This window comes from Zea mays, chromosome 6 (genome assembly GCF_902167145.1).
Source record: "Zea mays cultivar B73 chromosome 6, Zm-B73-REFERENCE-NAM-5.0, whole genome shotgun sequence".
NCBI classification, from domain to species: Eukaryota; Viridiplantae; Streptophyta; class Magnoliopsida; order Poales; family Poaceae; genus Zea; species Zea mays.
Genome location: NC_050101.1, coordinates 163654742 through 163726540, shown reverse-complemented (window position 1 = coordinate 163726540; position 71799 = coordinate 163654742). Strand labels below are relative to the sequence as shown.

At 45.7% G+C, this 71799-nt stretch overlaps 4 protein-coding genes across 4 annotated transcripts; 1 reads left to right on the top strand and 3 right to left on the bottom strand.

Moving 5' to 3' along the window:
* Nucleotides 1-9317: 9317 nt before the first annotated feature.
* LOC103630451 (uncharacterized) lies at nt 9318-10839 on the bottom strand. The gene has a single exon (NM_001301529.1). It carries the CDS (start codon nt 10796-10798, stop codon nt 9578-9580), a length of 1221 nt encoding a protein of 406 aa, NP_001288458.1. The 5' UTR covers nt 10799-10839; the 3' UTR covers nt 9318-9577.
* A 5263-nt stretch (nt 10840-16102) lies between these two features.
* LOC100279938 (uncharacterized) lies at nt 16103-17630 on the bottom strand. Its single transcript, NM_001152888.1, has one exon. It carries the CDS (start codon nt 17476-17478, stop codon nt 16282-16284), a length of 1197 nt encoding a protein of 398 aa, NP_001146360.1. The 5' UTR covers nt 17479-17630; the 3' UTR covers nt 16103-16281.
* A 25409-nt stretch (nt 17631-43039) lies between these two features.
* LOC100279304 (ammonium transporter 2) lies at nt 43040-45672 on the bottom strand. Its single transcript, NM_001152325.2, has 3 exons — nt 44906-45672; nt 44209-44494; nt 43040-43628 (listed from the first exon to the last, which is right to left on the bottom strand). Exons 1-3 carry the CDS (start codon nt 45530-45532, stop codon nt 43090-43092), a joined length of 1452 nt encoding a protein of 483 aa, NP_001145797.1. The 5' UTR covers nt 45533-45672; the 3' UTR covers nt 43040-43089.
* An 18349-nt stretch (nt 45673-64021) lies between these two features.
* LOC103630450 (GDSL esterase/lipase At2g31550) lies at nt 64022-65455 on the top strand. The gene is made up of 3 exons (XM_008651505.2): nt 64022-64667; nt 64813-65068; nt 65159-65455. Exons 1-3 carry the CDS (start codon nt 64056-64058, stop codon nt 65341-65343), a joined length of 1053 nt encoding a protein of 350 aa, XP_008649727.1. The 5' UTR covers nt 64022-64055; the 3' UTR covers nt 65344-65455.
* The last annotated feature ends 6344 nt before the right edge of the window (nt 65456-71799 follow it).

Below are 71799 nucleotides of genomic sequence, written 5' to 3'. Positions count from 1 at the left end.
AGTCCCTAATTCAATTCTAGTGTTTTAGGACTTGAGAGAGGATCTCTTGTGTTTCTTGTTGCTCTTGTTTGCTTGGCTTGGCTTTCTTTTCTTTCTCACTTCTTACTCTCAAGCTTTGTAAGCGAGGCAAGAGACACCAATTGTGTGGTGGTCCTTGCAGGGTCTAAGTGACCCATGAGATTAAGGAAGAAGCCTCACTCGGTCTAGGTGACCGTTTGAGAGAGGGAAAGGGTTCAAAGACCCGGACTTTGTGACCACCTCAACGGGGACTAGGTTCTTTAGAACCGAATCTCGGTAAAACAAATCATCGTGTCATCCGATTTATTTTCTTGGTTGATTTGTTTTCCCCTCTCTCCCGGACTTAACATTTATTCTAACGCTAACGCTGGCTTGTAGTGTGTTTAAAGTTGTAAATTTCAGTTTCCACCTATCCACCCCCCCTCTAGGCGACTTTCAATTGGTATCAGAGCCCAGTACTTCATTAGAGTCTAACCACTCAAAGTGATGTCGGGAGGATCCGCCAAGAGGGAGATGGAAACAGCCACAAGCCACGGGAAGGCCCCATCAAGGGAGTCCGGCGCCAAAGGAAGGGAGGAATCACCTCCACGAGTCAAGTCGCATCGGAGTGGCGACAAGAAGAAGAAGATGAAGAAAGTGGTCTACTACGAGACCGATTCTTCGTCGCCATCCACCTCCGGCTCCGACGCGGCGTCCGTCACTTCTAAGCGCCATGAGCGCAAGAAGTTTAGTAAGATCCCCCTACGCTATCCCCGCATTTCTAAACGCGCTCCTTTACTTTCTGTCCCATTAGGCAAACCACCGGTTTTTTATGGTGAGGACTATTGTATATGGAGTGATAAAATGATGCATCATCTAACCTCACTCCACGCAAGCATATGTGATATTGTTGAGTTTGGAGCGCAGGTACCATCCGTGGGGGACGAGGGCTACGACTCGGACGAGGTCGCCCAAATCCGACACTTCAACTCCCAAGCCACTACTATACTCCTCGCCTCTCTATGTCGAGAGGAGTATAATAAAGTGCAAGGGTTGAAAAGCGCCAAGGAGATTTGGGACATGCTCAAGACCGCACATGAGGGAGATGAGGTGACCAAGATCACCAAACGGGAGACGATCGAGGGGGAGCTCGGTCGTTTCGTCCTCAACCAAGGAGAGGAGCCATAAGCTATGTACAACCGACTCAAGACCTTGGTGAATCAAGTGCGCAACCTCGGGAGCACTAAATGGGATGCCCATGAAATGGTCAAGGTTATTCTAAGATCACTCGTTTTTCGTAATCCTACGCAAGTTCAATTAATACGTGGTGATCCTAGATATAAGCAAATGTCTTCCGAGGAGGTTATAGGAAAGTTTGTGAGCTTTGAATTGATGATTAAAGGCTCCAAACAAATCGTCAACTTGGAGCAAGGCGGCACCTCCACACCCGAGGTGCAACTCGTCGCATTCAAAGCGACGGAGGAGAAGAAAGAAGAGTCTAGATCAAGTAGGCTCCCCATCGACGCCTCCAAGCTCGACAACGAAGAGATGGCGCTCATCATCAAGAGCTTCCGTCAAATCCTCAAGCAAAGGAGGGGGAAGGACTACAAACCCCGCTCCAAGAGGGTGTGCTACAAGTGTGGTAAGCCTGGTCATTTCGTTGCTAAATGTCCTATGTCTAGTGATAGTGACAGGGCGACGACAAGAGGGGGAAGAAGGAGAAGAAGAGATACTACAAGAAGAAGGGCGGAGATGCCCATGTGTGTCGGGAATGGGTCTCCGACGAGAGCTCCACCGACTCCTCCTCCGACGAGGATGCCGCTAACATCGCCGTCAACAAAGGTCTCCTCTTCCCCGACGTCGGCCACAAGTGCCTCATGGCAAAGGACGGCAAAAGAAAGAAGGTAAAATCTAGAGCCTCCACCAAATATACAACATCTAGTGATGAGGGTAGCTTTAGTGAAGATGAGGATAATTTTCTTACCCTTTTTGTCAACCTTAACATCCAACAAAAAGAAAAATTGAATGAATTGATAGGTGTTATTCATGAGAAGGATGAACTCTTGGATAGCCAAGAGGAATTCCTTATAAAGGAAAACAAAAACCATGTTAAAGTTAAAAATGCGTAGGGTTAAGGAAAACGAGTGATCTAAGAATCAATTGAACTTGCGTAGGGTTAAGGAAAACGAGTGATCTAAGAATAACCTTGACCATTTCATGGTCATCCCATTTGGTGCTCCCGAGGTTGCGCACTTGGTTCACCAAGGTCTTGTGTCGGTTGTACATCGCTTGTGGCTCCTCCCCTTGGTGAAGCATGAAGCGACCGAGCTCCCCCTCGATCGTCTCCCGCTTGGTGATCTTGGTCACCTCGTCTCCTTCGTGCGCGGTCTTGAGCACGTCCCAAATTTCCTTTGCGCTCTTCAACCCTTGCACCTTATTATACTCCTCTCGACTTAGAGAGGCGAGGAGTATAGTAGTGGCTTGGGAGTTGAAGTGTTGGATTTGTTCGACCTCCTCCGAGTCGTAATCCTTGTCTCCCTTCTTTGGTACCTGCGCTCCATACTCAACAATATCCCATATGCTTTTGTGGAGTGAGGTTAGGTGATGCCTCATTTTATCACTCCACATAGAATAATCTTCACCTTCAAGCATATGTAGTTTGCCTAATGGAACGGAAAGTAATGGAGTGCGTTTTGAAATACGAGGATAGCGAAGGGGCATCTTACTATACTTCTTGCGCTCATGGCGCTTAGAAGTTGCGGATGCCGATTCCGAGCCGGAGGTAGAGGGTGACGAAGAGTCGGTCTCGTAGTAGACCACCTTCTTCATCTTCTTCTTCTTGTCACCCTTCCGTTGGGACTTGATGGAGGAAGAGGATTCCTCCTTGTGCTTGTGGGCGGACTCCCTTGAGTGCGTTCTCCCCGAGCTTGCGGACTTATCGCCGGTCCCGATCTCCCTCTTAGCGGATGCTCCCGACATCACTTCGAGCGGTTAGGCTCTAATGAAGTACCGAGCTTTGATACTAATTGAAAGTCGCCTAGAGGGGGGTGAATAGGGCGAATCTGAAATTTACAAACTTTAAGCACAACTACAAGTCGGGGTTAGCGTTAGGAATATAAACGAGTCCAAAAGAGAGGGCGAAAACAAATCACAAGCGAATAAGACGGATGAAACGGTGATTTGTTTTACCGAGGTTCGGTTCTTGCAAACCTACTCCCCGTTGAGGTGGTCACAAAGACCGGGTCTCTTTCAACCCTTTCCCTCTCTCAAACGGTCACTTAGACCGAGTGAGCTTCTCTTCTCAATCAAACGGGACACTAAGTCCCCACAAGGACCACCACACAATTGGTGTCTCTTGCCTTGGTTACAATTGAGTTGATCACAAGAAAGAATGAAGAAGAAAAGCAATCCAAGCGCAAGAGCTCAAATGAACACAAATGTCTCTCTCTCTAGTCACTAATTTGTTTGGAGTGATTCCGGACTTGAGAGAGAATTTGATCTCTTTGGTTGTGTCTTGTATTTAATGCTATAGCTCTTGTATGAGGTGTGAAGGCTGAAAACTTGGATGCATTGAAGTGTGGTGGTTGGGGGTATTTATAGCCCCAACCACCAAAAGAACCGTTGGTGAGGGCTTCTGTCGCATGGCGCACCGAACAGTCCGGTGCGCCACCGGACACTGTCCGGTGCGCCAGCCACGTCACCCGGCTGTTGGATTCTGACCGTTGGAGCTTCTGACGTCTGGGCCACTGGACAGTCCGGTGGTGCACCGGACAGGTCCTGTAGAGTGTCCGGTGCGCCTTCTGGCTCTGCTCTGACTTCTGCGCGCACTGTAGCGCATTAACTGCTCTCTGTAGACGATCGTTGGCACGAAGTAGACGTTGCTCCGCTGGCGCACCAGACAGTCCGGTGCTACACCGGACAGTTCGGTGAATTATAGCGGAGTGGCTCCCAGAATTCCTGAAGGTGAGCAGTTTGAAGTTCGGTTCCCTGGTGCACCAGACACTGTCCGGTGGTGCACCGGACACTGTCCGTTGGCACACCGGACAGTCCGGTGCGCCAGACCAGGGCACACTTCGGTTGTCTTTTGCTCCTTTTATTTGAACCCTTTCTTGGTCTTTTTATTGGTTTATTGTGAACCTTTGGCACCTGTAAAACTTATAATCTAGAGCAAACTAGTTAGTCCAATTATTTGTGTTGGGCAATTCAACCACCAAAATCAATTAGGCAAAAGGTGTAAGCCTATTTCCCTTTCAATAATGTCATCCTCTTCAGGGATGTGCACATGAAGATTCTCAGCATGATCTATAGGAATAGACGGTCTGTGCTCGTGGGGAATTATAGTCTCATGACTTGTATCACTAGGTGTATTCTTCATGCGAAACTCATTCTCAAAAAATGTTGCGTCTCTTCATTCCATGATAGTATCAACATACATATCAGGCACATCAGATTTTATAATTAAGAACCTATACCCAGTGCTGTGAAAAGAGTACCCAAGGAGTATACAATCAACAATTTTAGGCCCAAGTTTACGCTTTTTGTTGATTGGCACATTCACTTTAGCCAAGCAACCCCAAGTGCGCAAATATGGGAGATTTAATCTTCTCTTTTCCCATTCCTCAAATGGTGTGATCTCTTTGTTCTTTGTTGGAACTCTATTCAGGACATGACACGCTGTCAAAATCGGCTCACCCCACCATGCCTTGGATAATCCCGCTGTACTCAACATGGCATTCACCAAATCTGTTAGAGTGCGGTTTTTCCTTTCAGCAATCCCATTGGATTGTTGTGAGAATGGCGGTGTCCTCTCATGAATAATACCATGTTCCACGCAGAACTCATCGAACACATTAGAGAAATATTCTTCACCTCGATTGGACCTTAAACGTTTTATTTTCCTTTCAAGTTGGTTCTCAAATTCAGCTTTATAGGTCTTAAAATAATTAAACGCTTTATCTTTTGTTTTTAAGAGATACACATAGCAAAATCTAGTGGAGTTATCTATAAAAGTGAGAAAGTATATTTTACCACCTTTGGTCAAAATTCCATTCATCTCGCACAGATCAGAATGAACAAGTTCTAGAGGTGCCAAACTCCTCGCCTCAGCAGCCTTGTGAGGCTTGCGGGGTTGTTTTGATTCAACACACACATGGCACTTAGACTTTTTGACCAAGTTAAATTTAGGAATTATATTTAGATTTGCTAACCGCATAAGACAACCAAAGCTTGTATGACAAAAACGTGAATGCCATAAATCTGACTCAACAGAAAAATTAACAAAATTCACCATTTTATTACACACATCATGCAGTGATAAGCGGAACAAACCTCCGCAGTCATATCCTTTACCAACAAAAGTACCATGTTTCGACACAACACATTTATTAGACTCAAGAACAACTTTGTATCCATCTCGACATAGCATCGAAGCACTAACGAGATTCTTCTTGATAGAGGGCACATGTTGCACGTTCTTCAATGGCACCGTCTTTCCTGAAGTAAACTTCAGAATGACCGTACCAACACCAAGAACATGAGCACGCGACCCATTTCCCATTAACAAGGCGCCAGACCTCCCGACCTGGTAGGAGGAGAACATAGAGGCATCAGCACACACATGAATGTTTGCACCACTGTCCATCCACCACTCAGGTGAATTACAAACTAAAAGAACAAATGGTAAAGAATTACCATACCCAGATGTTCCATCTCCAGTTTCAGTGGTTACAACATTAGCTGATTTCTTGTCCTGTGTGAACTTGCGATCAGGGCACTCTCTAGCCCAATGTTGATCACTGCCACAGACAAAGCATCCTCTCTTTCCCTTGTTATTGTTGTTCTTCTTATTAAACTGTGTTGTTTGAACAGGTTTATTTGTGTTCTCTTATTTGTTCTGGTTTTTCTTCTTGTTGAACTTGCGGAAGTTTCTCTTCTGCACCACATTAGCAATACAGGTCTCCACACCTTTTCCATTGTCCTTTGTTCTAGCCCTTTCCTCAACATCAAGAGTACCAATGAGATCTTCCACATTGAACTCTTGTCTCTTATGTTTGAGAGAGGTAGCAAAGTCCTTCCAAGAAGGTGGCAACTTGGCGATTATAACGCCAGCCACAAACTTGTCAGGCAAAGGACAAGAAAAAAGTTCGAGTTCCTTAGCTAGTGCCTGAAACTCATGAGCCTGTTCCACTACAAATCGGTTCTCAACCATCTTGTAGTCATACAGCTGCTCCATGAGATACAGCTCGCTACCAGCGTCAGTAACTCCAAACTTTCCAACAAGTGCATCCCACAGCTCTTTCCCTGTAGGAAGGATGATATAGCTTTTCTAGAATTTTGTATCAAGTGCGCTAATTACTGCTCCTCGAAAGAGGTTGTCTTCAGCCTTAAACTTAGCCTCATCCTCAGGAGGTAAGTCGGCAGGCTTGCCCTCAGCGGTATGAAAACAAGACATTGCAGTAATCCACAATTCCATTTTAGCTTTCCATATCAAGAAGTTTTTACCATCATCAAAAGGATCAGGCTTTAGCACAGCAGCAAAACCTCTGACAGAAAAATGCCTAACATTAGGTTTTTGGATTGTTAGAATTATAGGCATTTTCCATATCATTTTAATTCCATAAATTAATATTATGATGATGACATATACGAAATAATTAATCATAGAAATCGTGATCTCAAATATATCCATAACAATATGGATCATGAGAACACAAAGCATATGAATCATATATCTCTACTACCTATTAAGACGGTAAGGGGTAGGCTGCCCCATTCCGTGTTCTGCCATTCCCATTCCGTCCTCACTGCAAAGCCCATTCCCATTCCCCCTCCCTGCAAAGCCCATTCACATTTCCATTCCCGGCTATCACGTGTCTTTCTCATTCCCCCTCCCACAAAGCCTATTCCCATTCCCGCGTGCATCCCACGCCTAGCTAAAATTAAATTAAAAAAACAGGCTCCAAGGGGATTCGAACCCGCGACCTCTCAAATAAATGTGTTTGTAGCTACCACTACACCATATGTTTGTTTATGTCTACATCTATTATAGTAAAAACATATAATACATCTCTCCCGAAGCCCACCTGCTACCCTTGCACGATGTGTAGTAGTAGATAAGTATCACTGAGATTATTAAATTATATTTTTGGATTGAGGGAGTAGTATTTAAAGAAGAGCCTTGCATGCAATTTCTTTTGTTTGAATAATGTTTTCAACTTAAATATTTTTTTTGCATGTGTAACATTTATTCTCCATAATATTTTTCCATGGATCTAACTTATAAATCATTTTCATAAACCAATGCCAAAGATGAATCCATGTTTCTTACTTGGAAACCCCGAACAAACACCACTAGCACGAGGCGCTCGCGTTGGCGTCGCTCACCGACGACGAGAAGAAACTTGGCGACTGCCAGTTCGAACTCTGGAAGCAGTCCTACATGGCCCATGCACCGCTGTGTACGGCAAGCTCCGGCGCAGCCGCCGCTTAGACGTGGTCCAGAGCGGCTGCACCGCTCTGTCCATCGTCAAACATGGGGACCTCATGGTCGTCGCCAATGTCGACGACTCTCGGGTTGTTCTGGGCATCGCAACCTACGACGACGCCATCACGCCGTCTAGCTCATCATCCACCTGAAGCCTAACCTGCCACGTAAGTCGCTACTGACCGACCATGAATTCTTGTGCGCTGGAATGATGACCATTGTTGTTGTTATGTGAGTGTCCTCGAACAAGATGTATGTAGAGGAGTAGCACATCCGGTGGTGCAACGACCAGGTGTACTACCTCGCTGATGAGCCCGGGGTGCACTTCATTTGGCAGCCCAGCCAAGAGTGATCGGTACTCACCATATCGCGCGCGTTCGACGACTATTATATCAAGGATTGTGGCGTCATCTCGACACCGGAGGTGAGCAGAGGTGGACCGACAACAATGACCACTCGCCATCGTCGGGGTACCTTTTGTGCCGGCCTGCCTTTAATTCTCTTCGCAAACACACACTTGCATTTTTTGTTTAAGCAAGCGTGTATGGTGGTGTGTGCCTGATGACTAACGATGTACGACAGAACTTCTACTGGCAGGTGTGGCACGTGCTCTCCAATAATGAGACCATGCAAATCATGACATATATCGAAGTCTGCATGATACTGATGGTTGCAATGTAGTAGTGAAACAACTAAATTAAAATAACAAAATTTATGTATGGCTAGGATCACAAATGGATTATGAAATATTTTCTTATAACAATATAAGACACATTTTGTATATAAGTTATCATGGTATTATATGTTCCCGTTGCAACGCACGGGTACTGACCTAGTAAATATAATAAGTATATAAACATGGTTCAAGTATTATTACGGAACAACTTAAAATAAACAGATAGTAATATAAACAGCATGACTGTAAGATTAAAACAAACAGATATAACATATTATAATATGACAGAACAGATGAGATAAAATCATTGCTACATATGAAACAACACATATGAATATATGAAACATATATAATATGTAGAACGCAAAATAGTAAGGACATAAATTGATCATACCCTCCCATGCGCTCTGATGATCCAGATCCTTGTCCAGCTTCTCTTGTCATGTCGTCAGGAAGATGTTTTGGGCAGTCGCGTAGACGCTCCCCAAAAACCTAATTGCTGATCCCCCGTGCAAGGTCTCGAACGGCAAAGGCTTCGGAGGCACCTGCCCTCTCGCTTCTCTGTGCCCGCAGAGCTACGAGATGAAAACACCCACACTTGCGCTGGACTGTGATTCTGAAGGTTCTGCTCTCGTGTACCAAGTGACAGGCATTCTCCCATTTTTATCATCGCGGAAGGGAAGCTGAAGGAGAAGAGTCTCGCCGCGTCACCCCAAGAGACGGGCAGGTGAAGGAGAAGGGTCTCGCATGCGGCTGACGAAGAGACGGGCAACTGAAAGGTTTAACCCGGAGTTGAAACTCCCACGGTTAATGATTGCTAAAAATTAACACAACCACACCACGCCCGTGCGCCGCCTGCCACGCCACGCCACGCCACGCCGGCGGCGACGCGCGTGGCACGCCCTTGTCCATTTCTTGACTTATCAAATTAAGTGGAATAATTCCCACCATATAAGTCAAGTCAAAAGACACTTGGACTTCCAATATAATATTATTGGTATTCTCCATCATTAAATACCATAGAGTTTATTGAATAAATGAGATAAGCCCATAAAAGATCCAACAATGTCAAAGTTTGTCGAGTGTTTTTGAGATTTTAATGAGTGACCGAAGCAATCGGCAAAGCAGCTGTGACAGGTAGTGAATTGACACAGAGATTTTATAAAGTGGCAACCATTTCTGCACATTTCCCATCAAAAACCATTTCTGGACATATGTATGTAAACTGATAAGAGTAGCACAAAATACAGAACAGTTGGAACACACTAGGCACAGCAAACAGAACACATCTGAATCTTAGTTGCATACAATTTCAGCTACTGTCTCACTGTTAACAGAACCAACGATTTATCGCAAGACGAACATACACATGATTTATCGCACTCAAACACAATGGCTTTCGTAACCATAAACCTGCGATCTCAAGGGAGAAGCCAAGCCGGAGGAGAGTTGTACGAAGGAACCCGCTCCGGGAAGTAGAGTTCGACGTGGGAAGGCAGCGGCCCTTCCGGTGGCGACCACCTGCCGATGTCGTTGCAAGGGTACTGCCTCTCATTGACTCCGCCGAACATCATCTCGGCGTCGTAGAAGCTCCGATCATCCAAGAAGAAGATGCCTTCCTTGAACCTCGGGTAATCACGCACCTCGTAGGACCTGGAGCATCCTCGCCCCACGAACAGCATCCGGCCACCCAATTCACCCAGCTCGATCCAATTCCAGGTCCTAGTGTACTCATTAGCCACCTCCCCGTTATGGCCTGCCTCGATGATATTCGTAGGCGTCATCGTCATCCGGAACACCTTGAACGAAGAAGTCGGCGCGTCATGGTGGGCAGCAAGCCTGACGACCATCAGCAGTTCCCCGCCGGATACCACGAGGTAGCGAGCGTGGACGAACTGTTCGTCATTGCACCCGCCTTCCTGGAAGCACGTTAACGCCGCCAACAGCCATACCAGAATAATCCCACCATTATCATCATAGACCCCTCCGCACACGAGGATATGCCCACCTTGGGTTAGGAAATGGAAGGAGTTCTGGTAGTACACGACGTCCTCCAGTTCCCACTCCGGCCCAACAGGCGCCGCGGGCAAAACGTCGCAGACAGCCACATCATCCCCTGGGCCCCAGAACGCGAAGTCGCGTCGGTGCGGCCCGTTGAGGTCCGGCTGGTAGGTGACGATGCCCGCGGCGGCGCATTCCGGGTGATCAGGCGGGGAGGAGAGGGTGGCGGCGAGGACGACCATGCTGAGGACTTCGTAAGCGGTGTGAACCACGACGTCGACCACGTCGGGTAGCGCGCGGGACTCTCCGGTGCGGATGTTGAGCAGCCGGTGCCCGCGAGTCTGACCGTAGGCGAGGAAGAACCAACCGCCGTCGTACGAGCCGAAGTAGCGGGGCGCGGGCAAGGGCAACATGTTGTGTTCGCGGCAACCGCTGAGGTAGCAGTAGACGCCAGTCACGTCCGCGGGCGGGAGGAGGAGCGACGGGAGCTGAAATGTCGGAGGCTCTGCCTGCTCGACCGCCGCGAGCCACGCCTGGCAAACGGCGGCCATCCGCGCGCGGTCGATTGCGCATGGGACGCGGTTCATGATCTCCGTCACCAAGTTGATGTCGAGGTTCGCCCACCGCCGAGGCACAGCCATGGGAGGCAAGGATGGGAGGTGCGACGGATTGGGAGTTGGGGGGGGGGGGGGGGGGGGGGGGGGGGGGGGCTTGGGACTCGGTATGGTGGATGGCGGTTAGCGGGAGGCCGAAGAGAATAGACGCCAAGAACTTCGGGGAATGAAAGCCTTGCGGTGCCTGGGACTCCTTTTTGTTCTGGAAGAAGAGCCGTGGGCAGAGAGCGCAGGAGAGCCGTTGCAAGAGGATGCAAGGCGAAGCTCTGTTTCGACAACGGATCACGCTACAGAATCTTTTGGGCTATGTTTGTTTAGGTCGGCTGGAACGTGAGGTATCTGTTGTTACTGTGTATCTGGCAGTTGCAACAAAACCTTTATGTATTTGATTGCTTTGACGTCTGCAACTATTTTTTAGAGTCATATCTAAAAGATTGGTGATGACCAATTTCCAATGGCGGACCTAGAAATTAAACATAGTCTAGTCCAGATTATCATGTGCTAATAACTATAGATAATTTTATATGAAAAGAAATATACAGTTCAACTATTTTAAGCCATTTCTTCTTTAGCACATAGAGAATATCCTAAATAGCTACATTTAGAAAATAAAAACAAAGAAATAAAATAAGAAAAACTTAATAGAGCAATGTGGATGAGTCGGCGAGGCAGCGTGGTGCCTTGGACTCTGGGAGAGGGTTGTGCTGACAAAATATCCATGGAGCTTGCATGTCTACAATAGTTGGAAGAAGATTACAATACTAGACTTTCCACCTCATATTATTTTTTCACATACATGTGTGTTGGACCGAGGATTTGTTTGGGTGGGCCATTCTGTGGGGTGCCCCGAGGGTAATAGATGCACCAAAGGCTGGTGCACAAGGTCTCCGAAGGTTAGAGCAAGAGGTGTCACAAGGCTGATGCTCGAGGTGCCCTAGGGGTCAATGGCTTGATAGAGTGGAGACTAGAAGGAAAGGGCTTCAAGGGACTAAGCGATGGTGAAGGTCAGGCAGAGGCTTGGGGACCGAAGGACCATGCTAAGGTGAAGAAGAGAGTACTTGCATAGAGTCGAGGAACTAATCAATCTATGAAGAGTCATGTTGTGCTGAGAATCAAATAGATAGAAGAAGTGATTTGAAGCCATGGAATTAACTCATATGTGATGAGATGGTTCAAATCATAATGCTCAAGGTATGACATCTCAAAGAGAAGAGAAGAAGCATGGTCACAAGTCTAAGGAATAAGGTAGCAAAGAAAAGAACATAGAAGGGTTCACTAAATGTGTAGACTTTGATAAAGATAGCAAAAATTGAGAAATGGAAAAAGAAATAGACTTTGGGTCATTCCAGCATTTAGATAGGTTCATGCTGACTCATTGGAATAGCAGATTTGCTAAGAATCAGAGTTTAGAGTTATAGGAGTTAGTTGTAGCGAAGGCTTGATGAAAAGTGCAATCTAATGTGAAGGTTGGGTTACAACAAAAAGAGGTCACTAAGAATGTTTGGATGAACTCAATACACATTTGGCTAAGTCATAGAAGTGCCCAAGGTACAAGCCAAGAGAAGCCAAAGAAGTTGTGCTCGAGTTTTGATAGTTTAAGCAGTTGTTGAGTGCACTGGATGCACAATAGTAGGTCCGATGTGCACCAGACCTATGCACCGAACTTGGCACACAAAGATCCTGTTCTCGGGTCTTTAGTGCTTGGCACGCTAGGCCGGGTTTAGTTTGCACCGGACCAGCCACCAGACCGGGCATGAAGAGAGATAGTTTTTTGGCTTTGGCAAACGGGGCAGTAGATTAATCCAGTGAGCCATCGGACCAATAGTAAACCCAACGATTGGATTCAAACAGACCAACGATTTGCTAACGTGGTGCTGACATCAAAGGCCCGATGTGCCCTTGGACTAGTCTGGTGAATCTTGATAGCTGACAACTTTACCAACGGTCACCAAAGTAGTCAGAGGTTCGGTGCACTGGACCTAGCTACAATGAGAGGTCTGAGGCGACCATAAAGTGTAGAATCTTGGTAACGACTAGTTAGGCTTTGGGGCTATATATACACCCCCTTCATAGGTTGTTTGAAGTGTACAAGTGTCCAACATTTTGTAGACTCATTCCTAGCAAGTTATAAAGTGCCTCTAAACCCTCTCTTGGTGAGAGTTAGTGCTTAGTGAAAGATTATGTGTTAGAGAGCAAATAGAGAGCTAGAGAAGTTAGAGAGAGCTTACAAAGAGCAAATCAACCTTGAGCAAGGTTGTCGGGCTTTGGCCATTCTCTTTGCGAACTCACCGGAGAACTTCTAAGATGTGGAGAGCCTCGAGATTGTTGTAAAGCAACAAAGAGATAATGAAAATCTTGGCTCATCATAGTGGTGATAAGTTTGAGTCGAGGAGTGATTTGAAAAAAGACTCTAAGCCAGTTGGGCTACCTCAACAACGTGGAGTAGGCAAGCATTTGAGTCCCCTCACTTATTTACTTTACTTGCACTTCATATTATATGTATTAGGTATATGTGTTTGTGAAGTGCAGTTACATGTAGGACTTGACATTAATCCACTGCACTAATTTGTTAGAAACAAGTAAGTTGAGTTCATGGAGAGCAATTTTAAATTGGCATATTCACCCCCTCTAGGTGACATCAAGATCCTTCAAGTATCTTCAGGTGCCTTGAGGGCAAGTGCAAGAGGAGCCTCGAGGGCCTGTGCAAGAGGTGTGCTAAGGACCTAGGTACGAGGTTGTAACATCCTGAATTTGGGGTATAAAATTTCTTCTCTAATTCCTACCAAATTCAGGTGTTACTCCTTTTCTCACCTCTATAGTTCTTCTTTTCTATTCTCTTTAATAGGATTTTGGGTTAATTATGGGAGAGATGTATTATTTTCTTTGGACTATTAAAACCTAGGGAAGATATGAATGTTTGCATCATGCTAAGCTTAGACTTTGTTTTTGGTTGATGCACATGTTTGAAATATTTAAATTTGAATTGTGGTTTGATTTGATTTGAATTCCATAGAGAAAATAAAAAGAAAAGGAATTAGAAATTCATAAGAAAAAGGAAAAAGTCAATTCAATGCAAGTCGGCCCAATCTAGCCCAACTAAGCACCGTGAGTGCCCACCCTCCCTCTGACAGCTGGGCCCGCCTATCGGTGTCGTTTCCTTCGCCCGCGCTCGCTCTCACACCCGCTCCCTCTCTCTCTTGCCGGTGGGATCGACCTGTCGGCGCCAATTCCCCTCGCGCGCGCATCCCATTCTCTCTCTACGCAACGGGTCCCGCCCGTCAGCGCTGACCACTCGTTCGTGCACCCGCTCTTGCTGGTCCGTGGACCCTGCATGTCGGACCCGTCCCTCCCGAACCGGCCACCCGCACGACCTGCACGTCGTCGTGGACTTTGCTGAGGTCGCACTCGCCCCGTCCTTTTCTAGCTGCCCAACACCCCACTCGCTCTCCCCCCTCATTCGCACACCCACAGCACCCCAGCACCCGCCTCGCACCCGAGGAGCTCCACCGCCGTCCACCGTGGTTCGGGATTGTTCCACGGCCGTCGTCGAGTCCCCGTCGTGCCGGTTGCCCCTCTGAGCTCCGCCTCAATGCCAGCAAGCCGGGACATCCATCAGTGCGCCCCTTCCCCCTCTATCTCTCTCTTCTCGCGCTCACCGGACTTCCACCGTGCAACTGAGGCCCCGCCGCCGTCAACCCGAGGCTTCGTTGTGTCCCCGCCGCCGTTCAAGCGTCCCAGACCCCTCTCTCAAGGTAACCAACCTCCCTAGGCCCCTGATTTCCCATTCCCTGCCCCTGTGCATGCGCAATTGCTCGCCTGAGCAAGAAAGCGCTGTCGTCGAGCCACACTGTCGTAGACCGCCACCCTCTAGTGCCTCTGTGACAGTGTCGTGGCCACGGACGTGTTCGCCGTGTCACCCTGAACCTACCAGGGCCCTTCCCAGCGCCCCAGGACCCCAGGGTGCTCGTGCCCTCGCTTCCGGCGAAGCTCCGCCGCGGAGTTAGGCGGCGCCACCGCTGGCCACCCAAGAACCCAGCCCGAGCTTGCCATTGGATCTCAGGCGTCCATCTGAGATCTAACGGCCCAGATTTAAATAAACTAGATCTGATCTCAACCATTCAATTGAGATCTGGCCGCTCGAATGCGTGCCCTCGCCCGCGCCCCTGCAGCTGGGTACGTCCGATTAGCCAGCCCCGCCCCAACGCCGCTGACATCCCCTGGCCCGCTTGTCAGCCCGCGCTCGTGCCCCCGTGTGCGCTCGGGGCTTATCTCGGCCGTCGATCTGTGATCGGATGGCTGAGGACACTCCATACCACTTCGTGTGGTCTTTTTGTTAAATTGACCCCCGGTTTCTTAGAAAATAACCCATGGTCTCGTTTTAATGCGCTCAGGCCCCTGGTTTCTTGCAGAGAAGCCCCTGGATTTTATTTTTATCACAGAATTAGGTCTAATTCAGTATTTTGAATTCCAAAACTTGTTTATTTCATATCTTTTGCATATGAACTCCAAATTGGGTGGTTCAAATTGCAAAATGTTCATAAAATTATTCTCTATCTGTTTAAATTATTATCTTTCACTTTCTGTATATCTAAATTTTATGTCTAGGCTATATGTTGATTTAAAGTGATGGATTGTTTATTAAAAAGAAAATAGAAAGGAAACACTAATGAGTAGTTAAGTGTTTAACTTGTGAAATTAATCTCATGTAATGTATGACGATCCCATCTCTGGAATAACTTTAATTTGGTAATTAATTTATTAAGATAAATGAAGTTAAGTAATATAATCCAATGAGATAGACAATACTAAGAGAACCCCAAACCTCTAGGTGTATTAACCTGCCCTAGAACCTAGATTTCACTCTCGTGTTTGTATTTTCCTATTGAACTTGTGTTTACTTGATTGCGAATGGTTGGTGTACCGTTTCTTTATCATTTTACCAAATGTGTTGAATGAATGATTGCTTTGCGTAGACAACGAGTAGTCCGAGGTTACCGAGTGTGTTGCAGTAGACTTCCCTGTGAGCAATAATCTGGTAAAGGCAAGTGTACTCTGACCCATTAGTCCATTAGTTAGTTCCTTATTACAGAGTCCATGATCAATGAATTGGACATTGGAGGGTACTTCCTCAAAAAATGAATTGAAGGACGCCGACTCAAAATTAGTTCAGTTTCCGTGCATATCAATCCAGTTCTAAGACAAAGGTAGAATAAGAAAGAACCATCCACGCATCATAAAAAATGAAACCGGATTCCCCATTAATTCACACAAAGATGTCATAAACTGGCGACCATTTCTGCACATTTCTGCCCATTACCCGTAAAAACCCATTTCTGCACATATATGTACGTAAACCAATAAGAGTAGCACAAAGTACAGAACAGCTGGAACGCTACAGTTTCAGCTATCGTTTCACTGTTAACAGAACCAGCAATTACCGCAAGAGGAACACACATCATTTATCACAGTCAAACATAACAGATATATTTCGTAGCTACAAACTTGCCGTCTCAAGGCAGAAGCCAAGCCGGAGGAGAGTTCAAAGAAGGAACTCGCTCCGGGAAGAAGAGGTCGACATGGCGAGACAGCCCTTCCGCCGGCGACCACCTGCCGTTGTCGCTGCAGGGGTACAGCCTCTCATTGATTCTGCCGAACATCATCTCGACGTCGTAGAAGCTCCGATCATCCAAGAAGAAGATGCCGTCCTTGAACCCTGGGTACTGACTCACCTCGTAGGACCTGGAGCATCCTCGCCCCACGAACAGCATTCGGCCACACAATGCAACCTCCTCGATCCAGGTCCTAGCCCTAGTGATTACGGTCATCCGGAATACCTTGAACGACGACGTCAGCGCGCGATGGTGGGCAGCGAGCCTGACGACCATCAGCAGTTCCCCGCGGGATGACACGAGGTAGCGAGCGCGAACGAACTGCTGGTTATTGTACCCCCCTTGCTCGAAGCGCATTAACTCCGACAGCACTCTCAGGAGAACCCCATCACGAACGATCGGTGTGCACACGATGATATGCCCACCTCGGGTGAGGAAATGGAAGGAGTCACGGTAGTACACGACGTCCTCCTGTTGCCAAGCCGGCCCAACTGGCGCAGGCACGGCCACGTCGCACGTGGCCACCTTACTCCCTAGGCACCAGAACGCGAAGTGGCGTCGGCGCGGCGCCTCGAGGAGGTGCGGCTTGTAGGTGACGATGCCCGCAGCGACGCATTTCGGGTGATCAGGCGGGAACGAGAGGGTGGCGGCGAGGATGACCATGCTGGGGGTTCCGTGTGCGGCGAGACCCTCGATCATGTCGGGTAGCGCGCGTCTCTCTCTGGTGCGGATGTTGATCATCCGGTGCACGCTAGTCTGGCCGTAGGCGAAGAAGATCCAGCCGCCGTCGTACGAGCCGAAGTGGCGGGGCCCGGGCAACATGCTGTGGTCGCGGCAGCCGCCGCTGAGGTAGCAGTAGACGTCAGTCACGTCCGCGGGCGGGAGGAGGAGCGACGGGAGCTGAAACGGCAAAGGCTGGGCATGCGCGATCGCCGCGAGCCACGCCTGGCAGACGGCGGTCATCCGTGCGCGGTCCATTGCGCACGGGAGGCGGTTCACCATCTCGATCACCACGTTGATGGTGAGGTTCGCCCACCCCCTAGCCACAAACATGGGAGGCATGGATGCACTGTGGGATTGGGAGTTGGGGACTTGCATTGGTGCTAGGTTTGGTGGATGGCGGTTCGCGGGAGGCCGAAAAGAAGACGCCAAGAACTCCGAGGAACGAAAGGCTTGCAGTCCCCGGAGCCCGGGACCCCTTTTTGTTCTCGAAGAAGAGCCGTGGGAGAGCCGTTGCAAGATGCAAGGCGAAGAGTCTTTTGGGCTAAATTTATTTAAGTCGACTGGAACGCGACGATCAAAAGTTATACTCTACTCTACCTCATTTCCAAAATAAGGCTCTATTTGGTTCCTTCAATGAATGGCTAAAGTTTAGTCGCTAAAGTAACTTGTTTGGTTCTAGTGACTAAACCAGACTAAATAGCATTAATTGTTGTGAATAATGATTGTATTACCCCTATTAATTAGTGGATGTTTGCTGCAAGAAAAAAGTGAAAAAGGTAAATAAGGTAAAAATCCTACTTTAGTCCCTTCAACAGTTTTAGTCATCCCTTTGGTGCTTAAATAACTAAAGTTTAGTCACCCCACTTTAGTCACCATGTTTGTTTCTTTAGGTACTAAAAGTGACTAAACTTTAGTCACTAAACTTTAGTCACCCCAAACCAAACGGGACCTAATATTCGTTTTAGCTCTTGGTTATGTCTATACTCAAATGGATGATGATAAATCTAGACATATATCTAAAGCACATACATAAAATATTGTATGAACCTATTAATTACTTAAAACGAATTTTAATTTGAGACAGAGGGAGTATTTCTTAAAGTATATGTTGTTTATTGTGTAGCTAACAATTGCAACATGATGGAATTGACACCTTTGATGTGTGCAGAGAATGCTTAGACTCCTATCTAAAAGCTTGGTGTTGACAAAATATCCATGGAGCTTGCATGTCTACAATAGTTGGAAGAAAATTAATATATCAGATTTTCCACCTCACATTAGTTATTTTTCCCATACATGTGCCTTGGACCGAGGATTTGTTCGGGTGGACCATGGACCACTGTCATGAAGATACGCCTGATGTGGAAGAGAAAGCCATCGATAGTGGACTAGACCGGGGCAAGAGGTGCCCTAGAGGCTGATGAGCAGGGTGCCCCGAAGGCCAAGAAAGAGGTGCCCCAGGGCTATTGTGTGGTGTGCCTCGGGGGTAAGAGGTGTCCCGAAGGCTGGCATGCAAAGTGCCCCAAGGTCAGAGCAAGAGGTGCCCCAAGGTCGATGTCTGATGTGCCATAGGGGTCAATGAGAGAGGTGCCTTGAGGGCTAGTGCAAGAGGTGCCCCAGGGACAGTGTAGGAGGTGCCTAGAGGGCCGAGGCAAGAGGTGCCTCTTGGGGCGATGTGCAGGGTGTCCATGCAAGGCACCTCGTGTCTCTAGGAGCCAGCGCGCAAGGTGCCTAAGGACCAAGGCAAGAGGTGCCTCTGTGGCCGATGAGCAGGGTGCCCTAGGAGCCGATGTGTCGGTGCCTCTAGGATCAAGGCAAGAGGTTCCCTCGGGAGCTAATGCCCAAGGTGCCCTGAGGGTTGCAGCAAGAGGTGTCCTGGGGACTGATGCTCGAGGTCCCTAGATGGTCGAGGGCAAGCGATGCCCTGAGGACTGATATGTGGGGTGCCCGGAGGGTCGGGGCAAGAGGTGCCTTAGGGGCATATGTGTGAGGTGCTCTAAGAGCCGATGAATGGGGTGCCCCAACTGTCGGGGCAAGAGCTACCTCAGGACTGACGCAAGGGGTACCTTAAGGTCTTGGGCAAGAGATGCCCTCATAGTCCGTCACACGAGGGCCAAGAGGGCAGATGTGTGGGGTGCCCTGCAAGGGACTCCATGTCTTATCCTTGTCTGATGGTTGCTGGTCCACGCCACACATGTAAGGGAAGACTGCTTTTGAGAACGACGAGAAGAGGTGTTCTTAACAAGACATTAGGAAGTTAATCTTAATGGAAATGTAAATGGAGTGGTGGGGAAACATGTGGTAGAGTTTTCGTTGAATTTCTCAAGGCCAAATATTGACCGGAGTTTTGATCCTAATGTATGTGGTTGGGCTTATAGAATGAGCATGTTTGATTTGGAAGCATGGAAGAAGGACTTTACTCAAATGTACCACAAATGGAAGAATATGAAAGTCGCCTAGAGGGAGGTGAATAGGTGAAACCTAAAATTTTACAATTTACAAGCAAAACTTGATCCCAATTAGAGGTTAAAACAAGAAGCAAGTTAACTGAAGACAGGAGACTAGTTCAACTTGCAATGTTATGAATGTGTGGAATGAACTTGCGAACACAAGGTTGATTTGTCCCTTGTGGTTCGGGTTGTGATGAGTGTTGGTGTTTCGAACTTCACTCCGACAAGTAAATTTATTGTGCGTGTTCCGGGCTCTGGAGGGTGTGGGCAGTGGCCGCAAGGTTTATACTAGTTCGAGCAGAATGTTCCTACTTCCAATCATCGGCGGCTTGCGCTACCGCACCATTGATGATCAAAACTCGTAGTTGGGTTTACATGTGGGTAAGAGAGGGAGGACATGCTCCCAAGTCTCTTTTTCGGGGTATAAGTGGAGCTTAGAAGCTGTCGGGTGGAGTCCTAGCTAAGTGAAAGGAAATAGGGTTTAACCTTTTCCTATAAATGATTTTGGTGGTTGAATGCCCAACACAAATAATTGGACTAACTAGTTTGCTCTAGATTATATATTCTACAGGTGCATAAATGTTCAACACAAACCAATAAAAAGATCAAGTTAGGGTTCAAAAAGAAAGGAGCAAAAGAAATCGAAGGGTGCCCTGGTCTGGCGCACCGGACTGTCCGGTGAACCAGGACCGTACAACTCTGAACTAGCCACCTTCGGGTTTCTCCAGCGCCACTCCGCTATAATTCACCGGACTGTCCGGTGTGTCACCGGACTGTCCGGTGTGCCAAGCGGAGCAACGGCTACCAGCGCAACGGTTGACTGCAACGGACGCCTGCAACGCTACAGTGCGCAGACAGTGCGCGCAGAAGTTAGAGCAGTCGCCAGAGACGCACCGGACAGTGAACAGTGCTTGTCCGGTGCGGCACCGGACTGTCCGGTGCCACTAGAAGACAAAGCTCCAACGGTCGAAACCGCCCAAACCCGAACGGTTGGGTGACGTGGCTGGCGCACCGGACTGTCTGGTGCGCCCATCGACAGCAGCCACCCCCAACGGTTGTTTTGGTGGTCGAGGGCTATAAATACCCCCCAACCACCTCCACTCCAACCATCCAAGCATTCATCACTCTCCATTCAATACAAGAGCAAAGTGCAACACTCCAAGATACAAATCAAAGCCACCGATCCGATCAAAGTCCCCAATTCAATTATAGTGTTTTAGGACTTGAGAGAGGATCTCTTGTGTTTCTTGTTGCTCTTGTTTGCTTGTCTTGGCTTTCTTTTCTTTCTAACTTCTTACTCTCAAGCTTTGTAAGCGAGGCAAGAGACACCAATTGTGTGGTGGTCCTTGCAGGGTCTAAGTGACCCATGAGATTAAGGAAGAAGCCTCACTCGGTCTAGGTGACCATTTGAGAGAGGGAAAGGGTTCAAAGAGACCCGGTCTTTGTGACCACCTCAACGGGGACTAGGTTCTTTAGAACCGAATCTTGATAAAACAAATCATCGTGTCATCCGATTTATTTTCTTGGTTGATTTGTTTTCCCCTCTCTCCCGGACTTAACATTTATTCTAACGCTAACCACGGCTTGTAGTGTGTTTAAAGTTGTAAATTTTAGTTTCCACCTATCCACCCCCCTCTAGGCGACTTTCAATTGGTATCAGAGCTCAGTACTTCATTAGAGTCTAACCACTCGAAGTGATGTCGGGAGGATCCGCGAAGAGGGAGATGGAAACGGCCACAAGCCACGGGAAGGCCCCATCAAGGGAGTCCGGCGCCAAAGGAAGGGAGGAATCACCTCCACGAGTCAAGTCGCATCGGAGTGGCAACAAGAAGAAGAAGATGAAGAAAGTGGTCTACTACGAGACCGATTCTTCGTCGCCATCCACCTCCGGCTCCGACGCGGTGTCCGTCACTTCTAAGCGCCATGAGCGCAAGAAGTTTAGTAAGATCCCCCTACGCTATCCCCGCATTTCTAAACGCGCTCCTTTACTTTCTGTCCCATTAGGCAAACCACCGGTTTTTTATGGTGAGGACTATTGTATGTGGAGTGATAAAATGATGCATCACCTAACCTCACTCCACGCAAGCATATGTGATATTGTTGAGTTTGGAGCGCAGGTACCATCCGTGGGGGACGAGGGCTACAACTCGAACGAGGTCGCCCAAATCCGGCACTTCAACTCCCAAGCCACTACTATACTCCTCGCCTCTCTATGTCGAGAGGAGTATAATAAAGTGCAAGGGTTGAAAAGCGCCAAGGAGATTTGGGACATGCTCAAGACCGCACATGAGGGAGATGAGGTGACCAAGATCACCAAACAGGAGACGATCGAGGGGGAGCTCGGTCGTTTCGTCCTCAACCAAGGAGAGGAGCCATAAGCTATGTACAACCGGCTCAAGACCTTGGTGAATCAAGTGCGCAACCTCGGGAGCACTAAATGGGATGCCCTTGAAATGGTCAAGGTTATTCTAAGATCACTCGTTTTTCGCAATCCTACGCAAGTTCAATTAATATGTGGTGATCCTAGATATAAGCTAATGTCTCCAGAGGAGGTTATAGGAAAGTTTGTGAGCTTTGAATTGATGATTAAAGGCTCCAAACAAATCGTCAACTTGGAGCAAGGCGGCACCTCCACACCCGAGGTGCAACCCGTCGCATTCAAAGCGACGGAGGAGAAGAAAGAAGAGTCTAGATCAAGTAGGCTCCCCATCGACGCCTCCAAGCTCGACAACGAGGAGATGGCGCTCATCATCAAGAGCTTCCGTCAAATCCTCAAGCAAAGGAGGGGGAAGGACTACAAACCCCGCTCCAAGAGGGTGTGCTACAAGTGTGGTAAGACCGGTCATTTCGTTGCTAAATGTCCTATGTCTAGTGATAGTGACAGGGGCGACGACAAGAGGGGGAAGAAGAAGGAGAAGAAGAGATACTACAAGAAGAAGGGCGGCGATGCCCATGTGTGTCGGGAATGGGACTCCGACGAGAGCTCCACCGACTCCTCCTCCGACGAGGATGCCGCTAACATCGCCGTCAACAAAGGTCTCCTCTTCCCCAACGTCGGCCACAAGTACCTCATGGCAAAGGACGACAAAAGGAAGAAGGTAAAATCTAGAGCCTCCACCAAATATACAACATCTAGTGATGATGGTAGCTTTAGTGAAGATGAGGATAACTTGCTTACCCTTTTTGCCAACCTTAACATGCAACAAAAAGAAAAATTGAATGAATTGATAGGTGCTATTCATGAGAAGGATGAACTCTTGGATAGCCAAGAGGAATTCCTTATAAAGGAAAACAAAACGCATGTTAAAGTTAAAAATGCTTATGCTAAGGAGATAGAAAAATGTGAAAACTTGACTAAAGAGCTTAGCATTTGCCATGACACTATTTCTAACCTTAGAACTGAGAATGCTAGTTTAAACGCTAAGGTTGAGAAATTAAATGCTTATAATGATTCAATTGACAATCTTAGAAATGAAAATGCTAATTTAATTGCTAAGATTGATAAATTGAATGAATCAATTTCTAGCCTTAAAACTGAGAATGCTAGTTTAATCTCCAAGGCTAAAAATTTAAATGTTTGCAATGATTCTATTTCATGACTTAGAGATGAGAATGCCATTTTACATGCTAAAATAGAAGAATTAAATGCTTGCAAACCTTCTACATCTACTGTTGATCATGTCACTATTTGTACTAGATGTAGAGATGTTAATATTGATGTTATTCATGATCACCTTGCTTTAATTAAACAACAAAATGATCATATAGCTCAATTAACTGCTAAAATCATTGAGCATGAGATAGAAAATGAAAAATCTAAATTTGCTAGAAGCATGCTCTATAATGGGAGACGCCCTGGCATCAAGAATGGCATTGGTTTCCAACAGGGAAGCAATGTCAAAATTAATGCCCCTAAAAGATTGTCTAATTTTGTTAAGGGCAAGGCTCCCATGGTTCAGGATAACGAGGGTTACATTTTATATCCTGCTGGTTATCCCGAACACAAAATTAGGAGAATTCAGGCTAAGAAATCTCATTATGTTTCTCACCATGCTTATATGTATAAGAATGAGGCATCTAGCTCTAGGCATTCTACACATGTTAAAATGCCTAAAAAGAAAACTCCTACTGCATCAATTGAGCCTAACATGTCATTTAAGACTTTTGATGCATCTTATGTTTTAACTAACAAATCAGGCAAAGTAGTTGCCAAATATGTTGGGGACAAACACAAGGGCTCCAAGACTTGTGTTTGGGTATCCAAGGTGCTTGTTTCTAATGTGAAAGGACCCAAGACCGTTTGGGTACCTAAGAACAAGGCCTAAATTGTTTTGCAGGTTTATGCATCTGGGGGCTCAAGTTGGATCATTGATAGCGGATGCACAAACCACATGACAGGGGAGAAAAGGATGTTCTCCTCCTACGAGAAAAACGAAGATCTCCAAAGAGCTATCACATTCGGGGATGGAAATCAAGGTTTGGTCAAAGGACTTGGTAAAATTGCTATATCACCTGACCATTCCATTTCCAATATTTTCTTGTAGATTATTTAGATTATAACTTGCTTCCAGTTTCTCAATTACGTAAAATGGGCTACAACTGTCTTTTTACAGATTTAGGTGTTACTGTCTTTAGAAGAAGTGATGAATCAATAGCATTTAAGGGAGTGTTAGAGGGTCAGCTATATTTAGTTGATTTTAATGACAACACTGCTGAACTCAATAGTTGCTTAATTGCTAAGACTAATATGGGTTGGCTCTGGCATCGCCGATAGCCCATGTTGGGATGAAGAATCTTCACAAGCTTCTAAAGGGAGAACACATTTTGGGACTAACCAATGTTCATTTTAAGAAAGAAAGGGTCTGTAGCGCATGTCAAGCAGGAAAGCAAGTTGGTACCCACCATCCACACAAAAACATCATGACAACGGACATGCCACTGGAGTTACTCCACATGGATTTATTCGGCCCGATAGCTTACATAAGCATCAGCGGGAGTAAGTATTGTCTTGTAATTGTGGATGATTATTCTCGCTTCACTTGGGTATTCTTTTTACAGGAAAAATCACAAACCCAAGAGACTTTAAAGGTATTCTTGAGACGGGCTCAAAATGAGTTCAGATTGAGAATCAAGAAGATAAGAAGCGACAACGGGAAGGAGTTCAAGAACTCTCAAATTGAAAGGTTTCTTGAGGATGAGGGCATCAAGCATGAGTTCTCTTCTCCCTACACACCTCAACAAAATGGTGTAGTGGAGAGGAAGAATAGAACTCTACTAGACATGGCAAGGACCATGCTTGATGAGTACAAGACTCCAGACCGGTTTTGGGCTGAGGCAATTAACACCGCCTGCTACTCCATCAACCGGCTCTACCTTCACCGAATCCTCAAGAAGACATCATATGAACTCCTCACCGGTAAAAAGCCTAATGTTTCATATTTTAGAGTCTTTGGTAGCAAATGTTTTATTCTTGTTAAAAGAGGTAGAAAATCAAAATTTGCTCTTAAGGCTGTAGAAGGCTTTTTACTTGGTTATGGCTCAAACACAAGGGCATATAGAGTATTCAACAAATCCACTGGGTTAGTTGAGGTTTCTTGTGACATTGTGTTTGATGAGACTAATGGCTCTCAAGTAGAGCAAGTTGATCTTGATGAGCTAGATGATGAAGAGGCTCCATGCGTCGCACTAAGGAACATGCCCATTGGGGATGTGTGTCCTAAGGAATCCGAAGATCCCACACAACCACAAGATCAACCGACATCTTCCAATCAAGCATCTCCACCAACTCAAGATAAGGATCAGGCTCAAGACAATGAAGATGAAGATCAAGAGGATGAGCCACCTCAAGAGGAGAACAATGATCAAGGGGGAGATGAAGTTGATCAAGACAAGGAAGATGATCAGGAGATACAGGGTCAAAGACCGCCACACCCAAGAGTCCACCAAGCGATTCAAAGAGATCACCCCGTCAACTCCATTCTCGGTGATATTCATAAGGGGGTAACCACACAATCTCGAGTCGCTCATTTTTGTGAACATTACTCTTTTGTCTCCTCTATTGAGCCATACAGGGTAGAGGATGCACTAAGAGATTTCGATTGGGTGCTGGCAATGCAAGAGGAGCTCAACAACTTCACGAGGAATGAGGTATGACACTTAGTTCCACGTCCTAACCAAAATGTTGTAGGAACCAAGTGGGTATTTCGCAACAAGCAACATGAGCATGGTGTGGTGAGAAGGAACAAAGCCCGACTTGTGGCCAAGGGTTATTCACAAGTCGAAGGTTTGGATTTCGGTGAAACCTATGCACCCGTAGCTAGGCTTGAGTCAATTCGCATATTACTTGCCTATGCTACTTACCATGGCTTTACGTTCTACCAAATGGACGTGAAAAGTGCCTTCCTCAATGGACCAATCAAGGAAGAGGTCTATGTTGAGCAACCCCCCGGCTTTGAAGATAGTGAGTACCCTAACCATGTTTAAAAACTCTCAAAGGCGCTTTATGGGCTCAAGCAAGCTCCAAGAGCATGGTATAAATGCCTACGAGATTTTCTTATCACTAATGGCTTCAAAGTCGGAAAAGTCGATCCTACACTCTTTACTAAAACTATTGCAAAAGATTTGTTTATATGCCAAATTTATGTTGATGATATCATATTTGGGTCTACTAACAAATCTACTTGTGAAGAGTTTAGTAGGATCATGATTCAAAAATTCGAGATGTCTATGATGGGGGAGTTGAAGTATTTCCTAGGATTTCAAGTCAAGCAACTACAAGATGGCACCTTTATCAGCCAAGCAAAGTACATTCAAGACATACTTAACAAGTTTGGAATGAAGGATGCCAAGCCCATCAAGACACCCATGGGAACAAATGGGCATCTCGACCTCGACACGGGAGGTAAATCCATAGATCAAAAGGTATATCGGTCGATGATAGGATCTTTACTCTATTTATGTGCATCTCGACCAGAAATTATGCTTTCTGTATGCATGTGTGTAAGGTTCCAAGCCGATCCTAAGGAAGTTCACCTTAGGGCCATGAAAAGAATCATGAGATATCTAGTTTACACTCCTAAGTTTGGTCTTTGGTACCCCAAGGGATCCACCTTTGATTTAATAGGATATTCAGATGCTGATTGGGCATGGTGTAAAATTGATAGGAAGAGCACATCATGGACTTGTTAGTTTCTGGGAAGATCCCTGGTGTCTTGGGCTTCAAAGAAACAAAACTCAATAGCTCTTCCTACCGCCGAAGCCGAGTATATTACCGCAGGCCATTGCTGTGTGTCATTACTTTGGATGAGGCAAATCCTCAGGGCCATGGCTACAAATTGAGCAAAGTCCCTCTCCTAGTGCAATCTGCATGGCCGATAATCCTGTTGAACACAGCCACACTAAGCACATAGACATTTGGTATCACTTTTTGAGGGATCACCAACAAAGGGGAGATATCGAGATAGCTTATGTTAGCACCAAAGAACAATTAGCTGATATCTTTACCAAGCCTTTAGATGAGAAAACCTTTAGCAAACTTAGGAATGAGCTAAATATTCTTGATTCTCGAAATTTTGATTGAAACTTTGCACACATAGCTCATATATATACCTTTGATCATATCTCTTTTATGTCTACGACTAATGTCTTTTCAAGTGTATTTCTATGCTAAGTCGTAGATTGAAAGGGAAATGGAGTCTTCGGTGAAGTCAAGGCTTCCATCCGCCCCACTCCACTCTATCGGTATCATTTACCCTTCGCCGTCACTCCGCATCACTCTTCAAATTGGTATAATCTTCCACTCATAGTTACTTGTACCAATGGGAGAGAAAGTAAAAAAAGGGGGCTCACAAAGTCTTCGTTTTTGGCGATTAATGCCAAAGGGGGAGAAAGTATTAGCCCAAAGCAAAAGGACCGCACCACCACCTTTCAAAAAATTTTAATTGATATATTTCAAATTGGTATGATTTTCAATTGGTATATTTTCAAAATTAGCATCTCAATATATTTCCAATTGATATCTATTAAAACCCTCTTGAAAACTAAGAGGAGAATTTCATTCAGGGGGAGTTTTGTTTAGTCAAAGGAAAAGCATTTGAAACAGGGGGAGAAAATTTCAAATCTTGAAAATGCTTCTCGAAATCTTATTCATATACCTTTTACTATTTGCAAAAAGACTTTGAAAAGATTTTCCAAAAGAATTTGCAAAAACAAAACAAGTGGTGCAAGCGTGGTCCAAAATGTTAAATAAAAGAAAGCAAACTATGCATATCTAGTGAAACTATAAATTGGTTTAATTCAAGTAACCTATGCACTTACCTTATGCAAACTAGTTCAATTCTGTACTTATATATTTGCTTTGGTTTGTGTTGGCATCAATCACCAAAAAGGGGGAGATTGAAAGGGAAATAGGGTTTAACCTTTTCCTATAAATGATTTTGGTGGTTGAATGCCCAACACAAATAATTGTACTAACTAGTTTGCTCTAGATTATATATTCTACAGGTGCATAAATGTTCAACACAAACTGTCAGTACCCTGAAACAGGGGTACCCCTTACTACCGTATGAAGACGTAGTACCCACGCGGCTATCTTTGGTCGCGTGGTAAATGAGCTGTGCGTGGGGCCAGGCCGTGACTCACCCCAGCTTTGAGTGACTACTCTGGGCCAGCAACAACACCCAGCCCCACCACGTGGACGGCTTCGGGGCCGCCACGTGGCCAAAGAAGATGATATACTCCAAGGTACCAACAGTGAGTCCGGACCCCCATGGGAAAGTGCTGAACCTCTATATATACAGACCGGGCCTCAGGGTAAGGTCTAGGACCTCCACGGGCGCAAACCGGACCCCTAGGATGGGATCCGGACCCCTCTGTGTGGGGTCTGGGCCGCTCACAGCAGGGTCCCGGGATTCTGGGACAGAGAATACCTAGGCCTTAATCAAGGCCAGGCTGGGGTCCGGAGCCGACACATGTCCGGACCTTATCGTATACGTTGCTGCTCCCCGCCCAGGCGGAGACCCGATGCTGCCGCGTGGCCTACTGCACGTGACGTAAGCCAACGGGCGGAGCTTGACGTAAGGCCTCTGGGCTATGCGACCTCTGCATTTATTGAGGATAAGGCACGCCGCCTGTCCATTCCACTAGCAGGCGGTGTGCCGCCTCTGCATTTATTGAGACCTGTCCATTCCTCTGGCAGGCGGCGACCTGTTCATTCCTCTGGCAGGCGGCGACCTCTCCATTCCGCAGGCGGCGTGCCTGTCCATTCCTCTAGCGGGCGGCACGCCCATACTGTCGCGTGCACTACGCTCATCATTACTCACACATTACCAAGGAAGCAGTCCCTGCATATCAATACTGCGTGGACTGCGGACATCATGGCGCCCAGAGATTGCTCAGGAGTTACTTGCATTAGTTACTCCTATAATGTATTCCTTCCATTATGCTCCTAGGCCCACATGTAGGGGCTCAGCATCCTTGCATGTGCCTCCCTTGGGTTATAAATGGGAAGGCACACAACGTTACAAGGCAAGTTCATACAAGCTCTCAAGCACACAGACCCTCAGACAGACTCAATACAACACACAGACAGTGGAGTAGGTGAAAGGGAATTAGGCTTACACCTATTTCCTAATTGATTTTGGTGGTTGAATTGCCCAACACAAATAATTGGACTAACTAGTTTGCTCTAGTCTATAAGTTCTACAGGTGCCAAAGATTCACAATAAGCCAATAAAAAGACAAAGAAAAGGGTTCAAACAAGAGAGCAAGGGATAACCGAAGTGTGCCCTGGTCTGGCGCACCGGACTGTCCGGTGTGCCACCGGACAGTGTCCGATGCACCAGGGGACTCCAAGCTGAACTCCTCACCTTCGGGAATTCTCAGAGGTGCCTCGCTATAATTCACCGGACTGTCCGGTGCACCACCGGACAGTGTACGGTGCCCCAAGGGAGAGCGACTCTGAACTCGCCAGCTTCGGGAATCCGCTCCGCTAAAATTCACCGGACTGTCCGGTGAGTCACCGGACAGTGTCCGGTGCACACCGGACTGTCCGGTGTGACAGCGGAGCAACGGCTACTTTGCGCGCAACGGTCGACTGCAACGCATTAAATGTGTGCCTGCGCGCGCAGAGGAGCAGAGCATGCGCGGGTGGCACACCGGGCAGCCTACAGGGCCTGTCCGGTGAACCACCGGACAGCCAGGCGGGCCCACAAGACAGAGCTCCAATGGTCGAACCCCAACGGTCTGCTGACGTGGCTGGCGCACCGGACAGTGTCCGGTGCGCCATGCGACTGCAGCCTTCCAACGGCCACTTTGTGGTGGTTGGGGATATAAATACCCCAACCACCCCACATTCATTGGCATCCAAGTTTTCCATCTTCCAACTACTTACAAGAGCTAGCATTCAATACAAAACACACCAAAGAGATCAAATCCTCTCCCAACTCCACACAAAGCTTTAGTGATTAGAGAGAGTGATTTGTCGTGTTCATTTGAGCTCTTGCGCTTGGATCTCTTCTTTTATTCCTTCATTCTTGTGATCAAGCTCAATTGTAACCAAGGCAAGAGATACCAATCGTGTGGTGGTCCTTGCGGGAACTTCGTGTTCGTTTGATTGAGAAGAGAAGCTCACTCGGTCTAAGTGACCGTTTGAGAGAGGGAAAGGGTTGAAAGAGACCCGGTCTTTGTGACCACCTCAACGGGGAGTAGGTTTGCAAGAACCGAACCTTGGTAAAAAAATCCTTGTGTCTCACTTCTTATTCGCTCACGATTTGTTTTGCGCCCTCTCTCTCGGACTCGTTTCTATTTCTAACGCTAACCCGGCTTGTAGTTGTAATTAAGTTTGTAAATTTCAGATTTGCCCTATTCACCCCCCCTCTAGGCGACTTTCAATTGGTATCAGAGCCCGGTGCTTCATTAGAGCCTAACCGCTCGAAGTGATGTCGGGAGATCACGCCAAGAAGGAAATGGTGACCGGCGAGAAGCCCTCTACAAGCCATGGGAAGGCTCCATCGAGAGAGTCCTACAACAAAGGGAAGGGGAAGGAAAAAGAATTCCCTTCACACAAGTCGCGTCGGAGCGGTGACAAGAAGAAGATGAGGAAGGTGGTCTACTACGAGACCGACACCTCCTCGCCATCCACCTCCGGCTCCGACACGCCATCCGTAACTTCTAAGCGCCATGAGTGTAAGAAGTTTAGTAAGATCCCCCTACGCTATCCTCGCATTTCTAAACATACACCATTACTTTCCGTCCCATTAGGCAAACCACCAACGTTTGATGGTGAAGATTATGCTAGGTGGAGTGATTTGATGCGATTTCACCTAACCTCACTCCACAAAAGTATATGGGATGTTGTTGAGTTTGGTGTACAGGTACCATCCGTAGGGGATGAAGATTATGATGAGGACGAAGTGGCCCAAATCCAACACTTTAACTCCCAAGCCACAACTATACTCCTCGCCTCTCTAAGTCGAGAGGAGTATAATAAGGTGCAAGGGTTGAAAAGTGCTAAGGAGATTTGGGACACGCTAAAGACCGCGCACGAAGGAGACGAGGTGACCAAAATCACCAAGCGGGAAACGATCGAGGGGGAGCTCGGTCGCTTCCGTCTTCGCCAAGGGGAGGAGCCACAAGACATGTACAACCGGCTCAAAACCTTGGTGAACCAAGTGCGCAACCTCGGGAGCAAAAAATGGGATGACCACGAAATGGTTAAGGTTATTCTAAGATCACTTGTTTTCCTTAACCCTACTCAAGTTCAATTAATTCGTGGCAATCCTAGATATACACTAATGACTCCCGAGGAAGTAATCAGGAATTTTGTGAGCTTTGAATTGATGATCAAAGGCTCAAAGAAGATCAACGAGCTTGATTGCCCCTCCACGTCCGAAGCACAACCGGTCGCATTCAAAGCAATGGAGGAGAAGAAGGAGGAGTCTACATCAAGTAGACAATCAATCGACGCCTCAAAGCTCGACAATGAGGAAATGGCGATCATCATCAAGAGCTTCCATCAAATCCTCAAGCAAAGGAGGGGGAAGGATTACAAACCCCGCTCCAAGAAAGTTTGCTACAAATGTGGTAAGCCCGGTCATTTTATTGCAAAATGTCCATTATCTAGTGATAGTGACAGGGGCGACGACAAGAAGGGGAGAAGAAAAGAGAAGAAGAGATATTACAAGAAGAAGGGCGGTGATGCCCATGTTTGCCGGGAGTGGGACTCCGACGAGAGCTCCACCGACTCCTCCTCCGACGAGGACGCCGCAAACATCGCCGTCACCAAGGGTCTTCTCTTCCCCAACGTCGGCCACAAGTGCCTCATGGCAAAGGACGGCAAAATGAAGAAGGTAAAATCAAGATCCTCCACCAAATATGAAACCTCTAGCGATGAGGATAATGCTAGTAATGAGGAGGATAACTTGCGCATTCTTTTTGCCAACCTAAACATGCAACAAAAAGGAAATATAAATGAATTGATTAGTGCTATTCATGAGAAGGATGATCTCTTGGACACCCAAGAGGACTTCCTTATTAAAGAAAATAAGAAGCATGTTAAAGTTAAAAATGCTTACGCTCTAGAAGTAGAAAAATGTGAAAAACTATCTAGTGAGCTAAGCACTTGCCATGAGACTATTGACAACCTTAGAAATGAGAATGCTAGTTTAATTGCTAAGGTTGATTCAAATGCTTGTGATATTTCAATACCCAATCTTAGAAATGATAATATTGATTTGCTTGCTAAGATTGAAGAATTGAACATTTCTCTTGCTAGCCTTAGGATTGAAAATGAAAAATTGCTTGCTAAGGCTAAAGAATTAGATGTTTGCAATGCTTCCATTTTCGACCTTAGAAGTAAAAATGATATATTGCATGCTAAGGTTGTAGAATTAAAATCTTGCAAACCCTCTACATCTACCGTTGAACATACTTCTATTTGCACTAGATGTAGAGATATTAACATTGATGCTATTCATGATCACATGGCTTTAATTAAACAACAAAATGATCATATAGCAAAATTAGATGCTAAAATTGCCGAGCATGACTTAGAAAACGAAAAAATTAAATTTGCTAGAAGCATGCTCTATAGTGGGAGACGCTCTGGCATCAAGGATGGCATTGGCTTCCAAAAGGGAGACAATGTTAAACTTAATGCCCCTCCTAAAAGATTGTCTAATTTTGTGAAGGGCAAGGCTCCCATGCCTCAGGATAACGAGGGTTACATTTTGTACCCTGTCGGTTATCCCGAGAGCAAGATTAGGAGAATTCATTCTAGGAAGTCTCACTCTGGCCCTAATCATGCTTTTATGTATAAGGGTGAGACATCTAGCTCTAGGCAATCAACCCATGCTAAATTGCCTAAAAAGAAAACTCCTAATGCATCAAATGAACCTAGCATCTCATTTAAGACCTTTGATGCATCTTATGTTTTAACTAACAAATCCGACAAGGTAGTTGCCAAATATGTTGGGGGCAAACACAAGGGATCAAAGACTTGTGTTTGGGTACCCAAAGTTCTTGTATCTAAAGCCAAAGGACCCAAAACCATTTGGGTACCTAAAGTCAAGAACTAAACTTGTTTTGTAGGTTTATGCATCCGGGGGCTCAAGTTGGATCATCGATAGCGGGTGCACAAACCATATGACAGGGGAGAAGAAGATGTTCTCCTCCTATGAGGAAAACCAAGATCCCCAACGAGCTATCACATTCGGGGATGGAAATCAAGGTTTGGTCAAAGGTTTGGGTAAATTGCTATATCACCTGTCCATTCCATTTCCAATGTTTTTCTTGTAGATTCTTTAGATTACAATTTGCTTTCCGTATCTCAATTATGCAAAATGGGCTACAACTGTCTTTTTACTGATGTAGGTATCACTGTCTTTAGAAGAAGTGATGATTCAATAGCATTTAAGGGAGTGTTAAAGGGTCAGCTATACTTGGTAGATTTTGATAGAGCTGAACTCGACACTTGCTTAATTGCTAAGACTAACATGGGTTGGCTCTGGCACCGCCGACTAGCCCATGTTGGGATGAAGAATCTTCATAAGCTTCTAAAGGGAGAGCACATTTTAGGATTAACAAATGTTCATTTTGAGAAAGACGGGATTTGTAGCGCATGCCAAGCAGGGAAGCAAGTTGGTGTTCATCATCCACATAAGAACATCATGACGACTGACAGGCCACTGGAGCTCCTACACATGGACCTATTCGGCCCGATAGCTTACATAAGCATCGGCGGGAGTAAGTACTGTCTAGTTATTGTGGATGATTATTCTCGCTTCACTTGGGTGTTCTTTTTGCAGGAAAAATCTCATACCCAAGAAACCTTAAAGGGATTCTTGAGACAGGCTCAAAATGAGTTCGGCTTAAGGATCAAGAAAATTAGAAGCGACAACGGGACGGAGTTCAAGAACTCTCAAATTGAAAGCTTCCTTGAGGAGGAGGGAATCAAGCATGAGTTCTCTTCTCCCTACATGCCACAACAAAATGGTGTAGTGGAGAGGAAGAATAGAACTTTATTGGACATGGCAAGAACCATGCTTGATGAGTACAAGACTTCGGATCGGTTTTGGGCCGAGGCAGTCAACATCGCCTGCTACGCCATCAACCGGTTGTATCTACACCGAATCCTCAAGAAGACATCATATGAACTCCTAACCGGTAAAAAGCCCAATATTTCATATTTTAGAGTCTTTGGTAGCAAATGCTTTATTCTTGTTAAAAGAGGTAGAAAATCTAAATTTGCTCCTAAGACTGTAGAAGGCTTTTTACTAGGATATGATTCAAACACAAGGGCATATAGAGTCTTTAACAAGTCCTCAGGACTAGTTGAAGTTTCTTGTGACGTTGTGTTTGATGAGACTAACGGCTCTCAAGTAGAGCAAGTTGATCTTGATGAGATAGGTGATGAAGAGGCTCCGTGCATCGCGCTAAGGAACATGTCCATTGGGGATGTGTGTCCTAAGGAATCCGAAGAGTCTCCAAATGCACAAGATCAACCATCCTCCTCCACGTAAGCATCTCCACCAACTCAAAATGAGGTTGAGGCTCAAATTGATGAAGGAGAAGATCAAAGAGATGAGCCACCTCAAGATGACGGCAATGATCAAGGGGGAGATGCAAATGATCAAGACAAGGAGGATGAAGAACCAAGGCAACCACACCCAAGAGTCCACCAAGCAATCCAACGAGATCACCCCGTCGACACCATCCTCGGCGACATTCATAAGGGGGTAACCACTAGATCTCGTGTTGCACATTTCTGTGAGCATTACTCTTTTGTTTCCTCTATTGAGCCACACATGGTAGAGGAAGCACTACAAGATTCGGATTGGGTGATGGCGATGCAAGAGAAGCTCAACAACTTCACTAGGAATGAGGTATGGCATTTGGTTCCACGTCCTAATCAAAATGTTGTAGGAACCAAGTGGGTCTTCCGCAACAAGCAAGATGAGCATGGTGTGGTGACAAGGAACAAAGCTCGACTTGTGGCCAAAGGATACTCCTAAGTCGAAGGTTTGGATTTCGGTGAAACCTATGCACCCGTAGCTAGGCTTCAATCAATTCGTATATTACTTGCCTATGCTACTTACCATGGCTTCAAGCTTTACCAAATGGACGTGAAGAGTGCTTTCCTCAATGGACCGATCAAGGAAGAGGTCTATGTTGAGCAACCTCCCGGCTTTGAAGATAGTGAGTATCCTAACCATGTGTATGAACTCTCTAAGGCGCTTTATGGGCTCAAGCAAGCCCCAAGAGCATGGTATGAATGCCTAAGAGATTTTCTTATCACTAATGGCTTCAAAGTCGAAAAGGCCGATCCTACTTTATTCACTAAAACTCTTAACAATGATTTGTTTGTATGCCAAATTTATGTTGATGATATTATATTTGGGTCTACTAACGAATCTACATGTGAGGAATTTAGTAGGATCATGACACAAAAAATCGAGATGTCAATGATGGGGGAGTTGAAGTACTTCTTGGGATTTCAAGTGAAACAACTCAAAGAGGGCACCTTCATTAGCCAAACGAAGTATATTCAAGACATTCTAAACAAGTTTGGGATGAAGGATGCCAAGCCCATCAAGACACCCATGGGAACCAATGGGAATCTCGACCTCGACACGGGAGGTAAATCCGTCGATCAAAAGGTATACCGGTCGATGATAGGCTCTTTACTCTATTTATGTGCATCTTGACCGGATATAATGCTTTCCGTATGCATGTGTGCAAGATTCCAAGCCGACCCTAAGGAAGCTCACCTTACGACCGTAAAACGAATCTTGAGATATTTGGCTTATACTCCTAAGTTTGGGCTTTGGTACCCTCGGGGATCCACATTTGATTTAATTGGTTATTCGGATGCCGATTGGGCGGGGTGTAAGATTAATAGAAAGAGCACATCGGGGACTTGCCAGTTCTTGGGAAGATCCTTGGTGTCTTGGGCTTCAAAGAAGCAAAATTCCGTAGCTCTTTCCACCGCCGAAGCCGAGTATATTGCCGCAGGCCATTGTTGCGCACAACTACTTTGGATGAGGCAAACCCATAGGGACTATGGTTACAAATTAACCAAAGTTCCTCTTCTATGTGATAATGAAAGTGCAATCCGCATGGCGGATAATCCCGTTGAGCATAGCCGCACTAAACACATAGCCATTCGGTATCATTTCTTAAGGTATCACCAACAAAAGGGAGATATCGAGATTGCATATATTAACACTAAGGAACAATTAGCCGATATCTTTACCAAGCCACTAGATGAACAAACCTTTAACAAACTTAGGCATGAGCTAAATATTCTTGATTCTAGGAATTTCTTTTGATGTTTTGCACACATAGCTCATGAATATACCTTTGATCATATCTCTTTTATATGCTATGACTAATGTGTTTTCAAGTGAATTTCAAAACAAGTCATAGGTGTATTGAAAGGGAATTGGAGTCTTCGGCGAAGACAAAGGCTTCCACTCCACTCCATTACTCATCCTTCGCCGTCGCTCCGAGCAATTCTTCGTCTTTGGTATAATCTTCACTCATATATTGTTTGCCAAAGGGGATAAAGTAGTAACGAGGGCTCTAATGATTCCGTTTTTGGCGATTTATGCCAAAGGGGGAGAGAGCATGAGCCCAAAGCAAAAGGACTGCACCACCACCAATTTCAAAAATTTTAGTCTTTCATTTGGTCTTAAAGAAGTATTTTCAAATTGGTATCTTATTTGTGATATAATTTCAAATTGGTATACCCTCTTCAAAATTAACATCAAAACCCTCTTGAACACTAAGAGGAGAATTTCATTAAGGGGGAGTTTTGTTTTAGTCAAAGGAAAAGCATTTCAAACAGGGGGAGAAAATTTCAAATCTTGAAAATGCTTCTCAAAATCTTATTCATTTACCTTTGACTATTTGCAAAAGAACTTTAAAAAGAATTTGCAAAAACAAAACAAGTGGTGCAAGCGTGGTCCAAAATGATAAAGATATAAAGACACAATCCATGCCTATCTTATGAATTTATATTGGCTCAATTCTAAGTAACCTTTGCACCTACAATTATGCAAACTAGTTCAATTATGCACTTCTATATTTGCTTTGGTTTGTGTTGGCATCAATCACCAAAAAGGGGAAGATTGAAAGGGAATTAGGCTTACACCTATTTCCTAATTGATTTTGGTGGTTGAATTGCCCAACACAAATAATTGGACTAACTAGTTTGCTCTAGTCTATAAGTTCTACAGGTGCCAAAGGTTCACAATAAGCCAATAAAAAGACCAAGAAAAGGGTTCAAACAAGAGAGCAAGGGATAACCGAAGTGTGCCCTGGTCTAGCGCACCGGACTATCCGGTGTGCCACCGGACTCCAAGCTAAACTCCTCACCTTCGGGAATTCTCAGAGGCACCCCGCTATAATTCACCGGACTGTCCGGTGCACCACCGGACAGTGTCCGGTGCCCCAAGGGAGAGCGACTCTGAACTCGCCAGCTTCGGGAATCCGCTCCGCTAAAATTCACCGGACTGTCTGGTGAGTCACCGGACAGTGTCCGGTGCACACCGGACTGTCCGGTGTGACAGCGGAGCAACGGCTACTTCGCGCGCAACAGTCGACTGCAACGCATTAAATGCGTGCCTACGCGCGCAGAGGAGCAGAGCATGCGCGGGTGGCACACCGGACAGCCTACAGGGCCTGTCCGGTGAACCACCGGACAGCCAGGCGGGCCCACAAGACAGAGCTCCAATGGTCGAACCCCAACGGTCTGCTGACGTGGCTGGTGCACCGGACAGTGTCCGGTGGCGCACCGGACTGTCCGGTGCGCCATGCGACTGCAGCCTTCCAACGGCCACTTTGTGGTGGTTGGGGATATAAATACCCCAACCACCCCACATTCATTGGCATCCAAGTTTTCCATCTCCCAACTACTTACAAGAGCTAGCATTCAATACAAAACACACCAAAGAGATCAAATCCTCTCCCAACTCCACACAAAGCTTTAGTGATTAGAGAGAGTGATTTGTCGTGTTCATTTGAGCTCTTGTGCTTGGATCGCTTCTTTTCTTCCTTCATTCTTGTGATCAAGCTCAATTGTAACCAAGGCAAGAGACACCAATCGTGTGGTGGTCCTTGCGGGAACTTCGTGTTCGTTTGATTGAGAAGAGAAGCTCACTCGGTCTAAGTGACCGTTTGAGAGAGGGAAAGGGTTGAAAGAGACCCGGTCTTTGTGACCACCTCAACGGGGAGTAGGTTTGCAAAAACCGAACCTCGGTAAAACAAATCCTTGTGCCTCACTTCTTATTCGCTCACGATTTGTTTTGCGCCCTCTCTCTCGGACTCGTTTCTATTTCTAACGCTAACCCAGCTTGTAGTTGTAATTAAGTTTGTAAATTTCAGATTCGCCCTATTCACCCCCCCCCTCTAGGCGACTTTCAGTAGGGTATTATGCTCTGGTGGCCTGAACCACTCTAAATCCTCGTGTCCACTCGTGTTCATCGACCATCTAGGAGACAGGAAAAACGCTTAGGCCCCCTCCTCATCTTAGGATTTATTGTGGGTGCGTTCCGCCACCCAGCCGGAGATTTTCCTCTCCGACACAAACCAATAAAAAGATCAAGTTAGGGTTCAAAAAGAAAGGAGCAAAAGAAATCGAAGGGTTCCCTGATCTGGCGCACCGGACTGTATCCGGTGCACCAGGACCGTACAACTCTGAACTAGCCACCTTCATGTTTCTCCAGCGCCACTCCGCTATAATTCACCGGACTGTCCGGTGTGCCATCGGACTGTCCGGTGCACCAAACGGAGCAACGGCTACCAGCGCAACGGTCGACTGCAATGGACGCCTGCAACGCTATAGTGCGCACAGAAGTCAGAGCAGCCGCCAGAGGCGCACCAGACAGTGAACAGTGCCTGTCCGGTGCCACTAGAAGACAAAGCTCCAACGGTCGAAACTGCTCGAACCCTAACGGTTGGGTGACGTGGCTGGCGCACCGGATAGTGTCCGGTGGCGCATCGGACTGTCCGGTGCGCCCATCGACAGCAGCCACCCCCAACGGTTGTTTTGGTGGTTGAGGGCTATAAATACCCCCCAACCATCTCCACTCCAACCATCCAAGCATTCATCACTCTCCATTCAATACAAGAGCAAAGTGCAACATTCCAAGACACAAATCAAAGCCACTGATCCAATCAAAGTTCCCAATTCAATTCTAATGTTTTAGGACTCGAGAGAGGATCTATTGTGTTTCTTGTTGCTCTTATTTGCTTGGCTTGGCTTTCTTTTCTTTCTCACTTCTTACTCTCAAGCTTTGTAAGCGAGGCAAGAGACACCAATTGTGTTGTGGTCCTTGCGGGGTCTAAGTGACCCGTGAGATTAAGGAAGAAGCCTCACTCAGTCTAGGTGACTGTTTGAGAGAGGGAAAGGGTTGAAAGAGACCCGGTCTTTGTGACCACCTCAATGGGAACTAGGTTCTTTAGAACCGAACCTCGATAAAACAAATCATTGTGTCATCCGCTTTATTTTCTTAGTTGATTTGTTTTTCCCTCTCTCCCGGACTTAACATTTATTCTAACGCTAACCCCGGCTTGTAGTGTGTTTAAAGTTGTAAGTTTCATTTTTGCGTATCCACCCCCTCTAGGCGACTTTCACTAAGTCTTGGCTCAGCGGCGGGGCTCTGGCCTCCTGGTCCTCGTCAGCGCTCCTCCTCCTCATGTTTGTCCTTGTGGGTATGTGTCTGAGTGAGCTCGACTCTGTCTGAAGGTGTTTGGGGTCGTCTGGTTGCCTTCTGAAGCATTCTGGATGCCTCCCCTTGCCTGGCGGCCAACCCCTCCCTTTTATAGGCTAGGAGAGGGGATAGATAGTGGTGGCTTCTTTGGGAAGGAGCCGTAAGGCAAGGGCAAAACCAGCATTCTACTTAGAGTAAAGCCACGCGTGCTCATGGGGCCCGGGGTTGCCTGGTTGTCTCATATTTACCATGGCAGACGGTGCGGGTTGCATGGACCCTAGGCGCCATCATTTTGGCTACATCGACCTCTGGCCTCTGTAGCATGGGGCTCGGCGCGGTCCATCGTGTAGCGCCCTGCTAGAGATCTATGCACTCAGTCCTCGCCTAATAGGTCATGAGTGCGTCATAGGCCAAGTGGCGTGCGTGCCATTAATGCACTCCAGTGAGGAGGGCTCGTAGGTCATGAGTGCTATGCGACCCGAGGGGTTTGTAGATCATGTGTGGGAAGCGCACCAGTGCTCGCACTGTGGCTCGATGCCAGGCATGGTTAAATGCGATCGACTATTTATGGCCGTTAGTCTGGGATCAGGCGCAGGATCCAGTCGAGTGGTTCCCTTCTGACATGCCTAGCCTCCCCTATCTGGTCCGCCACGCCCGATCTTGGGCTCAGTGTCGCGGGGTTCGACCGGGGGTGGGTTCTTTCAGGGTTCACGCATCCGCCTCTCCCAACTGACTAACGGGCCCTAGTTACCATGGGCTTTTCCTCAATGTGCTCTCAATGACCGGCGGGTCCCTAGGACCTGGGTTCGTCAATAGGCCCATGAGGCTAGCCATACGACTTGCTTAGGCCCTCCAACGGACCACATAAAGAATCTACACCTTGAGAACCCAAGGGGTATCTATCCCCAATAATCAAGTACAATAGATTGGTCTGGTGCACCACTGGACCTGCCTTGTCGGCGCCACGCCATTCGATCGTTAGGCAAACTCATCCGACCGTTGGGTGTACGGGAGGTCTGGTGCACATCGGACCAAGATTTGGTGTGCTAACTACTTCGCATCCGAAAACATTGTTTTTGCGTAATTAATCTGATGACCTGTCCATTGCACACCAGACTGATCCAATGTGTTAGCCTTTAGATGCCCGAAAAATAGGCTCTCTGTGTAACTGGTACGGTGCTCACCAGACTAGCTGGTGCTACGCAAAGTAGCACACTTAAGTCCTTTTTGGGCTTTTCTTCATTGTCGTTGTTTGGCTAACTTCTTGTGCATCCTATGAATTAGACAAACATATCTAGAGTACATTCAACTAGTCTAAGCCATAGTTCTTCATCTATTTGGTTTCTTGAACTCATATTCTCTCATTTTAGCTCAAACTTTGCTCCAAAACACCAAATTTAATATCTGATCTTTCCAATCACTCTAAGGTGCTCAATTATGTTCCTAAGACCATTTAGAACTTATCCAAGTGGTTTAACTACCCATAGTTCATCTTTTCCAAAATACACCCTTTCTAGATGGGTTTTGAGCTATTTTGGACTTTGAATCTTGTACTTTTATTCTTATGAACCTGCAACCATTCACTTAGCAAATTAGTTAGTCCATAACGTTGTGATGGTCATCAAATAACAAAACCAATATAGAAATGGTTTGAAGCCTATTTCCCTTTCAACTTACATCCTAACATGTGCTTTTCTTTAGAATATTGCATTTTGTGTTGCTAAACAACCATCTTGTTGATATGTATTCTGCTGCTTAACATATTGTTGAACGAAGTTAGTTCTTTTCATCGAAATGGTTGTCATGAATGAATGTTTTTTCTAACACATGAAAGATAAATTATTTTTTGTAGAAAGCATTGGAATATTTGTGAAGTTTTCTAGCTACACAACTATCTTGTTGATATACATGGCTGTTGGTTGCTCGTTGCTAATGAAGACATTAACACATGGCATGCAACGACGACATCTTCTCTATGCAAATTGGAAACGAACAGCGTTGCTATTGCATTTGACGGCACGAGGGCAGTGCAACTCGATGCACTAGTTCGTGGGTCAGTGGCATGGTTAAGGCGATTGCTATATCAAATCATGATCAAGGCGATAGCAATGGACATGGTGTTGGGTAGGGTGGCTCGAGCGGTAGGAGAGGCTTTGTGGCAAACGAATGCATGGGTGGGAAAGGTGAAGGGGGAATGGGTTGGAGGAGACAATGTAAGATGCACCATTGTGGCGATGGTGCGAATGGTTCAATGGCATGGTGGCCAAGGCGCTGCCAGATCAGCGGGGAGCAGCAAGACACCGTCAGTTGAATGTAGGATGGATGCGAAGAGGAGGAGGACACAAGGATATGAGCGAAGGAGATGAGAAAAATAAGGAGCCAGATCGAGGGCGAAGCGGAGAGCCACCGTCAGTCAGACGCGGAGAGGGTGAGGACGTGGTCGAAGAAGAAGGGGGAAACAAGAACACCGAAGGGAGGCAAGGGAGCGAGTGAACGCGAGGTGGAGTGGTGCTGATGCATACCACTATGAGCAGACTCACGAAGAAAGGATGCATCGGAGAGGAAGAGATGAGGGATATAGGATGGATGCAAAGAGGAGGAGGACACAAGGATACAGGCGAAGCAGATGAGAAAAATAAGGAGCCAGATCGAGGGCGAAGCGGTGAGCCACCGCCAGTCGGATGCGGAGAGGGTGAGGACGCGACCAAAGAAGAAGTGGGAAACGAGAATACCTAAAGGAGGCGAGGGAGCGAGCGAATGCAAGGTGGAGTGGTGCTGATGCATATCATCATGAGCGGAATCACGAAGAAAGGAGGCATCGGAGAGGAAGAGATTAGGGATGTAGGCTAGATACGAAGAGGAGGAGGACACAAGGATACAAGCGAAGGAGATGAGAAAAATAAGGAGTCGGGTCGTGGGCGAAGCGGCGAGCCACCGCCAGTCGAATGCGGAGAGGGTGAGGATGCGACCAAATAAGAATGGGAAACGAGAATACCGAAAGAAGAGTGAATGTAAGGTGGAGTGGTGCTGATACATATCACTATGAGCGGACTCACGAAGAAAGGATGCATCGGAGTGAGAGAGATGAGGGAGCGAACGGGTGCATAACGGAACGGTGTTAGTACATGTTGCGGGTAGACTAGATTAAGAGGAAAAATACATGACCTAATTTCTTTATAAACTAGCAGAGACTACGTGCTCTGGGCCAAATATGATACATGGACAACCTTTCATGCTAATAATAAAAAGCCTAAAACACTGCTCTTCTCCCATGAAAAAAAAATGTCCGCTAAAAAGTCGTGTCTTATGGACCGTCGGGCGTGCGCCTACAGCTGAATGGTGACGCCCCCTGATAGCCGCTGCTCCGCGGACCCTTCTCTATCCATGACGCCGGCGACCCTGACCGCGTCGTGCCTGGTGGCATCGAACTTCTCCCCGTCGCCCCAGAGCGCGTAGGCCTCCTCCCCGTGCGCGGCGTCGTCGCCGATCATGAGCTGGTCCTCGGGCATCCGCAGGGGCACCAGCAGGCCGATGGCCAGCAGGATGAGCGACGTGACCACGACGTTCCACGCCACCACGAAGGCGGCCCCCGCCAGCTGCTTGCCGACCTGGCGGATCCCTCCGCCGTAGAACGCGCCGCGGAGGCCCGGCACGGGGGACTCGATCTCCAGCAGCTCCGGCGTGGCCAGCAGCCCCGTGAGGACGCCGCCCAGCAGGCCCGCGACGGCGTGCGTGTGGAAGACGCCCAGCGTGTCGTCCACCCTCGTCAGCAGCGCCACCTTCTTGTGCAGGATCATCATGGTGAACCACGGCACGCTGCCCGCGAACACGCCCATGATCACCGCCGCCCAGGTCTGCACCAGCCCTGCACATGACATGCGCGCACAGGAAGGGGGAAAAAATTACAGATCCCAGAGAGAACAATTTCCCAGTGGTACACCGTTGACCGCTACTACTACGTGGTGCCACTAATCTTCCTACACCAACTGGTTTATAACAACGCTCGTTACTGTAGCAGCCGCACTCAGAACAGATTCAGAACCCCTGTTAGGCTGTTACGTCGTGACGCTATACGGACTTCGCTTTCGTTCCAGCCTGACATGCCCGCGATTGGCTGCCGGTTGCCCGTTTTTTTCCACCGTCCTCTTTTGACTCTGCATTAATTTCTTTTTTTTTTCCTGATCCGTTCTGATCGCTTGACGTTGAAACAAAGCCTGATTCAGGCATAATACAGGTACAGCCAAATGCCGGATGCTCCAACAACAACCCACCCAGACGGCTGGTGAAGAAGCCCAATCAGCAGCAGAATGTCGTCTCATCAGTCATCACACACGGGGCAGAGGACGCGACCCGTGAAATGAAAATATTAAGTTTCTGGGACGTACGGTACGGAGAGGGAAAATTAAAGGCCGTACGGGAGGGGGAGACCGGTGGTTCTTTTTTACCTGCTCCGGGGGTGATGCAGACGAGCCCCGTCATCATGCCCTGCACGGCGCCGATCACGGACGGCTTGCCGAAGAAGATGACGTCGAGGCAGGTCCAGGTGAGGAGGCTGGTGGCGGCGGAGACGTTGGTGTTGAGCACGGCCACGGACGCCGCGATGTTGGCGGCGTAGGGCGCGCCGCCGTTGAACCCGGCCCAGCCCATCCACAGCAGCCCGCCGCCCGCGATCATCAGCAGGATGTTGTTCGGGGAGAAGCGCTCCCGGTCGCTCTTCAGCCTCGGGCCCACCTGTCGGAAACACACAAAAATTTCAAATCAACGGCCACCGTCGGTTAAAGTTGTTAGCTTTTCTGGCGCGCAGCCACCACACCATGGTTGTCAAACGGGGCGGGGGAAAAAGAATACTCCTATCTGCAGCCGGACGCATTAATTTCTGACTTTGAATCTAGTCTAGACACACGCTGCTTGCTGATGGTTCTATTATTGTGCTGTGATGCAGGCAGTGCGTGCATTCCCACTGTCTATACTGAATAATGTCTAGTACTACACAGTCCACACCTACTGTACGACCTACCAAACACGTTACCCAAACCCGAGCCGCCGGAACAGAGTGACGTCACCGACGTGGGATGGGGAATTGGGATCGATCGCAGCGTGTTTGGATGGGATCTGGCTATTTGTTAGGCGCAAGAAACGTACCCAGTATGCGGCGGTGAAGCCGGCGATGCCGGAGGAGAGGTGGATGACGTATCCGCCGGAGTAGTCGATGACGCCCCAGTGGTAGAGGAAGCCGCCGCCCCAGATGCTGAAGGCGCCGACGGTGTAGGAGAAGAGGAGCCAGAGCGGGGTGAAGGCCATCCAGGCCTTGATGTTCATGCGGCCAAGCACGGAGCCGGCCAGGAGCACCAGCGTGATGGCGGCGAACTCGAACTGGAACAGCACCAGCGTCGCCTCCGGGTACAGGGGCTCGGTGCGGGGCGTGGCCCCGTGCGCGGTCGCCGAGAGCGAGGCGCGCCGGACCAGGTAGCCCTGGGAGAGCGCCACCCCGGCCTTGCCCCAGAACGGGAGCAGCCGCTCCCCGAACGCCATGCGGAACCCCGCCAGCACCCACACCAGCAGCGACGACGCGTAGGCGTACAGCGCCATGAACGCCGAGTTCACCGCCCACTTCTTCTTCACGATGCTGCCGTACAGCACCACCAGCCCCGGCATCGACTGGATGCCCACCAGCGTCGCCGCCGTCAGCTGCCACGCGTTGTCGCCCTTGTTCAGCCACTCCGGCACCGCCGGGAGTTGCGCCGCGTACGCGCCCGACGCCGCCATCATGCTTCGATCGGTGGTGGCTATCGCTACTATGCTATGCTAGCGCGCGCGACCATTTATATGGGTGATTTAGCTGCTTCCTGCCTTCATGAACTGCTGCTTCATCTGCGATTAATTATGCTAGTTAACCAAGTGGATCATAATTGGACGGCCGGGCTCGGAGGGGAGTTCGTGAGCGGCATGAAGCGACCAATGGGATTGCGAGCCGAAGAGACACACAAACACGAAAGTCTGTCGCTGTCACGAATGGCACACGGTATGCGGCGTGTTGCGTAGAGCGCTTTTCCATTCTTTCCCTTCTGCCGCCACAGACGCCTTCAGACTGTTCTGAAGAGATGACAAGAACATGGTCGTTCCATTCCATATAGCGACTTGAATTGTTTTTAGTAGTATGGCCATCTTGTCATTTCTATGCTTGTTAATATATACTAGAGCTAGAGGAGATTCAAGTCGACGAATCAAACCTAAAACGGAAGGCACGTGGAGCACGGAATGTAAAGGTAATGAAACGAGGTTAGGCAGACTCGAGCAGCGCACGGCAAAAGGGTCGATAGCTTATATACGGAGAAAAAAAATATTCTATATACTTCAAGTAGCGTTTTCTAAAACGTTCTCTAAATGTTTCTCGGTCCTCTATATATAAAAATTATCTCTGTTCTCTATATTTATTTTTAACTTAAATAATAGATTAAGCAAAATAAAACATTTGATGGTATAACAAATCTGTATATATAAAATATAGAACAAAATATATCTCTAATATGAGTATTTAACGTATAGAAGAAGAGATAAGGAGGACGCTATTAGAGAGAAATCATATATAGAAGAGAGAATCTTTTAAAGTAGACTATAAGACCGTATTCAGCAATTCACCTATATAATCATCCAAAATCCGGTTTTGCCCTTTAGACTTTACTGTTTGTAGAGTGGAGTTTAAATATGTGGATGGGGATAGATAAACTGCTAGAGATAGTCTAAAGAAGGGATATAGAGGACAATGCTGGATATTGACTTAGAAAGGAACCTCTCGCTGTAAAAAAATTGTTATATATATAGTAATTTAATTATATCTCTAATGTGAGTATTTAGCGTAAAGAAGGGTTCCAACCCTATTATATCATGACATTTTTTAGTAATATTAAGACAAGAAATGAATTACTCAAATATAAATGCTCAAAGTAAAGAAGGGTCAGAAATAATGGTGTTTTGTAGAGGTATCAGAGAGTCGTTGCTACCTACTAGTCCTTGTTGAAGCACCGATGCAATGATGGTGCTCCCCGATGATTCTTCACCGCTCCAACATGGTGAATTATCGACAACCATTTACACCTTGAGTTGGGTCACCCACAATCTCTACCAGGTGATCACCAAACTTCTTATCACCACCAAATCGTCTAGATGGTGTCGATCACCTAGAGTAACAAGTACAAACTCTCACTTGACCCAACAAATGCTACTTAGAAAGGTTGATGCACACTTGCTACTCTCAATGCACCAATGAGGCCACTAATCTCGTGATTATCAAATCTCAATTACCTCATTAGGTAAAGTTTCTCCCTTTCACTTTAATAGATTTCTTCAGCTAAATAAATGGGTAAGAGAGTTCAAATGAATGATATGAATAGGTGTATATAGCCCCAAGGCAAGAAACTAGTCATTGCCCCTCCACTTAATTTTCAGAGGGGCACCAAATATGTCTAGTGCACACCTACCTACTGCACTAGACAGGTTGAAAAAATGTATGGTTTTGGTAATTGAGACAACTACTGGACTAACCTCTACTCTAAGAATTGTGAATGAGATAGATTAAAGTCCACATCCAAAGGTTGAGCATGATTGGTAACCATGAAAAGGATGGTGATAGCCATAAAGAACGATCAAGTGTTCAACATGGAAAGAGGAAGAAAAAGGCAAGATGTAAGAGCTCAAGGAAAATGTATAAGCTAGAACATTTTGTTTTATCAATCAAGATGCAATAGAGTGCATGATCGGATTTAGAAGATGGACGTACTATTGAGAGGAGAGTCTAAGTGGACAGCTCAGTCATCTAGTGCCACTAGGTGTTGGATAATACGCATTGCATATAGGCCTAAGTGACACACATGAGAGCGAGCAAAAGTATTTTATTGAAAATACTTTGGAAACTCTATCTAGGTTCTAACATATTTGGCAAAACATTTGAGAGCTAGCACATTAGGAAGAGAGAAGGAAATGCTTTGGTATAGATTTTTAGAGTGCACCAAACATGTCTAGTGAGGCACCGAACATGGCATCGGATTTGTCTTCATCCTCTTTTCACTTCATAGTTCTCAAGCGAGCACCATGGTGTCTAGTGTGCACTGGATAGGGTGCATCAGACATGTCTAGTGAGGCATCGAATGGCCCACTAAACAAAGAACTCGGAGAGTGTCAAACACACACTTCGGCTCTATAAGGCATCAGATGTGTCTAGTGTGGCATTGAATACCACATCAGATAGGACACTCAAACAGCATATAGAAGTGTACATTTCAGCTTATACTCACCGAACACGATGACTTGTTCGGTGACTGCAACAGACACTTTACACAATTAATGGCTAGTTTATAGTATTTTGACATATAGACATTAGATGGACATTTCTTATGTCTCGTGTAGTACCTGGTGGTGCACCAAACATGTTCAGTAACCCCGAGTTTAGTTTTTTGAAAGGTAACAGTTAGATTCCCTTATAAGGCTATAAATAGACCCTATGGCCAGCCTTGGATAGCATCCCTTGATCACTAACACTTGCATACACCTCTTGAAGCTTGTAATGCTAATTAGCGTGTGAATCGTGTAGCTTGGACTCTCCATAACAAGGACGTAGGTTGCCAGCAGACAACCAAACCTTATGGATAAAAATTTGTCATCTCATGCCACGTGTGATTTGCACTCTAAACTAGTATTGGAATTACACGCTCTTATTGTATTATATTAGTTCAGCTAGTTTGTATACTTTGTAAGCTTTATCTCTATCTTAGTGAGTAGCTTATCTTCTTCGTATAATTCTTTTACAAGCTACTAGTTTAATTAGAGATAACCTAGAGTAGATTGGATTTAGAGCAAGTAAACACTTTCATATATTAAAACATCTTAGATCTAGTTGTAATTGTAAGTTTTTGTAGAATAGTTTTTATAGGCTATTAACCCCACTTTAGCCATCTAGGTCCTATGAATTGATACAAGAGCAAGGACACTATTGTTTCTAGGCTTAACATTCTATGATGAAAAATATGGCTATTAACCATGTAGTCAAACCTCCACATTTGACTGGTACAAATTACGATTATTGGAAAAAGAGGATGTGTTTACACTTAAAATTTATGATTAGAAAAATATGGGGGTGTTGTGAATAATTCTATTGTCTCTTGTGACAGTTGCTTGAGTTAAATTGAAGAAGATCAAATTCGTTAGTAGTTGTCTTTGTTAGCACTCTATTGCGTTTAAGTAGTTGCTATTTTGTGTGCTTGAGTGAAATCAACTAGAGAGATAGCAACTAGAATCGTGTAAGGGGCTTGCAATTGAAGTCATAAAAACACTAAAGTCTAAAAAAAATAGGGCAAAAATAGAATTACACAATAAAACAGGGGCAATGGTGCAATTGTCCCTTATGTTTTTTATCAAGAATTAACACCGATAAATACAACAAACGGAGTAGGAGGCATATAACAACTTGTTTGAAGAAACAGGGGCAAGTACGCAAAGTCTAAAAAAATAGGAACAAATCTGCAGACACCCTAAAACATGGACACTAACGCTTTTGCCCCTATAAAGATTGATATAATTTTATCAAAAAGAGAGCATCACACTAGACGATTGAAGTTCAGTCGATATCATCTAAATATTAGGTAGTTGATGGCTTTACAGAAGCTCGGTTATATAAAAATTTTCAGCATAATCTTAACTTGCATAGATAGTAATCTAAATGGGCTTATAGATGAAAAGCTTAGAGATAAACCTTATATGATGGTTATAACCGATATAAATTTTTATTGTGATCCAGTGCTATAAATATATATAGGTCTATAAATATAGGTCATAGACTTGTAACACGCTAATATATTTTTATAATGCGCCTATGGCCGGCCATGCATGCGGCTGACGTAAGAAGGTGACGGAGTTTTTGCGAACTTATTAGGCTATGCGCAGAGAGACGGACCGTAAATGCCTCCCTACTCAGATCGAGTAACGTTTGCAGTAAAAAAATCCTGCAGCGGTGAACTGTAAAGCCCACTGGAAACATACGGTTGGCAACGAAAACCTCACATGTAGCGTACCATTTTCTCCTACTGAAAATTCTCTCTCCTCCTCCAATTGGCTGGCATTAATAGGGTGAGGATAAAAAAGTGTAAGGAAAAATGATAGAATATGGAGTAGTTGGTATAGGGTAGATATTTAGGGTGAATATGAACGCGGAGTATTATAGGATAGAGTAGAGAATCTCGCTGACCAGGATGAAATATTTCTTTTAGAGTAGAAATTTAGGGTTCCACGAGTGCGGATAGTCTTAGTACTTGCAGTGAGCACCGTGCCTTCTCGGAATCTGCTGCTTCCCTTGTGTGTAACTGTATACTTGTCGAGGTCGCTGTTGACAGTGACTAGTGAACATACACATATATACACGACTTCTAGACTATATAGCCACGTTGCGTTGATCTACACTTCTACGGAATTGGACAGCGAACAAGTGTACGGACTTCTAAAGCCGAAAGGCCTACGCAGTTTCATGGAAATAGATAGATTATATACACTTGGCATCCATGCTTATGGTCTTGCCGGCATGACAAACCAAGACGGCCCCGTGAGCTGAGATTAATTTGTTGCGCTCGTATGAACTCAGGACATCTAAATGAGACAGCGGCTTATTTGAACCTCAACTGGTTACGCAACCTGTTCGAATTGCTACAGCTGTTCAGATTACTGCAAGCTGTAATACATAGAGATAAAATACTATAAAAATCGCAGCCGCAGTCGGATTAGGACATATTTAGTTTCCTAACTAAGGCGTCACAATATATCTAGCTTTAGTTGTTCGAATTAAAAAACTAAACTTAGTCATAAAAAAATAATAAAAAAATAGATACGTTGTGACGCTTAGCAAACAAGCTGACAGACTGGGTAGAGGATGCCCTCGGAGCGCGATCATATTTATCGTGTCTTGACTCCAATGCCCAACGAAATAGGGCAATATACACCATGTAAAGGAATGAAGTGACCGTGGTGAACAACCTGGGTGGTCATTAATCGCAATGGGTACGGTCTATTTTATAATAAATCCCCGTGGCCCCATAAAATTTTCTAACCACAATCTGACTAGCTATACGGCTCCAATTCGCCAGTCCTCTATACTCTTGCAAGTTGGAACAGGTGAGGCATACGAATGCATGCATGCTGTGGCAAACAGCCGAAAGACTAGACTACTAGAGCGGCGACCAGAAGATCCCTCAAAGCCACCAGGTGTACACCAGCTAGGACACTCACCGGAGCTAAGATGCGGGGAGACATGTCCACCATCATCATATACCGAGTAATAAAGCCAACTAAACTTCTACCGGTACCACAATAAAGTAATGTTTGGTTCTGGCAAAGGTGAATCCGGGGAACAGGCAATCCATCCGCCGGAGTAGATTCATACTACAGAAGTGATACCATGTAATTCAATTATGCATCCAATCAACCAACGGAACATCCTAGGTTGCATTAGCAACCATCATAAATGTAAAAAACATCAAATCGCTTGTAAAACCAAATAGTATATCCTAAAAACGTCTGGTAAAGCTTCATAAAGCAAAACAAACTTCGAATTAATGGGATTTAGTAAACTGAACACTCAACTCGAAACCATTGTCTCCAGCAGTTATCTTATCGCATCCCCCAATCATATCTTCTATTTTAAATTTAACTCTACAAACAGTGTAATCTACAATGTAAATCTTTTATTTTAAACGGTCTGCTACGCACAGCTTAACAAGACGCGTGAGTTGCTCCAAATGTTGCAGCAAGATAACCCTATATACAGATTTCTGAACAAAGCAGTGCACCACTTGATCAAAACTATGAAAATGTGGATCTTACAGCACACGTTCAATAGCTCAGAACAACATTAGACAAAAGACCTAGTAGCTCATAAACAACAATAAGGAAACAACACCGTGTAATAAAATGATCGTGTTGAACAACCGGTGATTGCTAATCTCAACTGGTACAGTCAGCTGCTAAATGCTAACGGCTCTCTTATTTATCATCACCAAAGAATTTTCTAAGGGAATGTACAACCATAGTCACAAAGTTCCCAAGTCGATAGGGTCGAGGAACAGAATCGAGGAACATGGTACGCTACTTATCAGATGTTTTTAAACGGTGGGAACGAAAATGACCCTATATATCCGGGTTGGGGACGATGTTTTCGGGTTGAGGATCGCTACCACTGTACCCGTTTCTTGTGACTATGTGTATAACTCACATAAATGACACGTATCTTAAAGGATATCTAAGTGAGTAAGTGCAAAAAAATACAAAATACGTATTTTGGTAAATGAACGTCTCTAACCCGGGTGGCTGCTAATCTCAATTGGTACAGTCTGCTAAATGCTAACGGCTCTCCTATTTATCATCACCAAAGAATCTTCTAAACACAACTTGATATCCGATGTCAATCATTTATGCTCGCAAGAAGTGTTGAAGCACATGCATGCATTGTATGGCAAACAGTAGGAGTCGTGGAGACCAGAGCAACCAGTACCAGAATAACTATCTATGAAGTATCATTAGTACTGTTCTACATGCAGCTATAAATGCAGATCACAAAGCAGAAAGCACTGCTGAATCATTGAGTCCCATCATGTAGCACTGGAGCTCAACTTCTGGGAGACATGTTCACCCATCATGTAGCACTGCTGAATCATTAAGTCACTAAGTTGAGATAAACTTCTTCGGGGGACATAATAAAGTAATCAATTTCAAGCTTGCCTCCTGGATCTGGCAAGGTGAATCTAGTGGACAATGTCAAGCTTTAGCTTAGTATCTGGGTAACAGGTAGTACTAGATTAATACGGCGGCTATCCCATCAATTAATTATGCGCCAAGTCAACCAACTAAGATTTAGGGCTATGTTGCATTTTGAAGTGTCAACGGGGAGTCGGGGACCCGATACCCGTTAACCTATAAAGATTTCCTCTATTAGAGTTAGAATATGAAAAGATTTTAACCCTCGTAGGTATAGAGTTAGGAGAAATTCTTCCCCTATTGGGATATGTTGGGTATGGGTATGTAGAAGCAGAATTCAAACTCGGTTACTCGTGGGTAATATTCACCTAGTAAAATTAAGTGTGCAAAACAATAAGCCTAACAACTAACTCTACCTCTTCTAACCCTTTTAAACACTCATCCACCCAACCTAAACAGCCAGCCGCTAGCTTCCCTGCCCACAAGCCCACATGTCACTTTGTTTTTGTTATTTTGTATGGCTAAACAATGTTTTGTTAGTTATATGTCAGATTTATTTGTGATGTATTGTTGTTGGGTATTGTGTGACTGTGAATATCATATAAAATATAATGTGACAATATTTTTCTTATCGGGATGGGGATCCGATACATGAGTATATGATAAATCTTAGACCCATGATAGATAAGAGTATGGGGACGAGGATTTTTATAGTTTTATGAGGATGGTGATGAGGTGTTCGAATTTGATGGGAAATTCCCCTTTGACACATCTAGTTGCACTACATATCATTATATTTGACATTACTATGAAAAGGTGAATCATAAATAAAGTGAAATATAACCTTTAAATGTCATGTAACATGTAGGCTTAATAAAACTACAGAAAAGTAACCTTCTAATTGTTGGGATGGAGTTAAATTAACAGTCAAATGCAAATCATCTGCGGTCCTGGATAACACGTGTATTGCTCGAAATGTCACAGGAAGATGAAACACCATACAGACATAGATCAGTTTTTTTTCTGAACTTAGAGCACATTAAAATCGATGTACAACTTGACCAACTAATATACTACAAAAATGTGGATCTTTATAGCAAACAATTAATAGCCCAGACAATCTAGTTCGCATGTTATAAAATGGAAAATTGCAAATTGACATCTCAGCCATTGGTAGAGGATCCAACAAATCAAGTGAATACCATTTTTATTTTTGAAGATGGTGTAAACAAATTTATTAAATTAAACAGAATGATATATCATTTTTTATAGAAAAGCTATCAATATATTGTAAGAGATAAGGTGTTACACACATATATAGGCAAGGACCAAGGATAGTCGAGAGTTTATATAAACAAAAACAATCAGCGAAGATCCTTGCCTTATAGAGATCAATTTATATATCATTGGAGATCCTTGCCTAATAGAAATCAATATGTCAACGAAGATCCTTGCCTAATAGAGATCGATCTATCTATGCCATATAGGCAGGATTCTAACACCTCGTAGTCTAAGCATCTGTGAAACGATAAGACGAGTACGAAGAGAAAAACATTCCTAGGGCCAGCCCTAAGGCCATGCGGTGGAGGCAACGGTCGGCGGCCCAAAAATATTAGGGGTCCAATAGTTAGTATAGAATAGTAGAGGACCAGTGGACCACACACTTAAACTGCCCAGGTCTCCAGTCGTGATTCGTCACTCAGTCAGGCCGTCACGTGCACGCCGCCAGCCCATCAGTCTGTCACATGAGTACGTGAGGCAACATGAGTGTGCGTATGCAAGCGCGACTAGCCAACTCTCCCTCGACCCTCCACGCGATCGGCGGTCACTTTTCGCCATGAGCCCATGACGCCGTCTCGCCGGACCCGGACATCGATCCAGCCATCCAGGAAGGATTCTAGGATGTCAAGGCACACAACCACGCATGATCGAGCATAGCGATCAGGATTCATCGGGTAATCTAAGATCGTCGTTCTCATTTCTCAACTTGCTAAGTGTTAATCTGTTTTTCTGATTTACTTGCTAATCTGCGATCGTCGTTCTCATTTACTTACTTTTCTGATTAGGTCTTAGATGTTGCCCAAGAAATCATTGTCAGGTTATCAGAAAAGAAAAAAAGAGAAACATGAAGATCAATTGGTTGAATCGCAAAAGGGTGCTTTACATAAGTTTTCTATCGATTCAAGTAATGCTAATGTCAACGAAGTTGAAGGGAAGGAATCTGATCCTACTCATGATGATGGGCAATAGGACCATGATCGGGAACATGATCATAATTTAAATGTGGAAGACGGGGTCAGTGAAGATGTCCAATGGACGAAAATTTAATTGCAACAATTGATGCGGTTGAGGATAGTATGATGCGGGAAAATTCGTAGCCCTCATCTGATCATGAAAATTGAAATGGTGATGAACGAGATGGTTCCGGTTTATCTATCTTTGATCCTAGAACATGGGATAATCTTGACAACAACAAAAGGGATATCTTAATTGAAAAGGGGCCGGTAAGAGAATTGAATCTGATTTTTCCTAAGGATTCCATTGGTAGACATTTTTCATATGCTTACTACTCTAGAAATTTAAGTAATGGTGAGTCAGTTTATAGAAAGTGGTTGGTTTACTCTAAACATGTGAACAAAGTTCATTGTTTTTTCTGTAAGTTGTTCAAGTCAAACAAAAGCAAGTCTTTGTTAGCATCTCATGGAGTGAGGGACTAGCAACAGTAAGAGACTCAAAGAATATGAGAGCAGTGGTGAGCATATGACAAACATGAATACTTGAAATGAACTTAAGTTGAGGTTGAGCAAAAATAAAACAATTAATGATGATTTGCAACAGGAAATTCCAAAGGAGAGAGAGCGTTGGAGACAAGTTTTATTAAGAATTGTTTCTGTTGTCAATTTTCTTGCTAAACATAATTTGACTTTCCGAGGGACAAATGAGAAACTATACCAAGATAACAATGGTAACTTTCTGGGCACAGTTGAAATGATGGGTGAACATGATCCTGTGATTCAAGATCATATTAGGCAAATTCAAAATAGTGAGATTCATCATCACTATCTTGGGCATAGAATTCAGAATGAGATTATTTCCCTTCTTGTAGATTGTGTGAAATAAATTATATTAAAGGTCATCAAGGTTGCCAAGTATTTTTTGTGATTTGTGGTTGTAGTCTCTGTGAGCCACGAAGAAAAAATGACTATGGCTATGATTATTTGGTGTGTGAATATGTCGAGGAATTTTCCAAGATACACATATGTTGTTATTTTTGTCGACTTTATTTCTCGATAATTATTTGACATGTTAAATTAAATATATCAATGTATTTGATTTTATTGTGTAAGTACAATTAGTGTGTATATATTTATATATATTATTGAATTTTTTATATAGTTTAGAGGGTCCACCAAGATCAGATCGCGTGTGGGGCCTCAAAGTCATAGGACCATGGCTGCTCACCTCTCATCAACAACTTAATGTTTTGGGTTGAACTGGTTAGTGCATACAAATTATACTAAGTTGAAATTTTGGGGAGTGCGAGAGGATGTGTTAGGAATATGCAAACGAGTATGTAGATCTAGTTGGCAAGCATGACATAAAGAAACATCAATGCTTTTATTGCAATAAACAACAGACGACCTAGCAAGTGAAGAGAGGGCCTTGGAGTTAGGATGAACGAGGCGACGATGATAGATGGAAGGTGTAGCAGTAGTGATAAAGGCACATGATGAAGGTGGTGATAGTGGAAGGCATAGGCTAGAGGGGCCTCGAGCAATTCGATCTGATGATCAGGTTCCTAGAGTGAAAATCCTCGATAAACAGATGAACAAAAAGAAGATCATAAATAATACTAAGAACAACAACAATATTATTAAGATAAAATGGTCTAGGAAGAGAACTATATGGCTGGCAGACGTGATATGGAGAATGGATTCATTGCCAACAATAATGGAGGCATGCAATCATGAGGTCGAACCAAAGAGACGTTACCAGCATCATGTGTCATGTGGTTGAAAGCGCCAGAGTCCATCACCTAGTCGGCTAGTCGGTGTTTGGTGGCATTATTAGTCATCTTGCATGGCTGGAAATAGGGCTGGAAAAAAGCTCGAAGCTCGCGAGCCGGCTTGAGCTCGGAGCGGCTCGCGAGCCTCGAGCGAGCCGAACCGAGCCAGGTTTTCGAGCTCGTTGAGGCAACGCAACTCCGAGCTCAAGCCGAGCCAGGCCTTCTTTTACAGCTCGTTGAGTAGGCGAGTCGAGCCGAGCTCGACCACTGAGCGAGCCACACCGAGCCGAGCTCGGCTCGTTTCCAGCCCTAGCCGGAAGAATGGAAAGGTGCACCTAGGAGTGGTAATGGATCGTGATCCAAACACTTCATCATAAAATGATAGGACTCTAAATAAATTTTAGTTAAAATAAATAAAAATATGGTCTAATCTTAATCTGATCTGATACTTAAATCTTATAGTGTAAAATTTAGAGCTCATTGTCACCATTAGGTGCACCACGTATAGATGCAAGCAACGACTTATATAGACACGTACGTACGGGGGCTTTCGAATTTCAAAACAACTGTGGCGTGAGTTTTTGCATAGAGTTTTTTTAAGTGAAGGTACTATAGGGAGGACCTACAATAATTTTATTGACTCAAAAAAGAAATAGTGCCAAGAAAAGAAAATTACATAAGAAGGAAAGGAAAGGAAAAGAGGAAGAAGAAGGGTTACAGATCTAAATTATGCAACCAATTACTAATTTCCTCTTTGAGAGAAGGCTTGACTCGATAACACATCAGGAGAAATTCTTTCCTAAACATTGCCTTGCATTCAATAACTGTGGGAGGGGTCTCATTGAAAATCCAATTGTTTCTGCTCCTCCAAATGCACCACGTCATAATGATGACACTTTCCAACCTCCATGAGACTTGCAATCTCATTCGAATCCTCAGTAAGGTATGTAGAAGATCCGTTGTTCGCGGCGGGCGAATGTCCAGAAGTAACCAACATCTCCGAGCAAAATTACATCTGAAAAATAAGTGAATAACCGTCTCTTCTATCTAAAATATACAGTTATCGCAGGTGAAAGAGTCCAAAGGCATTGATCGCCGCCTGAGGAAGGAGCGTGTGTTCAATCTGTTTTTAAGCAGCAACCAGAAGAACACCTTGTGTTTAGGTTGGCATTTAGATCTCCATAACCAGGAGAAGAGAGGGTGAGACTGTTGGTTGCCGATCAAGTGAGAATAGACCTTCTGGGAGGAAAACAAATTGGAAGAGGCATTGTAGCGCCATTTATCATTGTGATCATGCAACTGAAGATTTGCCAAAATGTTCTGAAGTGAAAGCAGCTGTTCAAACGCTTCGGCAGAGAGGGGAGTGTGGAACATTTCATTCGGTGAAGCCAGCCTTGCTTGATTAATGTTGATGTCTCTGATGGAGGCAAAAGACCAAAGCTCCGGGAATTTTACAGATTTGCGCAGACATCCCAAAGATCATGCCACAGGAGAGTGGATTTTCCATCTCCAATCTCCACCTGGGCAATTTCCTTAAATACGTCTTGGATTTTGAGAATATCTTTCCACCAGAACGAACCAACAGGTTTAGCTGAATGTAAAGAATGGCTGTAATGAGTAGCCCAAATAATGTTTACCCACGGAATGTTGTCTCTATTATAGAATTTATGGAGACATTTCATAAGGAGCGCTTTATTTTGCAACTCAAGATTTATGAAGCCAAGCCCCCCTGGGCTTTTGGTTTGCAGACTGTTTTCCAAGCGACTTGAGATGTTTTTTTGCATTTATGTCTCCTCCTCTTGTCGTCTGAATTTGTCAATCTGATTGATCACTGTTTTTGGGAGCTTCAGGGTGCACATGAAATATGTTGGAAGAGAGGAGAATACCGCGTTGACCATTTGTAATCTGCCAGCCTGAGATAAAAAATAGATGTTGATGCAAGACTTCTTTCAATCTTCTGAATGAGGCGGAGGAATGCTCCTAAGTTGGGTTTTTTCAGCCCCAAAGGAAGCCCGAGATATGTGAAAGGCATAGATCCGACTTTGCAGTGAAACGTATTAGCTAAAATTGCCATTTTCTGATCTGAAACATTGATGGGATAAATATTAGATTTGTGATAGTTCACATGGAGGCCTGTGGAGTCTGCAAATGAGTTAAGCATCGCTTTGAGGAAGAAAAGTTGTCTAGGGCACGCTTCCAAGATCAGAATAGTGTCATCTGCATATTGGATAACCAGGAAATCAGTCCCACAAGAATGCCGGATCGAGAGCTTGAGGATGCCACAGTCTTTGGCCTTGTTAATAATTGACTGAAGGAGATCTGCTGCTAGGACAAAGAGAAGGGGGGGATAGGGGGTCCCCCTGTCTGACCCCGCGCCTGCAATGAAAACGTCTTCCCGGAACACCATTTAAAAGAACTTGCGATGTGCCAGAACCTAGAATCAATGAAATTCAGTGGGTCCATTTGTCCCCAAAGCCCTTATGTCTCAGAATATCAATGATAGCGGCATGCTCTAATTTGTCAAAAGCTTTTTCAAAGTCCAGTTTTAAAATGACCATTTCTTTACCCGACTTGTGACAGATAGATATATACTCAAAGGCCCAAGCTAAACAGTCCTGAATTGTCCTTGCCTTCAGGAAGCCGTATTGATTCTGGTGAACTAATTGGTCATCACCGACTGCAAACGATTAGCAAGAAGTTTAGTCAGCACTTTCATACTTGTGTTGAGGAGGGATATTGGTCTGTAATCTCCCACCGAGGCCGGAGAGTTGTGTTTAGGGATGAGAGTCACATAAGAACCATTAATGCTATCCATGCAAATTGATCCATCATAAAATTTATCGCAAAGCTCATAAAAATCTGAAGCAATCACCGGTCAGCATTTGCGCACAAAATCCATGTTGAAACCATCCGGACCTGGCGACTTATTTGAAGGTAAATTCTTGATGATCTGATCAATCTCACTGCGGGAGAAGGGCATCTCCAGTGTTGACAGGTTGCTAACAGGCTGAATCAACGAAGACAAGTTGAAAACCATAGATGTTGGTTAAGAAGTCCCCAATCTATCTTTGAAGGATTGGAAAAGCACTTCTTCTTTGTCCACATAAGAGGTAACAACAGTCCCATTAACGCCAACGAGAGACAAAATATGGTTGTAGCGGTGCTTGATAGTGGCATTTGCGTGAAAAAATTTCGTGCCAGCATCCATAAAGAGAAAGTTTTGTTGGTATGCAAAAAGGGCACGACAAGCCCACCACCATAAAGAGAAGTTTTGTTGGTATACATGATAACCCAAAAAGTTATCGCCATCCGGAGCACAGTAAAGATTGGCTGACCTAAGGAAGAAGGCGAAGCCTTACATCCCAGCCGGGGGGCGAGACCCCGCATCATCATCATCTTCTGATTCATCCCTCTGATCTTCAGGTGTTGCACGCAACTCGACCCTGCTACTAGAAGAAGAACGTGGCCCTTGGATGGCGGAGCTGGAGGATCTGGAGCTGTTTAATGCATCAGGGCATAACTTGGAGGGATCAACATTGCAGAACTCAGCCCCCAATTTCTTAATAATCTTGTGGGAGATAGAGGGTGGCGACGGCCTAGCACAGCACAAGCAATTCTTCCTTATTCCAGAGCAAGACTTAAAACCTCTAGCCTGGCACTCCTTCTAACTTCAGTGTCAACCAAGATTGAAGGCTTCTTTCTGTTGACAACATCTGCAGGCGAAGGAGACTGAGATTCCTTATGCAATTCCTCACTAGGAGGGAGCAGACATTTGGAGGGAATCTTGATGGGGACAGTTTCCATATTGGGCTCAACGAAAGCAGAAAGAGATCCAGACAACAAAAATTTCTTGGCCCACTCAAAAGAATCCGGCCTCAGAAGCAGACCCATAAAGAAAGCAGCCCACATTTTTGGAACAGGAATAAATTCTGAGTTGGTGGGGAACATTTCAGCCCAAGATGAGAAGCGTTTCCTGGCTAGGTAATCTTCATAAGCAGGATCATGAATGGGCTACTCCAAGTGTTGCATGCAGCCCACATTGATGTTTTCTTTCACATTCAAATTATCCTCCCCTGATCGTTGTTTCCCTCCAAAATCAAATCCGCTGGGGGGAAGGCTGGTAAAGCAAGCACAACATCTTCATTTTCTGGGGCTTCCTCCTGAGGGAATCGAACCTCTTGAGGGATAATGATGTCATTGAAAAGACCCACAGATTCATCAGAGGGCAGGTCCTCGAGACCAGAAAGTTGATAACTAAACTGCTCCTCCTCGTTGTTGGCATTTGGCACTGGAGCAGGGGGTTGCGCTTGTTGGGCCTGTTGAACCGGCCAGAAATCCCAACCATCATCAGCATTGTTTTCATTGTCGGCTTCTTCTTCAATTTCACCAATGGGAGGGATGTTGAGATCAAATTGGAAATTTGACACAGGCTGCCCCATCCCAAAAAATTCCACCGGAAGCTAATGACCATCGTGGGGGTAGGGGGGCACGGAGTCTTCATCTTGAGGCTGAGCACCAAGCATGAATTGCTGGACTATGTCGCACTGAACTGTCCAGGAGACCCCTTGAAATCCTTCAGCCACTGAAAATACAATAAATTGGGGAACTTCCTGAAGGGACGTCACTCTGACCCTAACAAGCAGTCTAGTAACATTAGAAGGGTCAGGGTCCCACATGAGCACCCGACCAAAGGAACCGATAGCATTCTGAATATGTTCATGTGTCCAAAAATCCAAGGGAAATCCAAGAAGCAGCAGCCAACATTCATGATTAAAATACAGTGCCCGCTGATTCCAAGCCTCATTGTGCCTAATCACAGTGAAGGAGAAGCCCAGGGCTTGCTGCGGGCCCAGAGCCACAAGATTGTCTCTATCGAAAGCAAACCTGAATCTCACCAGATCCTGACCCAAATGGGAGCACTGAATGCTCCTAATCTGAACGTGTCTAACTTCCAAGAGGTACTCACGGATAATGTCATCAAAAAAGTGGAAATTGACCTCATGCTCTGGTAGCGGTTGAACAAGAACAATGCCCCAATCTTCATGAGCAGAGGGTTGAGGACGGGTGACAGTGCGTACCATGATTTCCCGGTGATCAACTTGTTGCGCCATGAAGCCATGAGGAATAAAAGGAGCGGGATCAACTCTGTGGAAAGCCATTCCTTCCGAGACTTCGGAGGGCGGGATCCGCTGGCACGACGAACACACACTCCACAGATGAGGGTTTAACAGCGACAGGATCGCCCACGGCAGCGAGGAGGAAGAGGGTTTTGTAAACAGTGCAAGTTCCGTGGAAGGTGAAGAGCCACTTCTCGGTAGAACCGCTTGAGCAAACTCGCCAAAATTATTAAAAAGGGCGGGGGAGAAGGCCCACCCACAGGCAAGAGACGAGCAGACTTGAACAACAGCTGCGGGGGGGAATTCCCAGGAGACATCCTCAAACATACTGGGGAAAGAAAGAAAATCTCTTTTACAATTCTGCCCAGGAAATCCAAATAGTTGACAGTTATTGCCTGAAAATGAATTATCCCTGAGGGAACGAGAATCATCCGACCCATGATCTGAGGCGCCATTAATGCTGAGGACAGACTTATTCTTAGAGATCTCCTGGTGTTGCTTCGATATCTTCTTAGGCGGCCAAATTAAGTTCCGCGAAGCCCAAGGGCACGCCCGGGAGCCCCTCAGAGAAGACCAAGAGTTAGGCCTCTCAAGACGGTCGTTGCTAAATTTTGAAAGATTTTGAAAATTAGCACGTCTTGCAAACTGCGCCTGGGAAGTTGAATGAATGGCCGACTGATCAACGCGATGACGAACAGGGAAAGAAATCCGATTGAACACCGAGGATCTATGCTGCATACTTGAAGGCAAAAACCCGGCCCTGACCTGGCCACCCAGAGGAACCAAATTAGCGCCAGACAAAGCTGGCTTTCGAACAATATCAGCAAAAGAAGCCTTCAGATTACAGTCGCGAGAAACTAGAGTCCAAGAACTTGATTCTTCTTTAGTGAAAAGCTACCATTCTTTGATCCAATTAGGGCCACCAGAATTCCAAAGATGAAGATAAGCAAATAAATGAGTGGCGTCTGTAAACTGCGAGACCCACGTCCTTGCAGGAAAGCGAGAAACGAAAAACCCGATCCGACTGAGAAGAAATCCTGAAAAGCTTCGCTGAACCACCGATGAAGGATTGAAGAAGAAGACCCACCGACTCTTCACACAGACGCCATGAACACCTGCCGAAAGAGACGACTAAAAAGAACTTGTAGCGATCAAATTTACCCGAAAGAAGATTGATCGAGCGATTGAACTTGCGAAGGATCCAATCTTGAAAACGAAGATCGACAGAAAAGTCTAGGGCAGAGTCAACCATGAGACCCCCCATGGCACTAAAGCGCACTGCGGAGGCGGAGCTCACCAAACACCACCGGCCTGCACGAGCGCGGAGACGGAGAGGGCAGCGCTCGCCGTCAGCGCCATAGGACCGTTCCCAGTAGTACTACTTGGAGCTGCTGCTCCGCTCACTGTTGTGGTGCGTGTCTCGCGGTGGTACTGCGCGCTGCGTACTTTTTCGGCTGATTCATGATTCACTGGAGAAGCCGTATATGTGTGTGCTGTGTTGCTGGGGTAACTTCAGTTGTAGAGATTTGCATAGAGTTTTTTTTGTTGGCGCGAGTTTTTTTTTCATGTGGCACGCAACTGAGTGCAGCGATTTTGCGACCCGCTAGTGGCGCGAAGAGCGGCCGCTCGTGCATGCATGGAATCGATGCAGCGCAGAATGGTGTGCAGGCCCATCTCTCAGTCTCTCATCTCACTCTCACACGCACGTGTAGCACACGGTTACCAACCTACTGACTGGCTATTTGACGCGTCACGTGAGCGGCCAACGTGCCCTGGGATGCCAGCGTATGGGATACCTAAGCACTATAGGTTATGGCCGAGACATGTTATCTTAGTGTCGTCACTTATAACGCCAAACAAAGGTTTAAAAACGACATTAAAGTGATACATGAAGCTAAATGTGAATCTTTTTAAAATAAAGACCAAATTGTAAAAAATTCGGGTCAGACAGACCGGACTCTAACCGTCTAACGTCTCCAACCAATAACTATCCGGATTTCCGACGTATGTCCTAGCTAGGTCAGGCGGACTCCAAGTCTCCAACGTCTTATTACCATCGTAAGCAGGACCCAAGGAATTGAATCTAGGGTAGTTGAGTACAAAGACATGTAATATCACATATAATTTGGTACTACTACATATATCTAATTTCCATTAGTTTAATACACATGATTAGAAAATAACCAAAATATCTCACAATACATTTAATCATCAAATTTAGGTTGCAAGTCGTTAGTTTGTTTTTCTACTAAATTTTAGGGTAGTCAAAGCTTATCCAAAATAATATCCCTTGGGTCCGCTCCTGATCAAGGCACAAGACTCCGATCACCCCGTGCCCCTCCCGCGGACTATATAAGGTCACCGTTCCCTTACCCCGAGAAACCATACGTCCATACCAAGGGTGTCAAGCACGCCAACCTAAACACAGCACGAAGCAATGGCGCGAGCAATATTGGCAGCCGTCGTCGCGTTCTTCCTCGCCGCAGTCCTCCTTGCTTCGGCTTCGGTCACCGCAGCAGTGCCCAGCGACATCCCGGCCGTGTTCGCGTTCGGGGACTCCACGCTAGACCCGGGCAACAACAACGGCCTAGCCACGCTGGTGCGCGCGGACCACGCGCCCTACGGCTGCGGCTTCCCGGGGGGCACGGCCACGGGCCGGTTCTCGGACGGCAAGCTCATAACGGACTACATCGTGGAGTCGCTCGGCATCAAGGATCTCCTGCCGGCGTACCGCGCCAGCGGCCTCACCGTCGCGGAGGCCTCCACGGGGGTCAGCTTCGCGTCGGGCGGGTCCGGCATCGACGACCTGACCGCGCAGACCGCCATGGTGTTCACGTTCGGCTCGCAGATCAGCGACTTCCGGGACCTGCTCGGCAAGATCGGCATGCCCAGGGCCGCCGAGATCGCCGGCAGGTCGCTGTACGTGGTCTCCGCCGGCACCAACGACGTCGCCATGAACTACTTCATCCTGCCCGTCCGGGCCGACAGCTTCCCCACCATCGACCAGTACAGCGACTACCTTATCGGCAGGCTCCAGGGATACCTTCAGGTACGTACGTTAAGTTTCGCGCACACAGGTCGCTGTAGTTCTTTGAATCGATCTAGTTATTAGATATCAGATTAACAAGTAATAACTTTGGTCGCTAATGATATGGTATTTATTTATTCGCGCTAATAACTAACAATGCATGCAGAGCCTGTACAATCTGGGAGCCCGGAACTTCATGGTGTCCGGCCTGCCGCCGGTGGGGTGCCTGCCGGTGACGAAGAGTCTCAATAATCTGGGGTCGGGAGGCTGCGTCGCCGACCAGAACGCGGCCGCCGAGCGGTACAACGCGGCGCTGCAGCAGATGCTGGCCAAGCTAGAGGCCGCGTCCCCCGGCGCCGCGCTCGAGTACGTGGACGTGTACACCCCGTTGATGGACATGGTGACGCAGCCACGGAAATACGGTGAGCGCGTTGAGCACATTATGCTGATTAATTAAATTCATTCTTTGAGCACATGCATGCTGATTAAATTCGTCGTTGCGTGCGTTGCAGGTTTCACCGAGGCGAACCAAGGCTGCTGCGGGAACGGCCTGCTGGCGATGGGGGAGCTGTGCACCGTGGAGCTACCGCATTGCCAGTCTCCGGAGGAATATATCTTCTTCGACTCGGTGCACCCGACGCAGGCCGCCTACAAGGCGCTTGCCGACCACGTCGTTCAGCGTCGTCACACCCCGTAGAGCTAGATTAATTACCCTGGGAACGCAATTAATGGCATTGTATATGAACGCAATTAGTTCGGTTTGCTTAGAGAAGTTTTTTTTACTTTTTTTAGTCACGGATGTTTACGTTGGGAAGTTTTTTTTAATATATACAGTCATTTATTTTGAATAAGTTTCTGAGTCAACTTGAAATAGTAGAGTGCTTTAATCGCCTTGGTTCCCCTGCCGATTGAGAATTTAAGATCGATCGGCAAATATACAGCAAAGCAAGGAGACATACTCGTATCGGATCACGTATGATATCATAGTATATCTGTTAATGATCGAAGAGGATAAGTACCCAACAAGATTTCTTTACTGGTATTGAACAACAAACCTTTTCAAAGGAAACGATCAGTATTTTTTAATGAAAAGTTTTTATATCAACATGCGTACGGCGTACCTACCACATATCAGCCCGCTCGTAAATTTGGGCCGTAGCGTTTTTTACCAAACCGAAGCCCAACTACGTACCAGCCCACTCAAAACGATCCAACCGTCCAGCTGGAAACAGCCGCATTCTAGCCGAGTAGCCTCCGCCGTATATAACCGCCGCCTCGCCAGCGTCACCTCGAATCCAAACCTGCCTCCGCCGCCTCGCCAGCGTCACCTCGAATCCAAACCTGCCTCCGCCGCCTCGCGGTTGGCCACCTCGCTTCCTACCATGTCGTTGCGCTCCGATCCGAAAATGTCGTGATGGTTTTGCGTTTTTGTTGTTCTTTGTTGGTGATCTGATGATGGGGGCAGCGGTGTCTTCGCCATTCCTGACAAGGAAGATCGTGAAGAAGCGCGTCAAACAGTTCAGCATCGACGTGCTGCAGTGGACGGCAAGCGGATATCCGTCACATCGGTTCTGATGTACGCGATGCGCGCTCTACACAAGATCAGAAGGTCAAAGGTACTCTGACCATCCTCTCAGTTTGTAGTCTCGAATCCTGCTCAGAGCTTAGCTGCACTCCGTTCAACCCTAATCCCTCCCAACCTAGGCCTTGTTTGAATGCAATCTACTTGTTTGAGTGGATTAGGTTGGATTTTAGTTAGGGTGGAAATTAAACTAAATTCCACCCCATCCAAAAGAGGGCTCATGTGGATAGCTCAGCCAAACAACCCGCCCTCGAAGGGTTCACTGTCTTGTATTGGACAGGTTACAATCTGTACACTGACATAGTCCTGGTTTTCATATCTTAGTTCTGAAATGAAACCCGTGGCCTTAGTTGCAAACGGTATCAATGTGAATCTTGCTTTCTATTGCCATGTGTCGCTTGAGTAACTTTATTGTGCCTTTAACCTTGTTGAGTAATTCCTTATGTTGTGAAATCTGAAATGTGAAGACGGTGTTTCTTAAACTGGTGGTCACTGTTTGACAGCAATGCTCTCCTCCTGGTTGGTCAATCCTGTTTTATTGCTGTTACTTTTTCTGTTTGAGTAGAGACAATAATTCTGAACTATGTTCCCATGTGGCAATAAAAGTAAAATGAAGAGAAAGACAAAATAATGTGCAGTTAAATTTTCTCACGGCACCTAGTGCTTTCATGAGCCTTGATGGAGAAGAGTTACGAATTTTTAGTTGTATTTATTCAGTTGTTTTTTTCTTTTTATATATTGTTGTTCTGAAAGAAAGGATATGATGGCTTTGTAAAAGGTCTGAGTTAGAAAATATGTTTCTTAAGCAAACATGGGTATAAAGGAAGACGGCCCTAGCCCTTTCTTAAGTATAGCATTGTGGCTCTAGCAACCTCTTCTACAGTAATTGCTTCATGGCATCATGAAGTGGGTTGGATTAAAAGGCGTGGGCTTCATTCGGAGCATGAATGTTTGCCTAGACTTCTCCCAACATTCTTAACCCAATGTTTTCTTAAGAAAACCATTTTCTGCATGATCTCATCATTATTGCTGATCCTTTCATGAAACAACTTATTTCACTCTCAAAGCAACTTTGTCGAGGTGTTGTTTTTAGTGCAACTTTGCTGCAGTAGATTCCGCTTTTTACTCTCGATGAAAGGTTTCCTATATGGCTGATCGAATTTTGCTTATCCTTGCTGATCAATACTACTGCAGTAGATTCCTCTTATTGTTTCCATTAAAATTTCACCCATTAACTTTACCTTTTAGCTTTTAATGGTAATATATTTGTTGGCATTCTCTTGTGTCCAAAGAGATTCTTCCTCAGTGCCTTCATCCTGTGCAGTACACTATTTTTCAAATGTTTACAGTAGAATGTATGGCTGCATGTAGTGATAGCTTAGTTTTGCATGGTGTTGAATCTTTTGTGATCATGCACGCATAGACCAAAATATTTGACTTCAAAGCTTGGACCAAGCTAATATGACCTGTAAAAAAGAAAGGAGGGATGAGTACAGAGTATTATGTGATGAAATTGTGCAAGGACATAGCGGAGCGTGCTCCAAAGCTTGACATTGTGGTCACAAACAAGCTTGCTAGGCTTCACGGCGACGACTAATGTGCAATCAGGCCCTATGTGCAAGCGTGCAAGTGAGCATTCTGGTCCTTTAGATCATGAATCATGATCTAACTAGCCAAGAAGATTAGATGACTATATGATGTAGTAAAGATTGCAAGTTTGGTTAATTTGTCTGTAGGAAACTGCCCTGATTGAAGATTTCCTTTTCCCCCCTATGATATTTTGTTGTATGGATTGCAATGAGCTCAGCATAGAGCAGCTACAATTCCGAATGATGCTCTGCGACGGTGATGTCTTGTTATGAACCTGAACTGGTCTTGTTTATGTTATTTTTTTCTGTACACACAGGAGAGCTGCATAAAGAAGAGTCATACAACGACCCAAACACACAAACTACCAGGACTTAATTACCAAAAAACAGAAAATGTAAGGCCTATCCTGTTATGTTATTGAGATCCGTGTGAGAAACCTGACCTTCTCAATCGTTAATTTCTGCTTGTCCTATTTGTTTTGTAGTTAGCTTAGGTACCGCAGGGAGCAGGGTGCAATATCATAGGGATATAGACTTTGCCAGCAATCAGTTTTGCCAAATGGCGCAGCAAAGTCCACAACTTAAGACCAAAAGTCCACAACCTATAGACACAGGCAGGAACATTTTAACATTCTAGGGATATAGACTTCGTATAGTCAATTATGAAGGTGAGGACCTCTATAACAACCTACCATATCTACTATCCATGAGCATAAAATCTCTACTACATAAAGCATCACTTTTCAAACTTTCATGGTTCCACAGTGGTCGTGGGTAAAATAAGGTAAAACTAGTAAAATGCTCGTGCTTGTGACATAATATTACACTTTATCTTAACAAAAAAGTATGAGTTGAAAAAAGCTTAACTCTCTTTTTATAGCTTCCTCGTGTCATTTGTCCTCTTTTATATAGCGAGGTGGTACTATGGACTTATTGTAATGTTGGGTTTATGTGTTTTTTCATGGCTCATTTGTAGGGTAACAACCCATTATATGACCTTAGGTGGTTTTTATAACCTATTTATGAGGTAACGGTGACCGTTGAAATTAATGCTTTATAATAATAGAGATTGTGTACAAATGGCGATTCGAACTTTAATTATTGGCTTCACATTCACATCTATCTAGCCAAAAGAATACATATATTTTTGTGTTTTATTAAAAGAAAGTCTACTCATGTAATATCAGTGGCGGACGCAGGACGAGAATTCATGGGGGGCCAAAAAACCACATGACAAATCAAGCAAAAGATCGTAAAAACTAGAGTTGCATTGAATTCAAGTTTTAAATCAATACACGATATAATTTCAAATAAATAAATAAATAAAAGAAGTAAACATACTGTTAAGTTCTTACTAGCCTAATAAAAATTGGGTGTACCTTATCGAATATTGATCTCTTCGATGGGCAGGTGTGCTGAGAAAGGGGTAGGTCAAGGGACGTCTCTAGTTGAAAGATAGGGCACGTTGGTTCGACAGCTCGTTGACCTCCAAGGACGGGTCACATCATCGCGACGAACGAAATCGGACATGCCGAGCTAGCTAGCGTCATGAGGATGACAAGCGAGGCAGGGGAGTGTCGCGACATGTCTCGAAGCGGACTGGATCAGGCAGTGTCGATAAGAATGGGACTGGGCCATAGTCAAAATGTTCCTGGATCGATTGGATTGAGGAGCAGGGTCATGGATCGTTGGTCGACACTTTAAAAAGGGATGTATACATCTAAGGGACGGGAATATTATGAATTTGATATGTTGAGTCTAATGGGTCAATGATCTCAAGTTGATATGGATCAAGGTTCATGTTCTAAAATTTCAATAACAACATAACACCAGTCTAATATCATCTCATTCTACCATTGAAACTTTAGGCTATCTCTATTAGATTCCCTATCTTATCCTCTATTTTAAACCTTACTCTACAAACAGTATCATCTACAATCCCGTTTCCCCTATTTTACACTATCTGCTGGAGACAGTGTTATACTTATACAAACAGAAAATTTCAACCAACCTAAAAATTTATTTTTTCTCTATACTGACACTAAATGAATATTAGATATATAAGAGAGAGAGAAAATTGAGGGGGGGCCATGGCCCACTTTGCCCCCCCCCCTCTCGGTTCGCCCCTGTGTAATATATTGAAATAGTTGTGTCGTGGTTTCAGAAATCGGGGAACAATAAGATTTGTGTTCGGATGGAAAGCTAGCATGGACTCACTATGAATGGTGAGTTGTTGAGACTCAAACGATAAACTTGAGACATTGGGTTTATACTGGTTCAGGCTTGTGCCCTAGTCCTATATAGTGTTGATCGTAGTATTGTAGGGAGGTGTGTTACAACTGATGTGCCCGTGTGAAGAAAGGGGGGGCTTTCCTTTTATTTCTTAAGGAAAGTGCTTTACATTGGCATCCACCTTTGAGTAGGGATGGCGATGGGTCGGGTAAAGTGCGGGTAAGCCATTTACCCGCCCGCCAACATATCCGTGTCTCTAGTGCTTACCCGTGCCCGCGAGAGCTTGTGGGTAAAATTTTCGACCCGTACCCGTACCTGCAGGATATCTGCGGATATCCGGCAACCCGTTACCCGCCAGAAAATACCATACGAGTATGTGGTCATGTTCATTTCACCAAGAACATCAACAACTTGACAGACATAATATAATGGCAAGGAACATAGTTCAAACTTTAAAGTCCACAAACATGATCGATCATCCACAAACATAAGTCTCAAACATAATTCCACAAACATGATCGTCTGGGCTGTGGCCTGTGGGTCGATGGCATGGGGATATTTTGATGGGCTAGTAAATTAAGCGGGTAACGGGTAATACCCACGGGCGAAATTTTATATCCGTCAATTACCCGCGGGTGAGAAGTGTTGCCCGTATCCTTACCCGTGGGCGAGATTTCTTACCCGTATTCATGCCCATCGGGTACAAAACCCGCAGATATCCATGCCCGCGGGCAGAATTGCCATCCCTACCTTTGAGAGAGAGATTTTCGATCGTCGTGGTGGCCCCCTTGTAAGGTCATGGTGGCAATGCCCCACGAGGGGCATCGTCCGTCACGCTCGCCCCTCTATCGAGTCTGTTGCTAATGTGCTTGTAACAGTGCGTGGCAGGTCCCGCAAGTCAGCCTTGCGGTATGATCATACATTGCTTTTCCTTGTTGTCATGAGCCTTGCATCACCCTCCCGCGTACACGGACACATCCATTCGGTATGGCTCGTTGTCTTATCTTTTTTGGTATAGTGGTCACTGCTAAAGCTTTGGTGTTGAGGTCTCCTCTAGCTGAGGCTATATGATCCCTTCGGGTAGTGGAGGTGCACTCGTACCGTCCAAGAGGCGTATAGTCGCGCTTACGACTACCGTGTGTGCTTCGGGCGACACTGTGTCCCGTCGCAGCTGACGTGGGCTCGTGGTGCCGGGCCAGAATTCACAGAATTCAGTTTTGCCCGGCAGGGACTTAGTCGGTCGGTCCGTCTCGCTGTCTTGCTCGGCGAGGACCTGGTCGGTTTGCTCCACCTTGCTAACTTGCTCGGCGAGGACTTGATCGTACTACCTCACAAGTTCTCTCGGCGGGGACTTGGTATGCTCAGTCGTCCCTATAGATGGCCAATAAGCACGAGGCCCGCGAGCCCGGCACGAAGCCCGCTGTTTGGGCCCGGTCCGAGCCCGGCACAACCCGGTTCTATGCGGGCCTGGGCCGGCCCAGCACGAATAAGCGGGCCGGGCTCGGACAGGAAACTAGGCACGGTGGGCTAGCCCGGCACGACCCATTTACCTCTAAGCCCGTGAAGCCCGCTTTTTTACACTAAAACGTGCTTACCGGCCCGTTTTTTTCGTGCTAAACGGGCCGGGCCGGCCCATTTAGGCCCGCTGCGGGCCAGACTCGGACAGGAAATTGAGCCCGCGTGCTTAGACGGCCCGACCCGGTTTTCTAACCGTGCCTAGCGGGCCGGGCCCAAAATGGGTCGCGCTTCA

Excerpts from the sequence above, each read along its gene's own strand:
- LOC100279938 (NM_001152888.1), bottom strand. The coding sequence starts at position 17,478 with ATGCAAGTCCCCAACTCCCAATCCCACAGTGCATCCATGCCTCCCATG.
- LOC100279304 (NM_001152325.2), bottom strand. The coding sequence starts at position 45,532 with ATGATGGCGGCGTCGGGCGCGTACGCGGCGCAACTCCCGGCGGTGCCG. Across the intron at positions 44,495-44,905 it reads GCTTCACCGCCGCATACTGG|GTGGGCCCGAGGCTGAAGAG; the intron begins GTACGTTTCTTG and ends TGTTTCCGACAG. Across the intron at positions 43,629-44,208 it reads CTGCATCACCCCCGGAGCAG|GGCTGGTGCAGACCTGGGCG; the intron begins GTAAAAAAGAAC and ends TGTCATGTGCAG.
- LOC103630450 (XM_008651505.2), top strand. The coding sequence starts at position 64,056 with ATGGCGCGAGCAATATTGGCAGCCGTCGTCGCGTTCTTCCTCGCCGCA. Across the intron at positions 64,668-64,812 it reads GGCTCCAGGGATACCTTCAG|AGCCTGTACAATCTGGGAGC; the intron begins GTACGTACGTTA and ends CAATGCATGCAG. Across the intron at positions 65,069-65,158 it reads GACGCAGCCACGGAAATACG|GTTTCACCGAGGCGAACCAA; the intron begins GTGAGCGCGTTG and ends CGTGCGTTGCAG.
- LOC103630451 (NM_001301529.1), bottom strand. The coding sequence starts at position 10,798 with ATGGCTGTGCCTCGGCGGTGGGCGAACCTCGACATCAACTTGGTGACG.